Here is a 72,089-nt window from a genome sequence, read left to right as displayed (position 1 = left end):
CGCAGGAAGCGCCACGAGAACCAAGAAGTTATTTCAAAGCTCACCGAACAGCTCCATAACCAGAATGATAAAAATTCCACGTAACCACGATATTGAAATTACCAGAGAACGAGGAGGAGAATTGTAAGGAGAAGTGCAATTCCCCGTAAAATAAGATACAAATTGGAAACTGGCCGGCGGGAATCCGCTCCGTAACTTCCCGTGGAACGTGATACTTCGACAAAAACCGATCTAGCTGGCCGTGTTTCTGATTATCACCATTCTACCTGTACGGCGTCGCGGCATCAAACATTGAATCAATGCCACACACTTCCCGGTGGTGTTAATTATTCAACGGGACTAAGCCCGGAGGTATCGCTGCTCGTAGTGGCCGAAGGAACAGCTCCGAGGAGAGAAGTTGAGCGCCGGGCAAGAATGGTAGGGGCAGGGGCTCCATGAAAGAAATATCGAGCAACTGAATTACAACAGCCGAGAGGGCGATCTGGATATAGTTCGTGCAATACTTGATGGCTAGGTTGAGGAATGCAGATCTAAGTAACTAAGTGATTAGTTTTCGTGTTATCTCATTTCATTTTCGATACTAATTGTTCTATCGTCTAGAGCTGTAGAAGTCAGTCCCGAGTTTCGAGTCTCGGAAGTTATAGCCACAACTTAAACTTAGAACTCGAGGTTTAAGATATCGAAGTTTGAGCTTTAAAAGTAGAATTTTCGAACGCTCGAATCATTGTGCTCGAAAATTAACCTTTCCTCTATATCCGACGATCTAGTGGCTCAGCTCTGAGAATCTGACGTTTGATAGGGGTTAACGCCGTGCAGCAGACGGTGTAAACATTTGAGCGATAAAGATTCTTAAGGTTCCGATCGAATTTTCATAGCTTCAAAGCGAAAATCTAAAGCTTTGAAGACTCAGTCTCTAAAGTTGAGCATTGAAGCTTTAGAAGGTGATTCTAAGGTTTCAAGGCTCAGTCTTCAAGCCTGAACCTCGGAGCTTCGTAAAATCGAACTTTGCACAATATTGCGATTGGTTACACGTAGCCAATCGAAACTATAAACGAAGCACATAGCCAGGGACTTCTCTTACCCCTGTACCGTCATCTTAGCAATCAAATGGTAGATGGACTATACCAGGTCCCGAAACCCTATCTCGCGATTTGGTTGAGCAAGAAGTTGCCGCTCTCAACCTCCCCTCTCTACAAATGTATGCATAACGCCGGCCAATCGCGTAAATTCCCGTCGGTTTTAAGGGTTTCGCCGGCATGTTAATTTTCAGTTAGCTCACAGCTTGCGGGTTCCGTGAACGAGATCCTCCAAGTAGCACGGTGCCGGAACAACAGCTAAGGTTGTTAACTCGGAGCTTTTGACGCCACCGGAAGCTAAGTGCATTATCTTTTAGGGGGGCATGAATATCAAAAATGATAACTCTCGGGGCACGCTGTTTGAATTTTCATCGCAGCTATCATCCGCGCGGCCATAGCGACGCGTTCGTTTGAGAACTTGCGTTTCTCCTAAGGGAATTCGGGTTTTAGGAAATCTTGGATAAACTGGAAGATTTCGGTAATTATCGTTGTTCATTTCATTTGACACTAGAGCTATCGAGCAGTCACTGTTTCGAATTTTTCTATAAAAGGTCTAATAGTGCGCCTATTAAGATTTCGATTGAATATAATATAATTTGCATATCTCGGAGTCAATTTCTTCAGTAACTCCTCAGAAGAGGTTCTGTTAGGTTTTCGATAATTATAAAAGAAACATTCTCGAATATTGGTGGTTACAGTGTTAATTGAAAGTAAAGAAGAGAATGAGGTATGTTGTTTAGTAAAAAAGTTCCTTCGCAGCCCTTCATTTACCGACATGACACATAGAACCCTTAACCGAACGGTCGGAAGGGAGTTCGGTGCCGAAGTTCGCCGAAATAGCAACTCGATAACGATTTTCTTGGAGAGAGCAGCGTGTCGCTTTTTTCGAAGAGGAGAAGTTTCTCACCAAAACGATTTCATTTTCCGTTTTTCCCTATGACCGGAAGGGAAGACCCTCGAGCCCTTCGATATCCGCTCGAAGTTTAGAAAGTTGGCAGTGCGACGGAGTGGTTAACAGAATTCTTCTACTTAACGCGAACGGTGAATCAGGTACACAGGAGTAACGGGCAGATAAACTTTCCAGTTCGGACGGGGAGCCAGATTAATTCAATATGGCGGCAATTCTTGGATAATTTCCAAACCGCGCGGCGAACGTACCGTGAGGTGTACATTCCAAGATTCCATCTACGTTTCGGACTAATACCGGAATGGAAGGTATTTCTGGGTGGGTGCTGGTGCAACTGGAACAACATGGAAACTTCAATCTGTCAGCCTTGCTTTCTATTACTCTTAGGTTTCCTGAGTGCAACTCCGACTAGTTTTCCTCCTCCGCGACCCGTTGCTGTGTAATTTGTACATCTAAACTTCGCTGATCTCATTCATAATGTGTTAATTGTGCCTAAATACCAGGAACGGAAATTAATCTGAAAATATTGGGAACACTTTTAAAGTTCCAGTTGTAAACTGAAATTCAAATAAGTACAGAGTAGCGTTTGGCTCAGATGAAAAGGATGAGCAGAAGGAATTAAGGATCGTGGCTGCGTGCAACGCAACCGGACAAACAGCGGTAGATCAATAGCTTAAAGAGCCAAATCTATGCAGAAAGCAGGGCAAACTACTCCCGGTTGGAGTTCGCTGATTGGTTAACAAGCTGAATACCCCGCGTAACATTTCGGACCGTCACCGTGCGCCGATGGTAGGAAGCGATAGGCGGCCGGCTGCGAATCGGAGCGCCTGAAACTCGCCGGATTCGACTTCTCCGATATTGCCGGCCCTTTGACAGAGGGACGCGTCGAAGTTACGTTTTGCGTCGTGCTATTACATAGACGTACGTACAACGGACAAATCTATCGGCACGGTAACTTCGGTATCAACGGCGCGCGCTACGAGCAATTTCGTTTCGCTCGGTTCACCCGTGCAACAAAGACCCTTGCTAGTTATCGTCCGTACACAATTCTATGCGAAGCACAATATTCAAACGCCACGGTTGACTTGCGAACGATGCAATTATTTTTTTAATCGCGTGGACTGAATCCGAGTCGAACGTCAATACCGTACTCCCATTCCTGTGTTCCTGTGTTCCTGTTTTCTACAAAACTTTTTCTCCTTCCATTCGTTCGCTGTACATTGAAATTCTCAGAAGGAATATTGTTTATGAAGTCTAATAAGGGATATTGTTTCATAACTTCGTCTAAGTCCGCCTTACAAGTTTGCGATATCTTCCAGTGTACATAATGTAATACGAGTATCTGGTATTTACGGGTATCGTGTAGAATCCCTTGCACAACTTCTACAGAATCTCCAAAATTCATCTTCCCATATAAATCTAAAATACTTCCTTCCTTTTGCCATATGAAACTACAATATTTCCTTCCTATACAAGCATTCTACTCTAATGGAAGAAGACATAGACTTTTCAGCTTCCAATTTGGAACAATTCATCCTACGGTAGCACAACAGTCTCCTAATCAAAAAGAATCGTTAGTCAATCTATTCGAAAACTTAGCTACCCAAACAAGCCAGACGAACCATAGCATCCCGTATTTGATAAAATCCCGGAACTCGAAGCGGCGAAGTTATGAAATCGTTCAACAACCCGTACCCGATTTCAATTTAGAGTTTCCTCAGAGAAACAAACTGCAGGACGGCCAACGGACGGACGGGGAAAGAGGGGCGAAGCAGGGATCCGCGAGCTGGCCGGGGGTAAGAATTCATGGCTGACGTGCTCGCTCGGGTTGGCCAGGGCGTTTTTCAATTTCGTGCGGAAATGTTCGTGCGTGGCGCCGATAAAACAACACGGGAACAAGGAGCGCCGGACGACGGGGGCAGGCGCGAGAGCTTGTTATCGGCATCAATTTCGAAATATCGGGAATCTTGGCGTGCTCCGCAGCTGTGTTCCAGCCCCGCCAAAAGGAGGTCGACGCCTTCCCTGTGGAGACAAACGTTTTACCTGGCGGCCTCGCCAATCTAGCCTCTTTCCGTCGGCCGGATTTCGTGTGCGCGCACACGCTGACATGGCTATCGCCGGCTTTATCGCGGCTCCGCGCGTATAATTGTCGGCTACCGTGCGCACGGAAATCAGCGGGTGTCGTCTGGAAACGAATCGGACGCCGCTAGAGAATCGGCTTCCCCGCGGAACGATTTTATACGTGGAGCCCGAGGTTCCCGGCGCGCGGTCTTCGCAGATTTTACGCGGGGTTTTATCGCCGTGTTAATTCCCACTGCGCCGCGCTTCGCGAACGCCACCAGGAATGGACCGGCGACTAAAAAGGAAACAGGTCAGGCTGAACGTGGCTCGATATCCCAGTGAAAGATCATTCTGAAGAAACAATTGCCGTTTCAAGCATTCGGGAATTGCTGGCTAGCAAAGTTTGCGAATTTTCTTTCGGGAAGTTGGCGAATTTTCTTTTATTTTTCTTCAGAGAGAACTACTTGGACGGTGAGAAATAGCGATTGCGTTTGTTTATTAATTGTCTGATTTGGAATATTTTTTTGACATGTTCGAGTTTGTTTGAGAATATCGATGGTATATTTTCTTCTATTCCGAGGTATTGCTCGTTCCATTTGTACGGTGTTCCCTCTTCTATCATTAGACGACTGATTATGTGTCCGCTCCCCTAGCAGACACAATGCTCCCCATAAAGGCGTATAACACTGCGAGTGAAGCTCCACTTGCGGGCCGCGTCGAAGTATTTCAATATGGTTGTGATCGAAATGGAACTAGCTATTGATGGTCAACGATATCGTGGCTCCCTATCAGTTTGTATTCGTGGCATTGTGTTTCTTGACAGATTGTGTTGAATTGAAGGCGTGAAATATTTGCATACTCGTACATCAGATACATCAAATTCAATACTTCGAATGAAAAGAAAGCACTATACTCTGATTTATGAAAGAAGAGCTCTTGTAGGTAGATCCGACGTTTTCCGGGATTGCCGCGTACTCACGCGTCGTCGACTAATCGACAGCAATCTACCTGCCTGAACTCGACCGTATTGCCCGTATGAAATTTTGACAAATAAAATTAAAGTTTAATATACATTTTTATTTGAACTGTAATATTTCTAAATAAATTGTTAATCGTTCAGGATTAAACGGCTCCCCACCGAAATACACGGTCAGGCCTACCTTCAAGGGCTCCTCTTTTCTAAAACAAAGTATAATCTCATTTATTTTGAAAAAACTATCACACCATGAATAAAGATCTATAACACTATTTTTTAAATCAATCTTGGAATCCCAACATCATCCACAGAAATAAGCAATTCACATAAGATTATTTATCGTTTTGTTTCAAACTTTTATAATAAAAACTTACATAATCACAAGTTTTTCGTTGCTTCGGACCCAATAAGATATTTACATGTGTCTTGTTAGGACAGACAGGTATAAAACTGTCCACAGCTTGTTACAACTATCGACAAGCACAGTCTACGTCCGTATCCACCCAGAAATCAGCTCCACGTCTCCCTTGTAAAAGTTACAACGACACTGTTTGCAGCTCGGCCGGCAAAACACAATGCAGCATGGTGCAAAAAAATAGAAATTTCCTGACGCGTCGCCGGCGTAAAGAGCGGCCTTGAGGAAAAAGTCGATTTCGTCGCGACTATATCGAAACCGAGCGGGAACGACTCGCGGTTCTTTCGACAGGCGGGCTTTCACCGAACCATCGAGTCCTACAGGCTGCGCGTCGTTATCGGCGGGTTCACGTGCGAGGCGTAGCTGATGAATGGTCCCGCGTCTGCAAAGGCAGGGCCGTCACGCGAAACGTTATTTATAACATCGGCTTGGAAGCTGGTACGTCAGTTGGGACGGTGTTTTCTTTTTTCCTATTCCTTCCTTTTTACATTTCTTTTTTTAAACGAACGCTCGACCGTCCGCGCCGTCAACCGACGTCGTGAGACGGGAACGACAGCTTCCATGAATTTCGGATTGTTCGGCACGATCTTCCGCCTGCCGCCCTGTAATTGAAATGGAAATTTCGCAACGGCAGATCGGCCGTAGCAAAAGACGTTTGCTTATTCTTTCATGAATGAGATCGCTGATTCTTCAGTGAGTAAATTTCAGTTGCGGGGAAGAATGTTCTTGTTGTGTGGAAAATAAAAGAAAGACGAAGCCTTAGAAACGAACATATTGAAAATTGTCTTGAATCACCTAATCACCGCCGTTTGAAAAGTTTACAATATTGAAGTACTGAATTCTGAGAGATTATTGTAGTAATTCTTATCAGGTGAAACGGCGTTTACATAATTTGCTGTAAATCAAGAAGATACGATGCTGTCAACCATTGCATGGAACAACCGTTCAACAATACCTTAAGAATTCTTTGCTTCGTTTACATCGAAGGAAACCTTACATCTATAATTGCGCAAGCGTTATAGGTGCTGTTATTTCATTTCCGATGTTCCCGACGAACATTGCATAAACGTCTCATTCACAATAATATAGACGTACCTGTCTATAAGAATGGTTAATAGGAAATTTCCTCACAGACAAAACTTACATTCCTCTCATTGATATTTAAAGCGTCTTCCTCGAATGCTTCCTTCATTAACCAATAACTGAACTGCACAGTTTCTCGGAATAATTATATCTTCAACGGTTTCACCGTTCGCTAGCCGAGATTCATTCGAATATCAGATTCTCAGGCGAGCTACGGGAGTCCCGGGGCGTTTAAATTCTCCGAGGGTGTGTAACAATCTTCTTATAAGTCGGGATTTCTGGCCGGGGAAAGGATTTCGAAACTTGCCGGTCCCCTATGAATGAATTACACCAACGCCATCCCATAATTCTCGCACTCGATACCCGGAGCGAGCGTACGGGAACGCGCGGCACGGGCCGCGTGTATTCATTGCGCGAAAAGCAGAAGTTATTACGTCGGTGTGACACGTGCGCGAAATTTCACCGGCAAATATTTCACAAAGGCCGCGGGGTTATAAAGTAGATTTCATCAAACTTTCCCAGATAGTTGTTAAGCCGAAGGACGCCGGGCCCTGTAATACGAGCGCAGCGCCACACCCTGGAGAACGTCATTTGTTTCCACGCCAGTATCGTCAAAATATGATGCGTTCAGGGTAGTAAGAGTGGACTTAACGAAACTCCGTTCTGAGGTAAACGCGTATCAACTCTGCGGACGAGAATTTTTTAAGCTTGTCGAGACTATTTCTATGGAAATGTGAATTGTAGATTGAAACTGGGATACTCGACGAGAAGAGAACCATGTATCCATCTTTGGGTATTTGAACAATCGAATTAATCACACCTTTCCGCAAAAATAATTTCCGTAGATTTCTATAAAACTGAAAATTACAGATCGTAACTTTAAATATTTAAAAAGAAGAGAACCGCGTGTCTATTACACTGTCGAACAAATTTTGACTTATGTTAGTTTTTGCAATAGCCACTATGTAATTCTTATAGAGTTCCTTACCCTAAATACGAATCCGAAAACCAAATTACTGGGTCAGGTCCAGTTTTTTAAAAAACTGGGATTATGTAAAAACGGTCGAATTTTTCAGAAAACCAAGTGTTACGTGAAAACTAAAAACGATAGGCTGTTAAAATTTATCGCAAAAAATAAAGGAGACTTGCCCGATCACGTAGCTATAAAAATTTTGAATTTTGCCTATCATTAAATGTTTGTAAACGGTGATCAAAGTTTAAAAAAGGGTAGATGCGCGTACTCAGACATTTCTGAAGGGGAACCCCCCCGTGGGAAGCGTGACATCGGTTTTTCTTTTGGGCAGGGTAAGAAAATGTCCGCGAACGGAACTTTCGCGCCACACGGCCATCGCTCGCCGGCCACAGCTTTGCAGGGCCGTGTCTACGCGCTGTATAGACCTGGACTCCGGTCAGTTCTTATATGTATATATAATGTTTAATTGTTTTATAAATTTTCATCATAGTTATGAGAAAGCTTTTCACGATCGTTTCGTTTTAAATAATTTGCTGTTTAATACGTGAATACATATATACGAGTAATATTATTACGATGATTAACACTGAAACTATCGAATTAGTCAAGATGGTCGGTATAAATTTTATTATCTGTCTTTTAAAAACTAATCAAGTTTACTGGAATTATAACGAATATTCGAGTATACTCAGTAGTGTTAGTGTTAATTTAAAAATACTTCCAGTAAACATCCATTGTAGATCGTACTATGTTTAATAGTTTATGTTAAATTTAATACTGAGAAGGATATCATTAGATGTGCCATTTAAAAAATTGATTACAATGATGTTTTTCCTTTTAGAAAACAAGCAATTTTTATTTAATATTATAATACAATATTATTATATATATAAGTAAGTTAGGTAGGTTTGGTAGGTAGGTTAGGTAGGTTTAGTAGGTAGGTTAGGTGGGTTTAGCAGGTAGGTTAGGTGGGTTTAACAGGTAGGTTAGATGATGATAAAATGATCCCAAAGGTTTAAATGATTTCTGTAAGAGCTAACTCAGCGCAATGTGTTTACAGAAACAACATTTCCAATTTTCTAAATGAAGTTCTTACCAGAACTCTGAATGTTGAAACATGTTTTTCATTTACAATATCTGTTCTACTGGAAAAAAATGTATGAAAGATACTCTGAACTGAGAATATGTTGATTTCCACGGATCAAATAGTTAAAATAAAAAATTCCTCATAAAATGTTGAATTCGTCCTTGCTGCCGGGAACGTCGTATATTGTATCTACCTTCTTTACATATTTCGCACGCTGGCCTGTCGGTCCCTGCGCGCACGGGCGCACATTCGAGCAACCCACCCGCCACCCACCGTCGTCTAATGGTATCTGATCGCACGTGACGCGCGATGAAAATTAAAATTACGACCGGATTTTTCAACCTGTCGCCCGTAATGGTCCTTCCCCTTTTTATTCGTTGTGTTATGGAACCGCTCTCTTCCGCATACATCGCCGCGACGATAATTCTTTCTCGAGTGGGTAATTTAGGCTTTGCCCGACATACTCTTACTCAGGCCTGATAATGGCTTCAAACTGTTGATAGCGCGTTCTATCTTGGTTCTTTTTTTATTCGCCGTTATATTCAGGTAATCGCGATTACCATAGTAATTGTGTCTCTCGTGTTTTATGGCGTGCTCCCGTTGCAACGGGTTACGAGTTCGTTTGATGAAGTTTCGTGTATTGCGAACGTTAACGGAGGACGGATCTTTTCGGAAGAATCTTTAATTATATTATGCTAATTAGACGATCCCTTAATTGCTGGAAGAATTGCGGATACCGTGGACTTACATGATAAACAGTCTTAGGTCTGGTGGAAATGAGCGATACCTTTTTATACGCGCATCAATCTCTCCGGTTTACGCATGCACCCTGGAGATTCCATATCTGCTCGGTACAGATATATTACCTTTATACTGAAATAGCTTTTAGAGCAGATATTGTGAGGTATTGAAGTTGAGAACAGAAATTACTTCTTGTCTGCTGTAGATAAACGGATATTTTAATATATTCAATCTCTGGATTTACGTTTATAATCATGATAATACACGACCGAATGACATTAGTAACTTTTATTTTAATTTTGAAAAGTACTTGTTTCAGCGATTAATTTATGTTTAAAACGATTAATAATTAATTTCTAAACCTTTAACTTTGTGTTATCTCGAAAACTGATCGGTTCATCTTTCCTCCTCTTTCATCTCTGTGACACTTCATGTTAATTTCAGTTGAGTGTATTGACAGTATCCTATGGCAGCCGAACAATAATTTAACCGTGCTGTAATAATACCTCGACAACCAACAAGCTACCCGTGTTTTCATCCTAAACTGATTTTCTCATTAACACTTCACATGCGTAGACAAACTGAAATGCAACAGCACCGTTAAGAAAATGTGAAATAACAGTAAACTATAGATTTACAGAACGAGCTAATGTGACTCGTATTGATTTTCATAAACGATATTTGGTAAATGTTTAGGTCGATTTTTATCGATGTAGATACGCAAATTGTCTACTTTTAAACGTCCAACTTCCAACATCTAAATGAACGAATATTCATTCCTCTAAAAGTTATACAACACACTGTACAGTAAATACCCGTAAATCTAGTTTTAACTCTTTGCGGACGAAGATTCTTTGAAACGTACAAAACCTTCAGCAGATCGAGCTAAATTATACATCAATTCGTTAATTAATAGAAAAAAAGGAACCTGCACGCTGATCTCTTGCTGTTTGACTAATTAAATCATTCGTTCGCGACTCAGTCTTCCAAATACGGACATTTCATCTCGTCGAAATGTCGACATTCGTCCGCAAAGAGTTAATCCATTACGTCTTATAATCACTTGATCCAAAACTCGGACAAATTTGTGACGCTGATAAGCTCACTGTCTCGTTATACTGTTACCACCAATTCATTTTAACTTCGGATAACCTCTCGCAGAGGCTTCTAGGCTTGTTCAATATGCCTTCCGCGTCGAGCATATTTTCTTGTCGCCCCTATTGACAGCACGGCTTCTCCGCGTAACTCTTCGCCGACACATTTTAATATCCATCGATCTTGCCGCGATACAGAGTGACAAACACTAGGTGAAAAAGAGAAAGGAAACAATCCCACGAAATTAGGGTAGGCGTATAGCCAAGGTACGGTACTCGATGAAAGCTACGATGAGAATGATACATAAAAACACATGACCCTGTTTTATAATGAAAGAGTTCGCGTTGAAGCCACGCGTATAAATGAATCCAGTAATTGCTATACAATACAAAACATTTGCGTTTACAACATACTTCTTTGGTCATGTATCACCGTGCGGTGCTTGAAAACAATTAGACTGCGAATTTTTATGCATTTACAGAAAATATGAGAGTGAAGAATTGCATAAAACAAACACGATACGGAAAGATGTATAAAATATTTAGAGTGCAATATTTTCATAGTAAACATGAAAAACCTCTATTTGAAAGCAACTTGTCGATAGACATCTTTCTCTATTGTAATTCTATTTTCCTTATTGTCTTCTTAAATAGTTGAATTTTCATAATGATCCTTAATCTAACGATAATTATCGTTTCAGAAAATTATAATTATCCAGATTCAGTAACATTCAATAGTTCCATTACAAACACACCAAAGAAATTAGTATATAAATATTCTATCGTTGTGATCAACGCACAGCTCTCTTACCTTGTGTCGCGGCTCCGCTAAAAACGCGCCCCTACTCTTATTGGCGATACATACATAATCGAGTTTGGGTGATCGTCGATGGTCAACAGCGTCGCGTGTGACACCGGACGTAACGCGCTCTTGCGTGTTCACTTTCATCTGGTTCATCTAACAACAGGAGTTAATAGCGTGCTCGGCGATCATCGCCGGCAGATTTACGCGATGGGAAAACAAAAGCAGGGCGCGGCGTTTGCCGTGAGCTACTGAAAATCTGCGGCCGAGGGTAAGACTGCTCTTTCGAGCTTCCTTAACGTGTTAATCTCGGAAGCGTTGCCAGATAGTGGCGGGCATAATGCCGGAAGATAAATAACCGGCTACTTTATGAAATACAATTCGCATTCGAACAAAGCAGTTGTATGGTTTGGGCACTGGGAATTCAGTTTATGAATCGCGATGGACGTCCGGGATTTTCGAATTCCATTGTTCTTCAATTTTGTTCCGTTAATTTGGCAAAGAACTTTGTTACACTCGTGTTCATATGTTGTTTAACATAGGATTGTTGGTGATTGATATAAAAATTTCAATTTGGTAGATTAATCAGTGACAATAGGAAGATTATAACGATTGTTCCTTATTGAATGTTTCAACTCGTTAACTGTCGAGTCGGTAACATATACGGATTCATGAAAAGCAAAGATAAAATTGATTAATTTCTCGAAAATCAGATGTATGGTTCGGTTATTTTTTGAAATGAAAAATGTTTGATACCAGAAATTTAATGGCAATAATTTTATATCGATAAGAGGAATAAGAGCAATGCTCGATTTGAAATTTGTAATTAATAGTGTTTACCGAGAAAATTCGAAGGAGTTAACAGTGAAAGAAAACTGTGCTTGTAATTTATTAACTGGTTGAATAAATTAAAATATATACTGCCAGTAGTGTGTACGTGTGAAATTAGCTCGCTTCCTTACTGCCCGGTAGATCGATCGACGCGAGTGCAGCGAAATACTAACAAGGTATTAAATAGAATTACGATGGGACATTAACGCAAAGCGCGACTCGTTACTAACAACAAAACGTAAATGCGAAGTCGTTAAGGAAAGTATTATAGTTTATAATCGACGGTACACGATGTACAAACTTGTTTCCCGCGCATAACCGTCGCTCAAAGATCACGCGACGAGAAAAGCTACGAAAATCCCTCTCATATTCTTCGAGATCCCTGCCAGCCGTGCACCCAAGCCGCGGAGGAAGGAAAAAATCGTGCGGAACAAGCTCAAGGAAGTTGCGGTTGTCGGCGTGCAACGCTGATAACAACCTATATCGCAATTACGTACGTTTCGTTGATATTGCGGCATTATCATAAACAAAAGTGATTAGCATATCGCGCACAGGAAAGGGAGGGATTATATTTTAGAGGTATATAAAATATATAAAAAATTTCAAAGCGGAGCACCTAGATTTTTTTTAAATTTACATTCGATAACTATACTATTTTCAGAGAGAAAATATTTGTGTGGACGTTGTTGCGTTAAATTTGATTTCTTTGTAAGAGAAAAATTGGTAGGAACTTGTACGACTGACAATATTGAAGGATTGTAACATTCGATTGTAGTGTAAATCCTCGCGATGATAAGTTTAAGGTCGAAGCAGATGAGAATTGTATCGTGTCGTTTAATATGCGAAGTAAATATAGCCTTTAATACAGGAAATACATTTCCATTTAATTTCCGTTTCCATAAATCGTACCATAAAAGTAATTCAATTTGCATACATACACACAATCTCACTTATACCGATCGTAATCTACTCTCGTTCCGAAGTGCATATACGCCGTGATACATTATGTACGTATGTACTTATGAAAATAACGGAAGCCCAGTGATTTCTATTCATTGCCGGCCGAAAAAAGTTCAATTCCTACCTCCTGGAATTGATAAGTACGCGAACTGAATTTCCTTCCCCTAAAACAACCAAGTAAATAAATTTAATTTCTACCCGCGAAATACACAAATGAATATTATGATTTCTTATACACTGATTATAATAAAAATTTTTGAGTGTCCCATATAAGATATGTAGCTTAAGAATTCTTTTAAACAAGAACCTCAGAAGTTACTTCACTATGGTAATCATCATTACCAAAGCAAAATTCAAAAATTCTCATCGACCAATTATTGGTCGCTAAATGTCAATTAAAACTGAATTAGCCTTAACCCTAGATCATTAAACTCTACACAACCAATAAACACTTGTCCCGCATACATAAACAGCTACAACAGTTACTTTGACAAGACATTAACCCCTTACGGTGAAATGACGAGTATAGCTTGTCATTAATTTTCCGTGACAAACCGTACAATGACGAGTCACACTCGTCATGCGACTAAACGATTAAATCATACAGGAAAGGGTTAATGCTCTGAGGTCAAAAACAATTTTCAACAATTAACTCTTTACGCACGAATGTCGACATTTCGGCGAGACGAAATTTTCATATTTGGAAGACTAAGTGGTAAACAAATGATTCGATTACTCGAATAGCAAGAGATCAGCACGTGGTTTCCTATTTTTCTATTGTTCGAGTAAATGATATACAATTTAGCTTCATCTGTTGAAGGTTTTGTATGTTTCAGAGTATCTTCGTCCGCAAAGGGTTAAATTATCAAAATACCATGTGTCCATGTTCGACACGGTACAACCCTTCAAAAACCATCACATTACCAAATTAGCGGACAGTCAAGTAGTCCACGGTTCGCGATGCTTCCCAACAACCGATCATCTAGTAGATCGGTTGAACGTGTCGAACCGAATCCCGATACCAGCTCAAAAGTGAGCGGCATCGTCGATCCCATATCCCGATTCCGTACTCGTCGCACGGTCTGCCACACTTTCTGCTCGTGACACAGAGTGCCGTACGGTCGCGGCGGACGCGGGCTACCCCGAGGACTACGCGAAGCTTGGCTCTTTGGTGTAGGTGAGCGGAGTTTCGTCGGTGTCCGCGTAGGTGTGCCGCGGTACTCTGTGTGTCCGGAGGACCTTACGTGTGCGCGGACCCTGTTCGTGGACCCTCTGCGCGTTTCCACCATCAGCAGGAGGTGGATCGGAAGCGCGCATGCTCCTACGGCCGAGAATCTCCCCAGTCAGGGTAAATCTGCCACCGAATCAAGACGTGGTGCGTGTCGCGTCGTCCTATATACGATATGTCGCGCACAAAGACGCAAGGTTCTCGCTGAGAGAAAAGAAAAAAAGTAAAAGAAATTATCGAAAAACCCGCTTCTCTAAACCGTGATCGCTATAAAACGGGGATGAAATCTTCGATCATCCACCCCGCAACACAACCACCTTCTCCTATTGTGTGAACAGTGCGAACGATTGTTCAGTGTGCCGCGGACAAGTGGATCGAGATCGGTGGTTCTAGGCGGAGCGATTCGAGCACGTGAGGACATGTCGGGAAGAGGGTCGCCCGGAGCCCTGAACAGGGCCGGCGCGAGGACAGCGGAATCATAGCCTGTCCCTGAAACGCTGCAGCGATCTGTTGACACTGGAACGCTGACTAAGTCTTCCGTGCCAGAGTGGAGACTTTGAAGAGACCCTCGCGGCCTGTAGATGCGGCGGACCCTGATCTCGTTTCGAATTCTCTCCGGCGTTGGAGGATAATACATAGCACGGGACAATTTTCGACTTACTGTGATCTTGGCGTTGAATATTCGAGGAAAAACGTTTAACACATTCGGGTGTCGTGGTTATAGTGTCGGCTACTTGTTTCAGTGAGTAGCTATGGTCTGAAAACAATTGTCTCGATAGACTGTTTTCGGAAGAAGACATCGGGAGATCTAGTGCCTAGCTAGTAGCGGAAGATCGGGACTCCTCGGAGACCGATCGAAGAGTTCAACGAATCAAGTTCAGCGAGCCTGCCTCTGTGACGATCGACTCGATTTACCAGTGACACGTATACAAGTGTTTGCTCCAGGCACAGGCTGGTACCGTTCTATCGAACTCTGTGAGCAGTGTTCGGAGGTTCTAGGGATTGTTCATGGATTATGGTAGAACGGCACCCGTGATGATCAAGTGAACGAGCTCGGGCTGATCCGATCGACTCGATTGATGCCCGGCCGAGCCTCGGGATCTCGGTGAACGTTGGTTGCCGGTTCGGACGCGATGGCAACGCGATCGAGGTAAGGATTTTCCCGCCGTTGTGTACGGGTACGCTAGTGTCAGTGCGTGGGGCGGTGCGTCGTTGGTCCAGTGAAGAGGATGTGAATCGCTTCGGGTACCAAAGTGAACGCGCCATCAAACAATTGCGGACATGGCTTTGAGGTGGCAGGCGAGGCTCTCCATTGCTGCCATACTCTTCATGTGTACTGAAGGTAATTATCGATACGACCACTCTTGGATATAGCGTCTTCGGGGTGTTGATCAAGATGAACTTTACGGGTGGGATTAGAATTTGGAGCAACCGCGGTGATTGAACTTACAATTGTCAAGGAATCGTTGAGACGTTGTGTATTCGGATTCATGATAATGGATTGAGTTTCTGGAATTATGTGAGAGTAATTTTTATTACCGATTTGAATGGGGGATAGGGGGAACGTGTATAATTCGCTGTAGATACATTCGTTAGATGACAGGAATTGTAAAGAAATTACGGGTATCTTTAATCAACTACTGCTCAGTGTATTGACTCTTGAGCTACACTCGAATGTGATACATTTAAATTGTTTGTATGACATAGTGGAAGGAATAAGTGAATTGTTAGATAATGGAACCGATAATACTTTAACATCGCTTTTCACATAAAGGTTTAAAGCTTCCACTAAGAAACTTCTTCGTGTTCTTCATTTTTTACCTAACAGCACTTCTAAGATACTGCAAGCTTAACAAACTCGCAAAGTTCAAACCTTATACCCTACACCGATAATCACCTACTCGACATTAAGAAAAACTGAAAAAGTAGGATCACTTACTTCTCGACCAGTTAATAAGAGACCGAGATTTTCAAAGACGACAGTAATTATCCAAACAAGGATCCCACCGTATCTTTGATCGTACGCGGAACAGGCACGTCCGCGACCGCCAACCGACACGCGGCCGCCGTCTTGGAAATCCGTGACCAAGCGGAGGTAACGACCGGTGACATTTGGGGGTCCGCGTAACAATCGGGCCAGAATCCCCGTTTGATGGCGACAGACGGACCGTGAGGAGTTATTCGATCGAGAACGTAGCAGCTATCGAGCGGCAAAATGGTACAGCTAATGGAATTACCGTCGTGCATGCGTGCGTGCGACGCGAATTTATCGTATGCATTATTCATAAGTCAGTCGCCTGTGGCCCTGCCTCGGGAATGATACACGGAGGGCGTCGGAGGGGGCGGCAGACTAGAAAGCGAGCGAAAGGAACGAGCGAGAGGCAGAATGGTTTTTCTTTCCGCCGTGAAACGCGACACGGTGGTCGTCTGTTACACGAAGGCCCGTTAATATCGACCACGCAAACTAATTACCAAGCTCGCGCGTCAGAACGCCACGAAAATGAAACGCGCCTACCTAGTCGCTGCCGCCGCCGTCGCCGCCGTCGTCGCCCTGGGACAACGCTACGTATACCACGACTTTACACCTCGTTTACGCCATTGTCGTTCTAGGCGAACAACTTTGGCAATTTCGTTCGACGCTACACACGCCCGCGGCTGACTTTGTTCGCGGCGCCAAGTTTGCTCCGGTAAATTAAACGCTTGTCTCGGGACCACGCGATTTCCAGCCGCGGAACTTCCGCCGCCGTGTCGCGTCACGGCCGACCGAAGATCGCGGCTCCCTTGTTCGCGCAACGGCACACCTGCCCGAGGGATTCGATCGTTTCGGCCCGCGTTAATCTATCACCCGGCATTCTTGCCTCCTGTCCGTGACACGTTCATCCCGTATTCATGAATGGGCGGACGCTCAATCTAAATAATCTCAATATTTTACGGAACGGCCGACTTCGGGGTCCTACATACGCGTATTCTATAGAACCACCGGGGATTTTTGCTGCTCGTCGAAAGCCGATAGATGTTCGCATGTGGAATAGAATTGTCATCACGCGGAATGTTTAAGAATCGGCAAATCTTTGCTTTGTAGTTAGTATACAGTAACTGAGGTTAATTTAGAAGTAAACCTTCTAAATTAATGAAATCTGTATAAGCCACCTGATTGTAATCTTGAGACAGTTTCATGAAAATATTTCATACTTCGTAGTGGACAGATTGAATTTATTTCCGGAGTTTGTTGGAGGAATTATTAATTGAGATTATTTATAAAAGTGCGCAGAATTATTCTAATCGGTGATGATCTTGATGATTAATGTATTATGAAGCTTATCATCTCGTAGTTCGCATTAATTTCGGAGAGCTTCGTTGAAGTGCGGAAACTGCTAAGTTATTTGTATAACGCGTCGTGTGGTAACGCGTTTGAAATGGGACAAATTAAACCGCGCGCGCCGAGGTACAGACGACTCTTGTGGGAATACCAAGTTTCCTGGGATATACTCGTTCCGGCGAGTTCGCCTTCCCTAGTTTTAGCGCATCGTTCTGCTATCTTGAATGATTCCCGCGTTCTAAACCCCCACCACGTCACGTTGGTGGGCTCGGTCGTCGTTAAGACGTACGAACCGATTCTTTTAATCGTTCGCTAAAGCGATCGTTACCGTCGCGTTCATTCAAGGGTTGAACGCCGTGGAAGTAACGACCCCAAATTGCGAGCGTGCACCGAAACGACGACCCACTGACACATTTCGCCGCGCGCTCGTTATTTTTATCGACGAAAATTACTCTGACCGATTGCGTCGATCCTTCCGTTTCATTAATCTCGCCGTTCCATGGGAGGAGTAAAGATCGACAGCCGTGGCGAGGCGATCCGTCTCTGGCACCGTTACCGCGTTGAACGTCGGACAGTTTCGTGAAAGAAAATATACGTACCTGGTGTACGAATATAATAGAAATATTTAAAAATGTGATAGAAGTAAATTATTTGATTTTACTGTGTTCTTGGGAGCTATTTGACCCAATCACATCTACTTTTACTCATCACCAATTTATTTGTTGGATCATTTATAATATATTCGCGTGATCACTATGTTAGGGGTGTTTTTCAATTTGGCGACAGAACGAGAAAATTACAACTAGACTAGAGGATTATAACTAGGAATTTTAACTTTTCAATGATACGTTATGTGTACAGATAAACTGAGGATCGTAGTAGAGTTAACCCATTGTCTATTTTATTCGCGTTATACTCGTGAAATTGGTTAATTTTCAATAATTTAAGAGAATCCAAAGGAATATTCTGTTTACTTCGAAGACAAAGCATTTATAGTAGCAGAACAGTTTACATTATATGAAAAAGGCCAACTGAATCGTGTAATTTCCCTTCCCTCATTTATCTTGCTACATGTCACCATTTATTTAATATTACCTATAATACAGAGAAACCTCGGAATTACAAACGTTCAGTCAATTAATTACCGTAATTTGATTTAGGTCGGGATGAACGGTGACTTCTACGGTATTCAACGTGTTAAACCCGACACGCGGATACGGGTTGTGCGTTCGACCTCACTTACAATTAATCGCAAAATATTATTTCACCGGTGCTCGCGTGTTAATTACGAGCGCTTGTCTCATTTACATCCGAGCACCAGGCCGGTCGTAGCTACCTGCCGGCGATACCCGGCGGACGTCATCGGGGTCACTTGGTTGAATCGTAGACAGCGCGGTACACAGTGTTGCAACAACGCCGACAACGTCGACGCAGCAATAAAGTTTATGCTAATGGTCGTTATAAAATCCGTCGTCGTTTTATGAATGCCGTTACCTTCGTGTCCGCTACGCTATCCGATTTGAAACAATGCGAGTGGATATTCATCCCGCGGGAATAACGTTTGGCTGCTCGGAAAGTTTCGACTATTTTTGAAGATTCGCGTAAGCCTTGCGCTTCGTCGTTGTTATTCAACGAAAGCATTTGTTTCCTCCGAATAAAAAATTTCTTTCTCCGAGACTTTCTTCAACTTCGTTTGCGAGAAGATCATGGATTCGTTGTATGCATACACATTGATATCAACGCCTCTTGCGTATAAATAACGACTCGTCCTTTCCCGTGCACCGTGCCATACCGGTGGACATGATAAATGAAATCGACGATTTATAACGCTAGACATCGGACTGTCACGAAGTAACGGCGGGAAGCTAGAAAGTTAGAGGGTGGAGCGAACCGGGCGCAGCAAATGGAACGTCTTTCTCGCGCAGTTATTAGAACGGCGCGGAAAATAAATCCTCAAATTGCCCGGCGTCCTTCTATCTCCACCGAAGCCGGAGGAAGGTGGTCTGGCCGAGGCAGAGTCTTTTTTCAATTCGAATGGAAATTACATCCAGCGAAACGCTCAGATTTTTCGGGCACTCGGCAGCAACGCCGAAGTGCAAATTGGAAGCTCCGGACGCCGCGGCGGGCGAGTTTCGTTGATAGTTTCGTGTTACCGGAACGATTGAAATTCTGCCAACGACCGGCCGTAAACGGTTTGCGGGCTCGTTAATGCCGTTATTACTCATCCTTAATGACCGACTGGGAATTTAAATATTCGCTCGATACCGGGATCCGTTCACTTTTTCCGGTTAGACGATCCATGGACACCGGGCATCCGCTGCGATAACCGTCCGGCGTTGTTGCGTGAGCCGTCTCCGAGCGACTTCCGCCGTTTTCCCGGCCCCTCGCCCCTTCGTCCCTTAGCAGGCTCGCTCGCGAACCACCCCGAGCTAACCTGGAACTTTTGGGAATCTTATCTTATTGCTTCGCTTCGTCGCCGCCGAGTTTCGTGGGTTTCGGTGCACGCTATCGAACTCGGTCGACGGAGAAGGAACCGGCGTGATTCCTTTATCTGGATGATAAATTGGACTATCCCGCGCCCGTCGCTCGGCTTCATGGTGCGGGAGGACGATCGCGACTACTCCCGCATCGAATCGAAGCGTTATAATTCCCTCCGACGAGAGAGATCGGCTGATTTATGCCGGATTCAATTTCACGGAAGCTCGGCAACGCCTCTCTAGGTGTTCCGGTTCGTAATTCGTACGCAGTTGGAACGTTATCCTCGTTAATTCGAGATTAATGCGGGATTCAATTTGGAGAAAGTACAGTAACGCGTCTTTGGTTGTTGGAATCTGTTTGCCCCGTGAACGGCATTGTCTGCGTTAATTCAAGATTTACGTGGGATTTCATTTTGGAAAAGCATTGTGACCACTTTGCTTGCGGCAGACTCTTACTCATTGATAGTCACGGAATTATGCCTGCTAAAGATAGATCATATTTCCAAGGCAATGTTGAGATTTTCGTAGACACTAAGCCCTCTCGCATTTGGCTTTATATTTCTCCTAGATATACTACTAGGAGTCAACAAACATTATTCTAACATCGTTTCCTTGACCCACTTTCCTAGACCTTAAACCTCTCATAGACCCTAAGCACTAAGTTCTGAGCATCCAGTGATTAACGTTTCCCCGCTCCTCACAGGTAAACGACTGATTAATGACAACCGATAATTTCATAGGAAATATGTTCCAATTGACCCTGCAATTTCGAAAGACCCACTTCTTCCCTATAATCGTGAGGGAACGAAGGCGCCTCCGCCCGACAACGGTCCGAGGGAACGGTAAAAGTGCACATTCTTCGCCAGCGTAATTCCCGTTCAAAATAACGGTCCGCTCGTTTCGCCGGGTGCTCCGCACGGCATTGTCCACGGGTAGGAGGTAAATCTACGGTGAGGAATGATTTTCATTCGTCCGCTCGAGCGCCGAGCTAAGAGGAAAAAAGAGGTCATTACGGGAATTAGCGAAATGGAAACGGGCCGGGGACTTCGTTTCACTTTCCCGGGAACGGCGCGGGGCAAAAACGTCGAAACCCGTTTCCACGACCGTATCCGTCGCCGAATTCTATTACTTTGTCTCCACCGTTTCCCCGAGCGGCGCGCGCGGCGGACGTTTTTCGCCGTGGGACGGCCCAAGGACAATAAAATCGCCCGCAAGAAGGGGACCGGGCACCACCCGCGAGATGGAAATCGCCTAGACGAGACGGAACGATTCATTCGTTCGCAACGGGCGTGGTAACTCCCAGCGACGCGACGAGTCGACTTAATTACGTCGTAAGTCCATTGCGAGGAAAGTTCTGGACGTCGAACGAGAGGGGCGGGTCATGAAAAACGTGCGAGCCGAGCAACTTTCTCGACGGCCGTCCGATCGTTCCGTCGCGCGACTTTTCTCCATTAGACGACCCTAATTTGATACTCGCCGGCTCGATCGGAAATTTCGCGTGGCAGCTCGATCCTCGGGACTATATTATTTTAAAATAAGCTTCTGCCGGTCCGCGGCGCTTCGAAACTTTGGGGGGAAACTGGATTTCTGCGGAATCGTTTTATCCTCTCCTAGTTTTCCCTCCTCACACCCTAACCCAGGCCTTTCCGAACCAGCAACCAACGGAACCCGGAAAGTATGACGAACCTTGAAATAACTTTTCGCTATAATAAAACGCTGCCACTTCCACGCCGAAGAGTTTGTCCCGAGTTGCACCCCGTGGCCCGGGGCGCGGCTCGTTACCGCGCCGGATCTCTTCTTTCGGCCCTCGTCTCCCAGCCCGAAGGTACTCGGACAGACGAATGAGAATAAAGTGGCCGGTAATTATTTTCACGCCCCGCGAGTCGCCCGGGCTTCACCGTTTATCGCTGGAACCTCGGAGCTACGGTCGGGTTTTTGATACCGGGGAACCGTTCCTTTTTGTTCGCCGCGGGGGTGAAACGGGACCCGCTTTATTAGTATAGAGGAATACTAGCTTAATTTTGGGTTATGCTGCGGAGGTTCTTCTTTACTTCGTGTATTTAGGCGAGTTGATAGACGGAAGGTGTTTGAAAGGAAGCGGGTCAAATTAGGCAGCGTTATTTGAGCGCGAATGACGTCGTTTTGGTGACATCAGACTTTGATGTTTGGAAAATGAAATTGAAACTAGATAATTTAGTTTGTAGAAGAAAGAAGTGATATATGGTTCTATTTTTCTTCTTTCCTTTGTCTGTTCTTTTAAGAATTCGATATATTTATAATTTAGCTTCCTCGAGGTTCTGTGTATCTTAAGAATCCTCGACTCTGAATGTCTTCGGCAGCAATATGCTGTTCGTTAATATAATCATAGGATAATTAATTAATATTGTAAATAGTTTTAGTGAAATTGTTGAAATTATTGTTAATTATTGGATGGCTAAATAATTATAGTTCTTGGGGAATTGCAAGGCCAGAACGAGGATTTTCGATATTTATGGTACGCGAGATTGTTTAAAATCTGAAATCATTATTAAAGTTGCATTAATGTTACCTCTTGTGCACGTGTATCGAGATTAAAGCTAGATTAACGGAACGTAATAATTTATAATTATATTGAAATATATGCAAATTCATTACGTGACATTTTTCCACGAATTTTGTACGAGGTAAAAAATGCCGAGGGTGAGATATGCATTTCGCGTCAAATTAACGTGAACACTGGCACAAGGGCTAATGGTAATTGAACCGGTCATTTTGAAAACATGACGGAAATTTTAATTTTTGCGCTTTTAAATTTAACTCGCCGTTGCGACGAATATTAATACTTCTGTAGCCCGTGATTTCCTTCGTTTCGGTGAAACCGAATGCTTTTTGAGAGGTAATAATTTTATGTCAAAGTGATAATCAGCCTGCAATATGATGTACTTTTACGTTCGCAATTGCTGAAGCATGAACTCGTTCAGCCCCATTACGAAATTTTTTAAAAAGCATCGCATCACGACGAATTGCAAACAATTTCGTTACAATAGACGCGTTAATACAATAAACAAACTCCTCTAAACTTAATTACGTCCAAAGTACCAACAGTATCAATACGCAGTTCAAGATTCAAATTCGGACTAGGAAACTTTGAAAGATCACCAACAATTAAAATACTCCCACACGAACTCTCCAGGTGCGAAATCAAAACTTTCACCGGACAAATCACTCGGAATACCAACGTCGCGAGTCGTTCCCAAAGCTGACACCTGCGGGGCCTGATACTCGAAAACTCTCGGCGACTAGGAAACATTAAGTTCCGGCGTGTTTTAATTACGAGCCTAAACGCGAGTACCCTCGACCCGCTTAAACGCGGGGGAGAGCTTGCGTCAGTGCGGAGCTGCATTTCCGTGTCACGTGACGGGTGACGATAACCTCACCAAATCATGGCCGTTCTATTATTTCGTGACGTGGCCCACTTGTCCCATAATGGATACGGAAGTGTCGTCGGCGCGTTTTCACGGCGTTGCGACCGCGCCTAGAATCGACCTTCGCCAGCTGGATTCGCGCTAGAACGAGAGAGACGGAGTGAGGAAATAAGAGAAAAAGGCGGCGGAGAGAAAGGCAAGGGGTAAATAGGATGGACGCGCGAGAAAGAAGGACTGAGAGAGAGGTTTCGAGCCTTAATTAATTGCTTTTATCTCCGGCTACTACCCCCGGCGACCCTCTCTCCTTTTGCTCTCTTTTGACCCCGCTTGTCTTCGCCTCTTTTCCTTTTCATCCGCTCAGCCCAATGGAGGGGCAACTCGTTTGGAAGGAAGAAGCAATGAAATCTGATCCGTGATCGTTAACGGGTCTAATAGAGCCGATACGGCGCAGCTTATGCGCCGATAAATCGCGAGGACGTGCGTGCCAGTGCGCGCCAGCCCTCGACGACGATCAACGGACTGCCACTCCGCGACGATACGGTGATTTATCGTTCTCGGAGATTTTTTACGCGGCCCCTATTAACCACACGCCCTGCCGTGATTACTATCCAGCTATTTATTATGGAGGCATCCCTATTATTGATGTTATTGTCCACGTGTTTTCAATAATGATTCTCTCAATGGAATTCGACGCCGATCGTTGATCAATGCATTCGGAGCACGTACGAGATGGAATCCTCGGTTTCTAATTATTTCGTTCGGAGAGTTCTTTTGTAGGTAGGGCTAACGGTATCGATTCGGTGAATTGCGTTGTGGTTAACAATTACATGTTGATAATCGAATTGAAACAACACCAATAGATGTTTAACTTGAAACTCGTTAATTTGACTGCATATTAAGAAAACTTGTGCTTTAAGGTGTTGAAAATTCATCAGCAGTATTCAATTTCCTTTGGAAAGTATAAGCTCACTTTTATTTGCCATTCAAACCTTGTTTCACACCGTGTCGCAATTTTTTCGGTAACCCGTTTGAAAAGTGTAACGACATTTATTTCAAGTGATCGATAGCTCTACGAGCGTTCTATGCTATTCTTCGGTGTTTTTTTGAATGAACCGAACACCATGGTCCACCGTCGCGGTAAACTTGTTTGCACGTTACCCTGGTATAATTGCCAAGCGAGCGGAACTTTCGAGCGGCAACGGGACAAATAACGCGGCGCCGGGCGCCGTTGTTCGACCAAATAAATTACAAAAGCGGCCGGTTCGTTGTTATTCAAATTTTCCGGTTGATTTTTAGCTTTTCAACCGACCGGAACCGACGGATTTAATTTACCTTTCCTGCGAGGCTATTCACCGTTTTATTATCCCGCGAACATAATCCGCCGTCCGAAAACGGATTCATCTCTGATCGCGAGTTCTTGGAAAAGTATAGAAAACCTGCCGCGCTATTGGCCGAACATCGTTTCGATAACGCGATTCCTGTTATTACGATTATTTATTTCTTGAAATATCTTATTTCCCGGTAGAATTATGTCGCTGCTTGCTAAACGAATCTTTCGACAGCGAGAGGAACCCGTAATACGTTTACAATCGAATGAATTTTCATTTAAATGGCTTTCCGAAAATTTTCATTTTATTTCCCGCGAATGGCAACCAAGCTACATTTATCAATGTAGCTTATACAATGTATATTGTATCATATACAATGGACGATTTATTCTACTTCATTTAAGCGTTTGTTTCTAAAATCAAGCATTCACTCGTCGAGCATTCGAAAATATTCGGTGAATGAAGCATTTGTTTATAAAGTCAGTTTATAGAATAAAGCATCATCTGCCGGGAACGAACGAATGCTCGTTTGGACTTCAATTTTATCGGAATAGGAGGCGAACGAGCATTCGTGGGGCAAACGCATTTTAATAAAATTCTTTGACGGCGACAGAAATCCGTAACGAGTTCGCCAGAAATTTTCCCGACCTTTCGTTCACTGGAACAGTGGTTTAATAGGAACGTACCTCGTTGACTTTCATTGAATGCATAAACGTTTTAGCGATGCATGTGGCCCAGTTATGATAACTCCGTGTAGCGTTATCCGGCTTCCAACCGCGTCGAACGCCCGTCTCCTTCTTTCCCTCTGTGGAGATGCTTTCCCCTATGCGTGTCCCGGTCGTAATTAGCATAAATTGTTACCACGAAAATCCTTCTTACTCCCTTGGGCGTTTTAAGCTCCGGTGGAACGGAACCCGCCCTATCTCGGTCCGAAAAATTACCGTAAACTGGTTCTGAAGGCGTGTGAAACGGAAATTTAATGGGGTGGAATTGTTTTACCGAGATTTAGTAAGTGCTCGAAGGATGGTGTTTCACCTTTTAACTGAAAAATATTTATAGAAAATGTTGTGTCAACATCGAATTTCTTAGGAAGACAATCGGTATCTTTGACAGTACAATGTCGTTAGTGTTATGTATGAGTATCGATGGTAATGACTTCTTACAAAAGGAGAACTGTGTTTAAATTTTATAGTACAAGATAACGATGTTAAAAGAAAATTGTTCAGTTTTCACGCTTACAGTATTTTTTTACAGAAACTTTTCAATTTCGGAAGATTCATGATGTTAGCTAATTTATAATGTTGTGGCTTTTATCGTAGTGCGGCTATAAATAAAATCAAATATGAATAATGTTTACACAAATTGGTCGGAAATATCATTTTCCAGTTACGATGAATATTTGGTTGCTCTTTCTGTCAGAGATTTATTGAGAATAAAGTACCCCTTGGAAAGATCGTCGTCAAACAAATCATAAACCAAGGGGTAGGCAACCCTCCCGACTTTTCTTAATCTCCTAACGCTTTCTAAGGGTCTGGGGTGTCTTTTTGATCCTATACCAGTAAATCTTAACAAAACGCGTAGGGAAAGTTTCTATAATCCAGATACAACAAACGAGTAGTGGTTCCATGTGAAGAAATAATTGAAAACTATACAATATAATCTTTGTATACAACACTCGATCTTTGAAATAATGGTGTCACAGAATTTTACTAACCTTAGAATGTCACTAACGCTCGCGTGAGAAGGAAACTTCCGAAGCAAATTGTCACGAAAGCGAAGTCTCCTATGAGAAAATTACATCGTATATTTTCAACCTATTTTATCATGCAGGAAAACACCCCAAAAGTATCGCTTTTAATCTAATAACATTCAATGAACAATAACGTCACCATATATAGTAAAGACACTTGTGCCGTACATGACTTAATCGAGGATTTTTACATTAAATTTGGAAAACACTCAAACACTAACAGAACTTTCTCTTAGGTTCCCAAATCACCCCATCCTCGCTGCATTTTTCTTAAGCTATTTTTCGTGAGTTTTTCTCGAGATATTCGTCTGACTTCAAGATAACATCTGCATGGTCGTCCAAGTTATTACTCTATAAACATATTATATTCTAAGAATAAATAACATTTCAAAACATTAAATGAATACACTAACAGCATTAAAAACTTTCCAAAAAAGTAGTTGAATCGCAACATCATTTCGTGTCCCAATATCCGCGTTGCGTTCGCGATTTTATTATTCCGAGAACACCCCGTAAAATCCGGCAATCTCCGTAAACAAGCAAACGCAAATAAAATATATTATTGTGCTTCGATGTCCACGCCGAAGGGAATTTTAATGAAACCATTACCGTGGTTCTAACAAGCGCAGAGTCCGACGTAGTCCGGCGAGATTCGGGTCGCGGTCTCGTTTAAAAATTGAAACAACCGGGCGGAAGTTATCGCGGTCGCGTTATATATCAATATTCCCGTCGTTTTGCTCGCGTCTTGTTCCCATCCACAAATCATCCCCGTCGCGGCGGCGGCGGCCGCGCGAAAGTTATGCGGGCAGGCCACGTACGCGTACACGGCGGCTATTTATTTCCTGCAATCTGCGTCGACGAGAAAAAATAACGCGGGTCGCATAGCTCCGTACCCCGGCCGCCGCCGGAGACAAATCTATGATGCGGTCACGCGACCGCCCCCGCGTGATTAAATTACATTGCCTATTTGAAAGATAAGGAAACCGCTTTATCGAACTTATTTATCGAACCGCGGGAGCTTTACGAGCTTGGTCGGCTCGAGACCGATCTCTCGAACTGGTTGCACCGAGTTGGCCCCGTTTAACCCCATGTCATACGATATCGTGTCCGACTCGTGAAGAAGATCTTCGACGAACGTTAACAGAAATAAATGTCGCTCGATTCTCTTAAGTTCAAATGAAGTAGTATTTTTGTACTGTCAATCGTTAAGCGTTGAAGTTAAAAATGGATATGGATGAATACGGAATTTTTTTTTGTTTCTAGTGAATTATTAATTACGAAGTAATTTTAACAAGTGGAATTGTGATAGAAACGCTTGTAGTTTCCGAAGTTTTTGGTCTATTGATTGATTTGAGGACATCCGTGGAGTATCAAAATTTTACTGATATACGATGTGATTGAGATGTTGCGAATAATAATAGGAAACATTGATAACCAGCTTAGTTATTCGAACAAATTGGATGTCGAGTGTACCTCGACGCAGGGCCACGGACGGTTAATTCTTTGATTTACGCTAAATACGCACCGTGACCCAGGCCGGGACAGTTAACGGTTGCACGGCTGAAAAGAACAGCTTGTATTCATTTCTCTCCGGTGCGGCCGCGATTAGCCCTGCGAGTTCCTTTATTGCGCGGATTAATTCGTTCCTTCCTGGGCAATTTCTCGGCCAAGGAAGTCGGATAGAACTTATTCATTCTCGCGTGGTTGCGCCCCCAAGGAAAGAGATTAATCGACTCCCGCTCTTTTTCTTCTTGACGCTGTAATAATGTACTCTCGGTCGGTTTCATTCAGCTCCGCGTCATGTACTTCGCGTGTACTCGAATAAATCTGATCTCGCCGCGGCTGCAAATGAGGTCCGCGCAGTACAAGCCGCTATCGTGCGCGTTCGATCTTTTCATGAAACGGGAGTAAACTGTTAGTGGCTGTTGTTTGATTCAGCGTCGCGCGTAGGCAGAACGATCGCCGGAGATTAGGGGGTTGGTGTGTTAATCGTTTTCTGTGCAACGACGCATTGTGTGTTTATTATTAGTTACGAGGAAATTCGAAGAGTGTATTTCTAAATGAATTTTTCAATTATTTCCCAATTTCTCTGGATGTCAATTTTTGTTTATCAATTTCTCTTGACATAAGTTTTCGGTAATCAATCTCCCTAAATGTAAATTTTCATTTACCAATTTCTCTAGACACGAATTTTATTTACGAATTTCTGTAGATACAGTTTTATATACCTATCTCTCTAGATACAAACTTTTCATCGCTAATTCTTCAAACGTATCGCCACGAAATACCTCGATCTTCTCGTTAGATCTAACATAGTTAGATCTCAAATACAGTCATCTACGGATTAGATAAAGTTTTCGAAAATGTGTGTGAAAATAGATTTAAGCGTCGTCGTGAGAAGGATAACCTAATAAACAGACAACCAACGAAATATATCATAAACCGGAAAACAGGGGGCTCAGCCCGAAACAGGATCATAACTCACGGGTAAATGATCTTTCAACGGACGTCTGGAGGGGTTCTCCCGTAGGTCCAGAGTGATCTAAATATTCAGATCGCCAATGAAAGCCGGAAGCTTCCCTCGCGGTCTCTCCGGTGGCTCCCGCCGGCTCTTTCTGTCTAGAAATTGCGGCGAAGAACAGGCGAGACGAGCGACACCGGAGGAGCCCGGGCTCCCTTAAATACCTTAATCTGAAACGCCAATGCGATTCGCGTGCAAATCCTCTGGGCCAAGGTGCGGCAATAACGTCGTCGGATAGGGGATTCCACTCGAAAGTAATTCCGACCTTTGACACGCGCCGCTAGGGACGCAGACACCGCAAAGATTATTCTGGTAGCGTTGTCGGAAGCGGGAAGACCGAGGGAAAGAATGTGTCTGCGGTGGGCCGAATTAATTGTCGTGGAAATTGACCGTTCTGTTAAGCACGGAGATTGTGGGTCTGCTGGAAATCTTTATTTGATGGCGAGAATTGTTAGCGTTTATACTAGTGTTTAAAGAGATAAGAATAGCTTAAAAAGAGACAAAATTTGAAGTTGAGTAATTTAGTGGACGTTACAAATGACACGTTATTTTTATATTTAATTGCCTTTCTCATCAATATATTCTTCTCAATCCACTGCCTCGATCCTAAAGAGATAAATTTATAAGGTATTGGTTAATAATACTCGATAATATTTATATTTCTCGATAAAAATAATTCTTTCGGAACAGAAATACTTAGAGCAACCTACGCAGATTATTTCCTACGCATGAGTACTTCCTACGCAGAGTACTTCCGACGCAAAATATTTCCTACACAAAACACTTCTCACGCAAATTTTCTACGCAAAGTATTCTCCGTCGCGTATCATGTATTTATTTTCAATCTATATCTTCAATACGCGCCGTTTACATCCGCAAATACGCTTCCACGGCTAATGTACCTAATTTAATAATCAATGTGCAGAATAACAATGAACCCTTATACACAAACAATCGATGAATAAAGTTCAGTCTGGGGAAACGCGCGAGAGTTTAAGATCAGAAAATAGCTCGATATCCGGCGCACGAATACGGCTAGACTTGTATCTACGTTCCCCAGAAACTTCCTGTCTCTTCGATGGCAGAACTTTAAACAACAGACGCAAGGCACAAGAACGGAACACGCTTAGTCGCACGGTGGGCGGTTAACCACCGAGCGGAACCTGTTTACTCGTAAACGTACAACTCTCAAACAAGACGCGCTCGAGTCGCAGGCGAAACCGCGGCGGATCTCGCGAAGTTAATTCTATAAACTTAAGATTCGTGTAAATGGATCCCTGTTCCCGTCGATTGTCTCGGGCCCCCGGTCACCGCAGCGCGCGGGGAACGTCGAGAAATCGCGGCGAAGAAAGTGGCGTATCGCTAACCGTCCTGAATGTTCCGCCATTCCCGTGGAACAATGTTATGCGCCGTCTCTATCGTCGCGCACTTCATGATACTGCAATAACCGCAGCTGTTGCAATATCTATCCGCGCTCTACGGTTCCCCGGGGCGCGTCTTTCTTTTCGGCTAACCGCCGGCTGCAATAATTTGCCGTGAATTTGCAGATCTTTCGCGAAATTCAATGGAGTATCCCAGCGTCTGTGTTCGTTAAAATTAATTACTATTAGGGAGCCTGAGTTATTGGTGTTAATTTGGAATGCTGGAACTGCTCTGGACCTGCATTAGGATTTTAGAACTGGTTTACAACTATACTAGGATTTGGAAGTGTTTTATAACTATATTTGGATTGTAGAAGTATTTTGGAAGTATACTAGGATTCGTATTATTTGGGAACTATTCTAGAATTTTAAAAGTATATTCGGATGGTACAAATATACCTAGAATAGAACTGTGCTTAAGAAACACCATATTAGATTAACTACCCTGAAGTTTTCAGTGAAAACATTTTTGCCTTTGTTGTTTTTATTATTTTCACGACATTTAGTTTCGTAGAACAAGTGCAAACGAATGTTAATTTCATTGTAGTTACGCAAACGTTCCAGAGGCAGCGACACGAAAATAATGTGTTTACTTATCCGCATATTCATGTCCTTTTTTTCTGGAAGTTTATTCAGTCAATTCCTGGTACACAAAGCGTGTAGCGGGGATGTAGGAAATTTCCAAGTGAGATGCGACACAGATTGGCCGGTCGACTCTATCAAGTCCGTTGTCCGGCCAAGCGCTGATAACATCCCTTTCACTGTGATGAATAGGGGAATTTCTTCTTCGTCGGTGTCCTATCCAGCATCCCCGCGCGACTTTTTTCTCTAATTAAACTGCTCGAACGCCCAGCCAGCCTGGCAAGAGAGGACACGCGTCTCTCTTGTCGAATGTTTGCAACACAAGAAAAAAACAATCGGGTCGGGCCACTCGGAAGATAGAGTGGCTGGGAAACCTTGCTCCACTCGACCCTCGCTGGGCTTTAATTACCGTCTATTTATGCTAATTCCTTGACGAAGTAACCGTGTACATTATAATTTACTCTCTCAGACAATGTACACAGAGATGATTAATTGAATCTTCTGCGAAGGCTTCAAACTTTTTATGTGTAGTTGCTGTAGATCTTAACAGAAATTGATCGACTACTACTCGAATAAAAGGTTCTGCATTTATTATTCACATTATGAACCATTCCAAATTATTATAGACGTATTATTCGAATAAGGATTGTCCTGAATTCGGACTTAAACTTGTGCCTACGTATTATGGTACGCTACGTAGATAGAGTACGCTCTGCAACACGATTTTCCACCTTTTCCACTTTCCAATGTTAGCGCAAAGATTATAGCGCAAAAGAAATAAGACCGCTTCATTCAGCAAATTTTACTCCAAGCGTAGGAGCTAATACATTTCGAGAAACATTCGCTCCTTCCTAAATGCGTGGAAACGAATGGATCCCCATTTTTCCTCTGGCAGCACGGGCATAAGGTCATTGGAAATTGTCATCGCAGTTTATCATAGTAGGCCGCGGGAGTAATTCTATTTTCGCGAGGATTTATCGTCACTTTCCATTAGCCGGGGTAATTCAACGACCGTAAGGTACATCCCGACGCGGTCAATCATTCTCGGCAATTACGTTGATACGCGTCCAATGGAGAACCCAACATCTTGTCTGCTGTCATACAATATTTTTAAATTCTTCTACACTGGTCACTTAATAGTTTCGTGCACATCACATATTCGAAACTATTAAAAATATTATAATAACAAGAACAAATAAAATAAAATAACAGTGATAATAAACATATTTAAATTTTGAATGTTCGATGAAATATATTTTTCGTTTATGCGAACCTCTGACAGGCTCGTCAAGAAACTCTACTTTCAAAAGTCATTTTATTGACATAAAGGTACAAACAATAGACATTAATATAGACACTTCCGGCGAAATATTCGTTTTTATTTTGCACGAATCAAATTGTATTTCAGAGTTTTAAATGTTTTCAAAAATTGATGACTCGAAAAGAGATTCCAGTTTCTAAAACTCCATTGTGGATTCGTCACTGTGCGAGTTTCCTCACCGCGATGATACACAGTATACGGGTCCCGTATTCACGGTACACCCCTCGCTGTTCGGATATTCGATGCGGAGATCACAAACACCAGCCATTTGAATAAACGAATATCTATTCAGACCGTGCCGCCCGCGGCGAGATTCTTCGATACCGCGTCGGGTGTTCTAGGGTCCCCGAAAACGTTCGAAAACGTTCGAAAACAATTTCACGGGATCATCGGAGCTCTTTTGGTAGGCGACGATAATCCGACCAGTTATTCGCCTTTGAATTCTCGATCGCGAGCCTCGACTTTATAGCTTGTGCAGTCCACGCATGCTTCCGAGACAATACTATCAGAAAATCGTCAAAGAAAATAACGAAATGTTACTTTTATACACGATTTCGAGATATCCTGGATTGCTTTGGAAATTCGTTTGGCAAGTGTTGGTTGGTTGCTCGATCGATCTTTTGTATTATCAGATGAATTTTCGATGAACCAAATCCGTTTCAATATTGGAAACCGTTAAACATGCGAGTTGGAGCATTTAGTTAGGAACTATTGAAAATATTATAGCCTTAATTTCGTATAATATTGGAAAAGAATATTTTTTTATCGTTTTGCAGTGGTAAATAATGGGAATTTATAGCGAAAAATGGTACGATGATATTTTTGCAGTGTTAATAGATCATTACGCGAATTCAGTGAAGGAATAGTTAAACAGAGACTCGCGATGTCTTTGGATCGAGTAATATGAATTTATTCATGCTGAAAGGTTCACCTTCCTTTAGGTATATTAATAATATCAAACCGTCCTGTGTATAATCCGCTCTATAAGCCCGAAGAATATTTACACAGGTTCTAAAACGACTCTATAAGTTACCCCGCTTAGATAGGCCATAACATTATATAGCTATCGCATGTCTATAAATATTGATGAGCTTCTAAAGGAAAGTCAGCTTACCACAAGTCTCCCGAGATAAATGGGAATGCTGTGGGTAAATTGTGCGTGCCTCGAGGAGAGTCTACGTTCTTTGTCGTGACCCCGATTCTATCAAATAGGATCCTGCGGCTACGATGCTTTACGAATCAGCAATTTAATATGTCGGCTTATGCCGATGAAATACACAGCTTATGGATGCATTCTAGACACCTCTACTTTCCTTCTACACCGCACCTTATCTCTACCATTAACGAAATAGTATTTTTTCCGTAATTTTCAATAAAATAAGGATCAGACGGAGTCACCTAGAAACAATGGTGAACCAACAATTCATTCTTAAATCCCTAAATACCAATTTGGTAATTGAGTTTCTACAGTTTACCTAGAGTTATACGGAGCGTCTAATTTTAATCAAATTATTTGATCTGCGGAAAATCGAATGGAACCTATTAATTGTCTCGCCGCAAAATCCAGCAGCGGTCTGACAGGCGAGGGGGGCGCAACGTCAGGCGGCGCAATATGTTGCCGACACGGCGCGCGCTTGGAAGTCGATACACGGGAACCAAGAGTAGACAGACGGCGGAGTTCCGTGGAAACCAAAGAGCAGTCCCCGGAATGCAGGGAAAAGCTCGTTATAAGCTCTTGGGGCTTAGTCGCAACTACAGAATTAATTAAACCGTGGCCGTGGTAAAGCGCATAAAATATCTAGAGATGTCCCCCTGCTAGGCGCGCGCGACGGATTTATTATATTGCTATTCTACTGATCGCTCGCCGCGTTTAAATAACGCGGTCGCCGCGGCAGTAATGGGGCGGAGGGAGAAAAGCAATTAACGGCGCGAACTTCTTGCCGCTTATAATCCCGGGTTCCTTGTATAGAGTTTCTGCCTTCGGGCAAATACACATTCGGGGCCGAATTAATGGCTTCGTAAGACACATACGTACCGTGTACCTTTTCGCTGGCTATGCACATTACCGGCTGCGTTTGCACGTTTCCGTTTGCTTCTTTTCCAAAACTGCGTGAACGTAATTTTCATATACACACCGTGTGAGATAACATTTTAAAAAAAATTAATTTTCATAAATAGTCCAGTACAACGATCGTCTCCGACGACTGTTGCTTCCGAAATGCTTGAAATCAATTGAAACATTGAAGATATACGAAGCAATCATTAGTAATATCATTTTAATATCAGTCATCCTTTCTACGACAGAACAAGTAATATTAACAGCGCTATAACAGTGGTACTCTTAATAGAACAAACTAGCATTGATCAACCAAAGAACCAAACCGACAACAACCTACTCCTAAGAAAACACTGTACCAAACTCCTAAAAGCCATTACAACGATCAACAAATTAATCCTAATCATATACATCGGCGCAGTTGTCTTCTATTACTCGCAACGGGTATTCTCGTGGCGCGATTGAAAAACTAACTCACACGGCAATGCATGCCGAGAAATTAGCATGGCCGGCACACCGGGTCGAGGGGTCGAGACATGGTTCATGTATATTTATAACGCGGCTGCATACGCATTTTCAAGGGACACGGTGTATCGGACTTTCCTTCTGCGCCCCTCCGTTGACGGATTACGAGAAAAACAACGGTAGAGCGATACGGGCCACCCCTGCGGCGTCGCGTGGACGCTTTTCCACGGCGCGGGGATCCCTCGGCCGACCCGTTCTCCGGCTAATTCACTCTTAAGCCGAAGCGTAATGAGCTCTGATCTAATCTAATTCCATCCAATCTTCCTTCCGGCTATAACTACATCCCGCGGCTGTTACGCTTCGCCGTGGAGAGTGAGCTATAGGCATTTTGTATGCGCTGTTCCTATTGAGAACGGCCAGGCCTGTCCTCCATTCTTGCCATCTCGCGCGTCCTCCAACAACTTATTCAGCTAGATGCGTTTAAGGGTCCTCTCTACCTTCACCCGTTCTTTCGAGAATTCTTCTCGCAACCCTCCACGAGCGGGTGACTCGGGAACCGGAGATCAACGACGCGACGAAACGCGACGCGGTGCTATCTGCGCCTCGTGAGACATCAAAGGGAAAGGCTTTTGCGCGCAACAACCGCTCGCGGGTGATTGGCTATTCAGGTTGTAACAGGTTTAATTCCTTCGTCGTTAAACGTGTTAGGGACCGGACACTGCGTGGGTCATGCAACGTCTCACATGGGTAACTAGTGACTCAGCGTGCGGATCGTGCACTGAGATTAGTGTGATTGGTCAGTTCGAGATTAGAGCAGAGAAATTTACAATAAGGCGTAACGCAGTATGTATGGTATATTTCAGTGATAAAAATAGTATAAAACGTATTTCTGTGATTCTGCAGTTTAATTTGAATTTCAGACAATTTAATGAAATTAAAGTTTCAGTTATGTATTGTTATAATTATATAGCGAATGCTTGCGCGAAATAAAACTCTCCTAAATGATTTAAAGAAGCTAAGGTTCAGTACAAACTAATGTCTTCTCTTAAGAGCTGTAATAAGTTAAAAATAACGTAAGGTATTCTTAAACTCTTGGGAACATTTACTACAATCAGAATCTACTTTATGTTCCGTATACCCCTATTTGTCACAGTCGCAAAAACCCGTTGCATAGTTAAGCAGCCAAACATCGCCGGCTGCTAAAGACAACTGTGTTTTAAGATATCGACCTCGGATGCATTAATAAGAGAGCTGCAGTTACTTCTCCACGAACCTACGCCGACTAGGTGATTAACGTCGCTACCCGGGCTCGCCCGTATCGTCCACTGAATTTTTAGCCGAGCCTTTATTGGCTGCGGGCTACGCGTACGGAACGCCTGTAATAACGATTACCATGCAAATAGCGAAATAAAGGAACATTAATATTCGCAGGCTGCGATAATGTAAGGGTTGCAATTCACCGATCGGAGCCGCGCAACGGTTGCCGCTGCTCGCTCTGTGATTTCACGAGCGCGCTCGCCGCAACGCGGGAAGAACCGCGAAATTTAGTGTCTAATTCGAACGCGGAATTCTGGTCGGATCGTTCTCTGCGCTTGGCAAAATAATACTGGCGGATGCGCGTCGCTGATATCCCGGTTTGCGGGTTTGTCGGTACTGTTAAATGCTCGCGGCTTGTGGGTCATCATTATTTTTGATATTTTTCATTGGACATTTTTTACCAACTCGCTTTTGTGGAAATAATTTTTTTATACGAAACGAAATGGATGAAGAAATTCAAATATAAATTGTTTCACTGTACGAGGAGAGTATTTTTTTTTTAATTGCCGCACACCGGATGATTTTGTATAAAAAACAAACTAGGCCGGAAATGTGGAATATAATTTTTTCATATGACTCCTAGTTTTAGAGATAATCGCGTCTGAAAAGTTGTCGAGCACGCTTGCTGCTCGGCGCGTCTGTCCATGACCCACTGTTTCCACTTCCTCTAAATCCGTGCGCGACGAACTTTCAAAGCCGATTATCTAGAAAATGGATTCTTCCGTGAAAATATTTTATTCTGTGTTTTCTCCTCACTTTTTCTTGTAGATCCCTTTCAAACGGGAATGAAATTTCATTGGAATCACGAAATGATCGTTTACAATAAATTAAGTTGGATCCAGAGTTTCTCGAGTCAATCTAAGTTTCTTCATGGAAAAGAATTATAATATAACACTGGCAAATAAAATAATTCTACCACCAGTGGCGCACACCTAATTTACAAAATTGAAATGAGTTAACTTTAATTTGTTTATTAAAATATCAATTAAACTCAGAAAACTAAACATTAACAAAGGAATACGCTCCAACATTAATCTAACAAACGCGGCTGTCTTATTATTACGATCTACGGTTAAACATAAAAAGACACGCCCCGACATAAATGTGTTAAGATACTCGACCTGCTGCTTGTAAGAGGAAGAAAACCGGGTTTCCGCTTTCGCGATTTTGCTTGCAAAGAATGTCCCTTTATTCGGTGCAGGAACAGCACGCAAATAAAACGCGGAGAGAGTCAGGTGTGTAAAAGATAGCGGAGGGAGAACAAATGAAGCAAGACAGATACAGGGCGCGATAAGCCAAGAAAAGGAAGGAAACTAGGGAAAAAGGCAGACAGACAGAGAGAGAGAGAAAGATTGGTGGGCAGATACCTACGTAGAGATCAGTAGATAGCCTCGCAACCGAGAATCGAGATCCAATATGCACGTTGCGATAAAACAATATTGTGAAACCCGGTTCGCGCGTACTAGCGGCGCTGGTACGAACTATTCCAATGAATTAAATAAAATCCTAAATACGAATGTTACTTTAGGATTCACCGCACTAACTGAATAACACGCAGCATTGATTTCTACTTCAGAATGCAACTGCATCGGTTCCCACGCCTTACGATTTCTCTGGCAACTACAGCAAAATTATATTAGTGCTAATACTTTATCGAACGAGACAGGAATTCCGGTTTTCTGCACGTGTGTGTTTACTTTGAATATTTAACATTGCTGGCAGGCAAATGGTACTGAATTCTGATGCACGAAAGATGCTTTCACAGTCGATTTTCTTGAACACGAGGCCTTGCGAGGATAAATCTTATTATACACTTTGAATACATCTCCCCGTTTTAAAGGATCTTCAGGTTGATGGTTATGTCGTGATTGCTGTGCAACCGCTTATGCTTCCGAAATGACCATCGCACGAATATTTTCGAAGAACAATAGAGATCCTTTCTTTTCGTCCGCTGATAGGACAACTTTTTGACATGTGAGCCCGAGATTAAAAAACTTTTCTTGAATGCAATGAAAAGGGGTCAAAACGTTTCGACTTCGAGCTCGAAACCAGCTCCTTAGCCAGATGGCTAGACAAACAGAAACGGGAATGAGGATCCAATGCGTCCAGGGTCGTTACCAAAGACCGACTGTCCCGAATTCCTCGGTGGCCTCGGCATTTATACGCCGGACGGAACAAAGTCAAAGTGATTCGCTTGCTTAGGAAAACTGGCGGACGACGTATTTACTCGAGCACTGTCTCGGAATCGATACTCTTTCGCGTGGGGAACGACGATCTGATTCAACGAAATCCGAAAGACGCATGAAGATTCCGTTTGGTGTGTCTATAAGAAAGTCTGCTCAGTTCACTCTTGAGATTGCTTGGGTTTGGTCTTTGAATATTGCACGAGCACCGCGTGTAACTCAAAGGAATATTCCATTATTATGTATCGAGACATTCTCGTTCGTGGAGGCAAATTTCAGCGAGTAACAACTCGATACTAATTTATAGATGATTTATAGGAGATTTGTAGGATTTATGGAAGACTTGTAATGCAGAGAACTTACTTTTGTTATAAAGTATTCGCTACAGAAGTTTAAATGTTTCTTGCAATTTTCGCTAAAGCCTATCCGAGTAAAGTTTCTAGATTACATGTATATTCCATTAATCTCGAATAAGAAAAACGTAAGTGGTTGAAGAAATATTTAACATGTTTCTTGTATCTCCAATCGATCAGTTTGAATAAGTACCATTTGAAGTTAGAGGATATTTTGAAAAACATTTCAAAAGACATTGATGCCAGTGGAATACCTCAAGTTTTAGAACTTATGTAGCGAAGTAATTTAAGTGAAAACCAATCGACACGTGTCATTGCTATCTTGCCAAGTTGTCGGATGGTCAGAAAAGTTTGAAATCCTATCGGGAATCAGTGAAACTGGAAGTCGAGACGGAATAAAGTCGCTCAACTGACAGAACTCGTTCTTTCTGTTGTAGACACGCTCAGTTTAGGGGATCGGACGATTGACGATCGCCATCAGACTCAGAGCCGGCCGCGGAATCAGCTGCTGGTGGATCCATCGGGGCTGAAGGCGAAGACCGAGCCGACGTTCGACAGCTCGCAGAACACGAACGTGACGGCGATGAGTGGGAAGGCGGCTTATCTCACGTGTAGAGTACGGAATCTGGGTGACAAAACTGTAAGATCATTTCACCTTCCAGCGTCGATTGTAAAAGGAATTTCTGTCATCCCTTCTTCCGTGATGAAATGTTCGGTTATTAGAAATGTGCAGGAACCCGAAAATATCAGACGAGATGAATAATGTTTGTTCGGGTACACAACATTTCTGAAATTACGAACGATAGAATATAGATGAAAAATATTCTCCAAATAATCCTTTATTATATTTTATCTCATTTATTATTATTTTTTTCCCTCAAACTTGTAAACTTATTTTTCCTCGAATCCATTTATTTCAGGTTCCCAAAATCTCTGGAATTATACGATCGAATACGGAGTAAAAATAATAACTAAATAATACTATATTATATTTTATTCCATTTATTATTATTTCCTTCTCTCAAACTTACAAACAGCCTTGCCTTTACTTGAATCGAATTCCTTTGGGAAACCGACTCGACCCGATTACTATGATCCCGACATTTTCGGGATCTCGCTATCGGTTACCCGTCGCATATTTCGTTTTCCGTATCCCCGAAAGTATTCCTCAGTCGAGTCACCGAGGCGTGAACGCGCGAAATTGCTCGTGACGGGTGAACGATTTGGAAAAATGTTGGCGAGATCTTTTTCTCGGCGGGATTCCGACGAATTTGCGGTGGTAAGGTAATTACGCGGAGGAACGGTATACTCTTGGCCTGGCTCGGTAGGAAATCCGGGCCTCGTAAAGACCTTAGGAAAAGCGATTTGCAGGAAATAATCGAGTTGCCCGGGCTCGATTGGACGTTAATCGACCTTCAAGGCAACTGGAAACTCAATTTTATCGTAGCTCGCGGTGCCGACGTTACAGCTATTGGTCGATCGAAAGTAATCGGGCACGGCAGTACACGCGGCACTCGAATTATGGCTTCGTGACCGCACGCGGACTCGGATTATTCCATCGATCCTGTGTAACGCGACGATGGGATGGATCTTGGCTGTTTCCTTTGATCGAAATTTATTGGAGGGCTCTTGAAGGACTGCGTTATCGGAAGTAAAGAAGTATCTTGGATACATAGCGCACTACGTTTCTTGTCAAGTATTAATGGAAATATAGTCTACTCAAATTGCGCAGGTCCTGAAATATATAGTATTTACCGTCAGATAAATGAGACACCTAGGCTGTTCGATGTATAAGAAAACGGAATAAGATACTGACTCATATTGTCCTTTGATTCATTAGAAAAGTAAAGCTATCTTTTATATTTCTCGGAAAAAAGAGTGCTAGCCAGGTTACTAATGTTTTTAACCTCGATTCGTTCCAGAAAGAATGAAATCTCAGCAAATCTTCGCTTCGCAGCGACCAAACACGCGGATCTGAGTCAATTCGCAGACAAATTTCCGTTCGAGTAGCTTCGGTACTTCTCTTCCCGGGTCGCTTCGAGATGGAAGAACTTCCCCAAGTTGGTAATTGCGGACTAGAATGGAGAAGACATTGTCGTTTGGCGGTAATCGAGCGAAGGTCGGAATTTCTCGTGATAACTGTTTGAATCGCGGGAAATCTCGAAAGTACGTTGCCTCCGATTGTCTACCGGACTTTTTCGATCACGATATTTTTTCATCGATGTACAGGGTGATCCATAAATCAGCCATAATTGATTCACTCCACGAAATGATCAAGGCTTTTTCGAAATTATCCCATATATATTAAGCAATTATATATACTATCTATACATTATATTATTAAACAAGATGAAAATTTGAATTCTTCAAATTTTTCAAACTCTCGATATTTTCAACTATGCGAGTCTATAAATTCTCAAATGGCACCTACGAACGATAATGCGAGATAAAGACATCGCCACCAAATCACTCTACTCCCGCGTCGAATTCTCCCATTACCCCCACTATCACTGCCAGACGAGTCACGTGACACCGCGAAATGACGCAACGACCAATCCTGTCGTCACCATTAGTCACGTAACTGATCCAGCAATGGTGGTGGGGGTAATACAGGAATCTGTCGCCGAAGAGTAGAGTAAATAGCGTGGATAACCGCGCACCCCTCTATTTCATTTATATTGATGTACATGGTGGGTTGTGAAAAAAGATGACCGTCTTTATTTTACCCTCCTATTTAATCTTTCTGTGCACATCACGTTAGAAAGATGATGTTCATTCTCTTTTGTTCATTTGCCGAGGCTCACTCAGTATCATGTCATCATTTCCCCTATATTGCGACCTCTGCTGATGAACCACCCCGTATATTCCCGAGGTTTTCGTACGGAAAGCTGGTAGGCAAAGCTCTACAGCAAACAGAAACTCGGAAAAAGGACGAAGGCGGGAATCACGGTAAGATACATGGGATCGGGCTTAGAGCGCGTCTGCGAACCTGTTCAATTTCGGCATTTCTAGGTGTGTAAACCGTATTAAGTAAATTCATTATACAGTCAGGGGACAGACGACGCGCCTTTAATTTCATTCGTCGCTCCGCGCCGGCCGTGGAATTCCATTTGCCCCGGCGGCGCCTGAAATTTCCGGGTCACACGGATTTCCTCGATACGTGATTACCGACACTTCGCATGCCAACTCGACGTTTTTGGCGTTTCATCGCACCCCGTTCGGAATTATTGATACTGCCGGCGCGCTGTTCGATCGAGAGATTCACGAACAAAGATCTGGGGCAGCTGCCCATTAGAACATGGTTACCGTATCCCACACCGTGGCGATAACATTTAGAAACTCCCACGGATTAGAAACCATGTAGAATCTCCGGTAGAGTTCCCGAAGATTCCTCTGTGCATAGTTGTTCCCAAGGCACGCCATGAAACTCGAACATCAGGCTGTTTCGAAGTTAATATTTACACTAAATCAATGAATTCAACCTTCCTTTTTCAGCTGTCTCTGGTTTTGACATTCTAAAAGTAATCTTGATGTCTTGATTTTCGGTACATTGACAAATGTTGCACTATAAGTCTGCCGATTACATTACCAATGACAATAAAATAGGTTCACTGAACTAAACACCTTCACGCGTAAAATTCGTTAAAGGAAATTGTATACTAAGATTCCAAAAACACCTGATTGAATCAACAGTGAAACATTCTTGAGAATTCTGAAAGTATCAATTCCTTGAGACGCTTTCTTAAAGAATTCTCCCCTCTGATCTCCCTGTTAACCATTCCTAAACCTCCAAATCTTTCATTGCATCGATTTACTTTTTGTGCTTACGATGTTTACCACGCAAACCTAACGAACTAATTATTCATCCAATAAAAGTTCGCAACGCGATGTAGAGAGACCGGAAACAAGAAAGGAAAAGACGATGGAAAGTTGCTGATGTCTGAAAAATGTAATGTACCAAGTTTCTGGGTTTACGCGACGTACGATATGCGAGTCCGTTTCCAGCGCACGCCCGTACCAGTTTTGCTTAACGTTCGGCATTCATCATCTTGGACGTCTTCCCGTAGTTTCCGAGCGCCGGTGCCTCGACGTCTCGATGGCTAAGTTCGGGAGCGTTAAACTGCTTCCGTTCCCGAGCACCGACGCGGCGCGGCGCAGCGCGGTGGCTCGCCAGACGCTGAGAGACGTAAACTTTCCCGAGTAAATACGTTAAGTGGTGCCAACAAAGCGCGTCCGCCCGCCACGTACGTGCAATAGTCGCCGGCGACAGTTGCCTTTTCCGATTTATGTCCGTTCGGGGGATTAATTACGGGGGATCAACGGAACGGATCCATAAATTTCGATGCCCCGTGACCGAGGAATATCACTCCGGTTCTAACTTCCGCCGATATCCCTTCGGCATGTCAAGTATGCTCCATGTTTCGTTTGGAGAACTTCGATCGATACCTTGGGCACTTCGAGTTGAATGTTGCTGCAATTACTTCGTTTCGTGGAATATGGTGTTATTAATTGTACGATTGTTTTTTTGAAGTAGATATTTATTAGTGGTCAGAGAATTTCGATTAGTTCCAAAATTTTTTTCAAAGGAAGAATGATTCTTTTTCAATTGTAGAAGAAGATTGTTATGTTGAAGATTATAACAACACGTTTAAAAGGAAACAGGATAAATGTCGAATGAAGTTAATTTTAAGTTAATTCACTCTACTATATCGAACAATTATTTGCCTAGGCAACATGTATAGAAATAATTATGTTATAGCAACTGTAAGAAATACAGAAATCAATGCATCAGTCATCTATTATTCGTAATTAGCATTTTCTAGTACTATGCTATACATACAATCTCACATTTCATCATTTTCAAAAAAGATTTATAAGAAATCTTCCATACTACTTCCAACTGTTAATAAATTTCACATTAACGAATAGCTAATGCAACTCTTACTGGCTTCATTTCATTTCTCAAGTTCTTATAAGCATCTCTACCTACTCGTCAATAAAGATTATTAAGAAGAAAATTATCAGAAGCATTCAGTGAATAATTGACATCGAGCAAACCAAACTAAAGAATTGTATTGAGTACGGAATTGGCCGTCACTCTTTCTATGGCCCGAGTTTCCCTAAAGAAATCGGCTTCTAAGGGACTGACAAAGTCGTAATAAGAGAAGGATCCCAGGCAGGGTCAAACACGTTCAAAGTTAATAGAAAACTTCAGCAGCTGCCGGGGAATTTCTCAACTTCGCGGCGGCGAGCGAATAAAAAGGAATCCCCTTTGTCGCGATTTCTAAGCGGTCGGTCCCGTCGCCCGGAGCCTAATTAAAAAAGCTTCGCTGGGCGGATTCAGGTGTTAGAGTGGCTCGCGGATAGGAAAACCGACCTTTATCAATGTCTGATTAAATACGGACACCGCGCCCGTTTTTCTCGGCTCTTTCGAGCGATTCGGATTACGCCAACCAATCATCCATTTAACTTCCCTCTTTATCACCGTTAACACTTCGCTCTGGGCGGTGACTATTGTAAAGCAGCGTTGACTAGTTTCAAGTTTTTACATCGTTCCAAATTATACTGCATATATAAATAATTCTAATATTTTGTGACGTCTTCTGTACTTGATTATTGACCAATAAGTAATTGATAATCATTTAGTATCGGTTTCAATACTCATGGTTAAAAGTGGCGCAGTTGGTGAGAATAAAGATTTCTCGATAAGCAGTGAACGTGTATTTCCGCGAAAACAGTATAATTTCTTCGCGTCACGTGTTCCTCTCGATCATTCTCGTAATCAGTCACTCAATCGCTCGCAACTGCTCCAAGGAAAAGAGACTATCCTTAAGGAAACGGGGACGAAGTGAAAAGATATTGCCCGAGCGGTCCTATTTCGGAGGAATTCGCTCGTGGCTAGCCTGTGCCGACGTGTTCCAGTAAATTGTATCTCTTATCCGAGGACGATCTGGGATCGTCACGTAAACAGGGGACTCGGCCACTATCCGTACGAGATTTTTCGTTCGATCCTTTGTGGTTGGGTACATGTGGTCAGTGCTGTGCAAAACACAACTTGAAACAGTGAACATTCTACTTTATTCTAAATTTATCCTAATGTTCAAGTTATAATATTCTACAGAATTCTGCAAGAAATAGTAAACCTTCCCGAATTCCTTCATTAAAAATTCCGTCTCCGAAACCTCCCAAACAATGAACATTCCTACACAAAGATTTCCCTTGTTCCTGACCTTCAAACTTTACTCATCCTCTCCACGCCTGTTACAACCAAGAAACCAAGCAACAAAATTCCAGTCGTATCAACCATAACCCAAGTCCAAAGAAGTTAACCAAGTTACACGAGCGAGCCATCGATTCACGGTTCCTCGATAATTCTAATTTCATCGAGGACATGGCGAACTGTGCGAAGAGTCCGCTGGCTAGAGTTCAGCGTAAGATAAAGCGGGCCGGAGGTAAATGGTCCGTTCAGTGAGTTAGCAACAAGATACCGAACCGACGAACTATCGTTGATTTCTCCGTTTCGGGGACAGCGGTAAACTCGCGGCGCCGCGTCGCGTCGTAAGACTTATCCGAGAGTTTACTAGATTACTTTCTCGTTGCCAGATAGGGGCGGAGGTGTGGCGAGGGCGGCGGATACCCTTGCGAGCACACGTACGCTTGGATCTGATGAAATTACCGTCATCCCCGAAGACGTCGAAGTTCACCGAGGCCGAAGTTTAAATGTCTCCTTCGTCGAAACAAATTATGCATTATACGAACGAACGAGCGGCAGGCGTTTTGCGGGCGTCGGAGGCGCGCCTCTGTTGGAGCTTCTGACCCCGTGCCGCGGCCGCCGTGAAATATTTAGCCCCGGTACAGAATGACGAGACGTCGCTTGAAATATTGATTCCCGCGGAGACGTCGTCTCCGCCCGAACAGCAGTCAACCGAGAAGTGTTCAGAGATTCCCGGAAACTTGCGTAATTCGGACTCCCAGCATTCCCGCTTGTAAATTTTTTGGTCAGCACCGGGATAGTTCCGAATCTCTTCGCAGACGTCCGGAGATGTAGGCTCAGGGAGTATTGGGAGTTTTGAATATTTCAGGTGTTGCTTGTCTTAAATGGAGCTTTTTCGTTATCCTCTTGTGCCACCTGAGTGTTTAGAGGTGTTTACTGTGCTTCTGAACTGAATATGCTTGAATTATTCAGTAATGATGTGATGTAATTTGAAATACTATTGTTCGTGCTTGCTGATGATCGGAATTACTATTTGTACTTGATAAGTTTGTGTAATTGTGCGGTATAAGATTAGAACTACGGAGCAGTTGAATTGAGTTTCTTGAATTTTCACGTGGAAAGTATAAGAGTATGTTTATTGACATTTCGATAATCGTAATTGACTTTAGGTATCACCGAGTCACCCTTTGACATATGTTTATGTGTTTAATAAATGTGAAGAAAGGAATCAAAAATGCATCATTTCAATCCGTCTGGTAGTTCTAGTGTTAAGGTAGAAATAATACTATCTTTAATAAGTAACTCGAAAGTTTGACTGGCAGTTTCACTCCCAAACTGTGAACCAAGACACGCCGACTTTATAAAAACTGGATTAACATTAACCAACTATCGAAGAAATCTTTCCCTTGGATCATAAATCTTAAGATCCGTCAGTCCGAATTGCCATAAAGATCCTTAAGAAGTTTGCTACTCCGAAGAATTCATCCGAGACCAATGACTCCGTGAGCCCATCTTTATAAAACGCGTCGAGTGTGCTTCTTATCTAAAGACCCCAGAAGACTGTTTCAATCACGGCGCTAGAACCGGAGCTTGTTTTCGCGAGGGAGGGCTATTTACCAGGAATAGTTACGTCATTCCTCGCCAGAATTCGTAATTCTTAAGCGTCGAAGAACTCGTTAAGTCGGCCGGCGGAGTAACGAGGGCATTGTTAGAATACTAATCGGGTCTGTCGACTGTCGAACGGCGAAAAATAACGGCGGGGAAAGAATAGCCACCGTCGTACCTCCGTTTGAAGTTGAAACGCGGACGTATCTCGTTATCGGCGAATTCACTTAGCGATCGGTTATTCAAAGGTTATTCAAAGCGGCGCGGCGCGGCGCGGCGTGGCGCGCCGATAACCATCATTGATTCCTCTTTGAAATTCCGTTTGCAAAGGTATCCTGGGTCAGGGGGAGGGACATTCACATTTTAACGGCGGGGACGTACACCTACACGAGCGATCAGCGATTCCAGGCGCTCCACGGACAAAACATAGGCCAAAACAGCGAGTGGTCTGAATGGACTCTTCACATAAAGTGGGCGCAGGAGAGAGACCAGGGACTCTACGAATGCCAGATATCGACCATCCCTGTCATGTCGCATCAATTTCACTTGAACGTCGTTGGTGAGTCAACAGTCTTTCGCAGCTTCCTCAAAATACGGCTTGAACGAGGCTCGGCGCTTTCTGCCTTCGAACCGAGTACCAGACACTCCGGTTAACCGAACGTCGCGTTCCATCGCGAGCCTTTGAGAAAGTAGACAAATATTGACTAACCGTGATGAAATGAATCGATGATGTTGGTGTTGCTGCAAATTGTGTCTAAATTGGACGAGACGCGGAAATCGAAGTTCGGTAATTGCGTACGTGGGTTTTCCGATCTAGCAAAGTACTGATTAGTAATTAGCAGTTACTAAATATTTTGTTTTAATCCACCTGAGACTGACAAGAACTTCTTCTTGTCGATTAAAGGTCGAAAAGTAAACAGAATCCGAGCCTAATTGCAGAGACACCGCGTCTGTTCTCGTTACGCCGATCGCAATGACCTTAACCCCTTAACTTGTACGCTCGAGTTCATTCGAGCGCGCTAAACAGGCCAAACTGTGAAAATAACAATGTGAAAGCAAAGAAAAAAAATCGTTTTATTGATATTTATCATTTACATGGGATTGTAAGCTATAACACTTATTTATTCAAGAATAAAATATAGCCTTTTTCCATGGAACAAAAGCGCAGTATATCAAAATTGATTTTTTTGGCCGGTTTTTTCAAAAAAACTGTGCGTTAAGGGGTTAAGCAGGAATATAAGCTTCGGCTCGTTAGCATAGGTCATTTCTCTCGGCTGACGATACAGTGGAGATCCAGTGTAGAAAAAAACGATTGGTTTACTTCTTATTGTAGTACCGACAGCGACGATACTGGGTGGTCCCGATATGTACGTGGACGTAGGTAGCACGATAAACCTGACGTGCGCTATACACTTCAGCTCGGAGCCACCAACCTTCATATTTTGGTACTACAACGAGAGCGTCTTGAACTATGATAGTCCCAGGGGCGGCATCTCGATGATAACCACAAAGGGTACGGAGGAAACCACCTCCTGGCTCCTTATCCAGACAGCGCAACCATCGGACTCTGGGGAGTACAAGTGCAAACCCAGCAATGCCAATACGGCGTCCATCAAAGTTCATGTACTGAATGGTGAGTGTTTATCCGCGTGATTACCCGATTCTGTCGTTCCACGGCGAACTCGAAAAGGAAACGGTTTTGCTGTTTTATTTCGAATTTAACGTTGGAAGTATCGAAGCGCCTTAGACTGATTTCGAAGGTTACATTACGTGAGTTTGCTGATTCAAAGTGAACGATTAACAAGTTCTACCAAATTTAGTAATTTAAGTTACTAGATAACTTTGTAAAGCAAGAACTGTGGCACTGAATCATTAATAATTATCTCTAATACCATTCATCTTTGCTGTGAAGGAATATTATATAAAACGCGATCAATATCACAATGTCATTCATGTTTGCGATGAAAACAATAATATTACATACGACGCATCAACTACGTGATTATAAATATTGATCGTTATACAAGACACTAAAATGAAATAAGTTGAGAGTTTCGGTGTTTTGTTGAAAACGGTTTGATAATCAGGCCGAACGAGAACAATAACGTATAAAAGTAATATCAAACTGTCGACAAGCTTCGAGATCTCCGCGTCCGAAACGCAACGATCAGCTTATTAAAACTTGGCAATTACGTAGTCGCGAAGTTTTCTCCGTTTATTCAATAACGCGGGAGCGAGGTAGCGTACAGGAAACGAGTTTGAAAGCGGCAAGAATGTTTACCGTTCTGTTCGTCGTTCCTTCCACCGATACGAACGTGCCGGCTGGAATAGTTTCGTTAATGCGCATTTCAAACGTAATTCCCTGCGATTTTCATTATTACGTCCGCGGCCGGTTACGGTTCCCGTTCCGGGCATTTTTCATCAGCATTTTTGTACGGAAACTTTCGCAATGTCCGTCGTAATTACAGAATTTTCTTTAACACACCTTCCGCGCGGAAAGTTGTTCGTTAACTGCTGGAATTCTTCGCGTATCGTAAAATATATACGCTTCTACTGCGTCGTTTTAGGGCCTCTACGCAATACGATACATGTTGCTGATACATGCATCGATACTTGAGTTTCACGATACGCGTTTCATTGCGCGTAAGTTAATATCGGTGAATCGTTACCAATGCAACTTGTAACAGATGCCGCAGTCGGAATCCTAAATCGAATATCCAGTAATTGCTATTTAGCATATTTATGCAATTCAGTTTTTGCCAGTTTTAGACAACTTTGCTATAGTTTCTCTTTGCTAACTCACTAAAATGAGAAACTAATTGACGTTTGGGTTTCGCATTCCTTAAGATTGTTTAGATCTTGGTTAGGTCTGGCTTGGTTATTCAGTTAAGTAGCATAAATTGAGAAAAGTCGCTAAACTGCAAATGTATCGAATAATTCAATGTTTCACAATAATCATAGATCCTATTATTCAACCTAACACTGGAGTTAGAAGATAATCAGTAACTTGCATTTTACAAGTACGCGTATCAACTTCAAGCCCACAATAATACTAACTCTTCAACAATGAATTATTTATATTTCAAATAAACATATAACACTTCTTCGTTTTACTTTAGTTTTTCATTAAAATGCATTAAAAGTACATTCGTTCCGTATCTGACGTGTGTACTCATTACTGGATTCCTGTAATGTAGTACACGAGAGAATTTTAAAATAAATTCCACATTTAACAGGTTAATGAAACCCAGTGACGATGCAACACAGCAGTATATGCACGTGTCATAATGTGTAGAGGCTTTCAGGAAGACGAGCGGCTCCGACAAATTCGACCATGTAAATTACGAGCGTTCACGGGTCACGGGATTCTTACGAACTTCCCGGGCAGGCTGCTGACCGAAATCGAGCGGAAATTGCATTTCGATCGGCCGCATAAAATACTTGGCCGACGCGCCGCGGGCGACGTTTAACGAAGAAAGAACAGCCGAGCGGAACATCGATACGGTCCTTCGGAATCTCGGCGTTCCGGGCAACGAGAAAATATCACGAGAACTCTAGAAAAATATTTTTACGATATATATTAAACATATATATATATATATGTTTCTGCGTTCCATACGACTCGTTCACTAGCAGGTTCTCCGTGAATTTTCCTTTGCCGAATGCCTTTGCTTCTGAAACTTCCGAGCTCGTTTCCGAATCGTGGCATTTTATTTTAGTCGCTGGTTTAGTTAATGGTTTCCTTTCTAACACTTTGCTTTTGAATTAAACTTGTTTACGCGACTGGCTCACTTGTTCACGGAACGCTGTCGCGTTTCTTTGTCCTACATGTCAGAGACAAATTAATATCGGGGAAAGTGCTTTTCATTTCCGAGACACAGGATGCAGAAATGGAGTTCGCGCGTTTCGCGCGTACGAGAAGCTTGATGTTATTATGATTAAAGCTTGGAGAGACGTATGATTTAATAAAATTTTGAGATTTGAGCAATTTACGGTACACCGGCTGCAACATAAACAGACTCGCGAGCCTCTCTGCTCTGAAATGCTACATCTTCCGTGAAAAACCCTATTTTCCCCGAGTTGGCAGCTGCTCGATTTGTTAAAGTCGGACGACCGAGTTGCCCGGCTGCGTTAAAAACTTCCGCGAGTGGAGTGTCAGCTGATGCGGAGAAAAATAGGAGGCTTTAATTAATTTTCGTATCCCGTGCAATTAATAACGTGTACCAGGCTGACGAGCGTTGCTAATCATCGTTAATTTCATCTCCGGGAATACGCTCGTAGACACTTCCCTCGCTCTAATGACGTTTCCGGTCCTCCTCGGCCATTCTCCATCGAATAAACAGTATTTCGCGAATACTGTCATTTCTTCGTATGCAAATAAAAGCGTCCTTATCGTCTCCATTTCAATTTCGCAAGGTTTTCAAAAGAAACAAAAGTTTTGCAAACGAATCACCGATTCCATCGGTCGCTTTTTATTGAACGTTGCATATTCATGAGTTCGTTTTTATATTATAGCATTACCGCTGTCGACATAATTACATGAAAATTAATTGCGATCGTTGTTCATTTATTTTATAACCTGTGCCCATTTTATTCGTCGAACGTCAATTTTGGTATCGATCATCGGAAGACAGAGATAAATTACAATAGTTCGCAAGAACTGCCGTCGGACGTGATCGTAAAAGTAGTCGAGAATTTAATGGTGTCCACGATGTAATAACATCTCGATTTACCGGCCCATTAAAATCAAAGTGGGACCTCAATTATACCGAAGGTGACAGAGATTACGTAAGTTCAAGTAACTGAGACATGAACATAATAGAAGTTCGCGCAGTTCCGGGGATCACATTGTTCGTGGTTAGATACCGTGGGATCCGGACACAAAAGCTGTCTACGGACGTGTAACGAACGAAGTATGTATTACTGAGCATTTCAGAAGAGCAGAGTTAATTGGTTTGATTTCTATCACAAACAAAAACGAGGCATTGACCAATTGAACAATTAAACGTTGAAGAATTCAACAATCAAACATTGAAAAACTGCAGAATTGAACATCGGAAACCTGCAAAATTAATAGGTCAAACAATTGAAACCAATAAAATAATATTGAAATTCATATTACACAACAAGCAAAATTTAATGTAAATTGAATTGATGTTTTCGTTAGAGTAAACAATCGAGCATTCGGTAATCCAATTGCAACGCAACACGATACGTGCAACATACATGGCGTGTCGTCAATATATTTCCATGCAAAAAAGGTACTCCACAAGACAAAAAAAAAACGTATTTTGGTCAATCCTCCATCCCTGTGTACAGGCAAAACCGGTTTCACAAGGAGTCGAACTGTTCCAAAGAATTTTCGTAGGAACAAATAGAATTCACCGTGCACAATGAAGCTCCCGAATGAAGATGAACGTGTCTTTGTTGCAGGCGAACGACCGGAGGCGATGCAGACCGGAACGGCGGGACCCATTTTATCCTCGAGCTGTCTAGTGGTGTCTCTGATCATTTTGTACATATCGTCGGTGTAAAAGGAACGTCGAACGCCACGGCGGATGAGCTGGGAACTGGAAAGTTCGATTCAGTCGTGGCGGGTTCGCGCGAGAACCCAGCGAAAGATCCTGCGCCGGGAACGGACACTGGGTAAACCCGTAAAACACGCTGAGAACTCAGTTGCCCGTGCTTTCACTCTGCGGATCCCGCGATTCCGTTGGTCGACCTGATTCCCATCGCGCGGCGATCGCGATCAAGAACCGGGGAACGATCGTCGTCGTCCTCGGAAGCGAGCGCGGCACGTTTTCGGCCGGCCCGTCGTGAATACGAGACAGATTCGAATAATACCTCGGCGGCGGCGCGATGCGATGCGGAGCAGAAGCCAAGATTCGGGAGCAGGCTGATCGGGAGCGGGCAAGACGATCGCGTGTCCCAAAGCTAACGGGGACGGTGTACCGGTCGAACGGAGTTTAGTTAAGATGACACGTCGACGCTAATACCGGCGGATCGTAGCGGCACGTCGAACGAGCTCTAGTCGGGCTGCACGCCTCGTTTCATCGCGAAGCGAACGGATAAGGCCGGATAATACTCATCGAGAGGAACCGATTTACGGGAGACGTAAAAGCGTGGAACGACCGTTCTCGCGGTTCGCTTTTACGATTGGTCGAATTCTGAATGGCGAGGGGTGAGTCGGTTGCGTGAGACATCCGCTCTCCGGGAAATAAAACGTGACTCGACTAGAAGATCGAGGTGACTAAGACTCCGAGCGTGGCCGTCGAACCATGACGAAAGTTTTCTGTGAAGAATCCGGGGTTACTGGTTGATTAATCACTCGCGTTTCGCGCCCCCGCAGGATCTGGGAGCGGAACGGTGGCTAACCGACTTGAAACTCGTTCTCGTGGTTTTGGAATGTTGGTTACTGTGCATTGATGAGATGTTCGGTGAATGTGAGGAATGTAAAATGTCTTTACTTAGGATACTTGAGTCGGAAGATATAGCAACAATGAGACCTCGGGTTTGACACATTATTGTTACTGGTTACCGATAGAAGTGTTATTGGCTTTTGTGATGACCGCGAGGAAACGAGTCTTTGAGTTCGTTAGAATTATGAGGAATTTTTTATATGATCGCGAATAATTTTTATTGCACTACAACAGCCTCATTGTCGTCTGCGTTCATTCAGTAACCAGAACAGAACACAGTTTTACTGATAACACCCACATCGTCAATTGCATCACCGAAACTTCGAAATCGAAGCGAATTTCTGTTTCTCTTTCAAACAATACATAACCATAGACACGTTCATAGAGATATTCGCGAAAACATTAATTCAAAATCTTCAAGGAAATAGCATATACGATTAAAGTCATTTCAATCGTATCACGTAGTAGTGATTTCTTATGTTCGTAGAATCTCGCGGACATACTATTGTTTCTGTTTAGCTTGCAGCCCAGCGAATATCTCATCAATGTACGGTACATTATGTAATAAAAGTCGAACGGGAAACGTGGGATAGGTATTCAAGAGGAGCGTTAATGTTCAGGACGAGATGATTATCAAAATTTTCGCGAATGGACCAGATTTATGCGTCATTATCGGACCGTACGAAAAACCCGCGCGAATCCCGTCCAGCTGATTAACGCTCGGGATCGTGGACGTTCCGCGATTGAAAACAATTACCGGGAATTATTGTAGCCGACCCGGTCGAAATAATCGGGCGGCGTTCGCGCGGCAACGCGTCCCGCACTGTTCTAATTTTCGGGCCGGGCTCCCCTGGTTTATCGATTCGCATCATCGGGAGGCGCCCGATCAATTCGGCTAATTATTTCTGACGAATTTCAATTGCTTTCGACCCGATTGGAACGAGAACTCCATTGGACCAAGCGTTGTAAAACTGAGTCCTGAATCTAGAGTCTTGAAAGCTGTAGCCGTCAGCTCAAGCTCTCAGTGCTCAAGCATTGAACTGTAAAAATTGAACACTTCAATGGTCCAATCTTCAAGCTCGAAGATTAGAACCGACTGTTGGCATATTAACACCGCAAAACTGTTAACCCCGGACACCTCGAATATTCAACTTTAGGGTTTCAATGTGACGGTAATATAGCAAGAGAAGTATTAAGTATTTGAATGCCTTCAAGCATGAATACTCGAACGTTGTAGGCTCTTAATATTCAAATCGAGCTTTCAAAGCTTCAAGATTGAGTGTTGAAGCTTTAAAGGCTTAGCTTTTAGGCTTGAGCTTTGAAGCTTCGAAGATTTGTGCTAAATAGAACTCTAAGTTCTCAGTACTCAATATTCAAGGTTGATCTTTGAAGCTTCAAGGACTTGAGGTTTATAGAACTCTGAGCCTCCAAGATTCTAAGCCTTTAAGGTTAAACTTCGAAGCTGCGAGGACTCAAGCTCTATATAACTCTAAGCCTTTAACAGTCAGCCGTTAAGGTTAATCTTTGAAGCTCCGAGGACTCGAGGATTTTACAACGTTTGCCGGACCTCCATTTCGGCATCGCGACACTGCGCTGTCGGTTCGTTGACCGATTAACCCGTGAAACGATACTTTTCCACGGTTCATTCGTTTTTATTGTTTATCGAGTTTTATGATTCGCGGTAATATAAATCGCGCCGCATTTAGATTTATCGTGGCACGAGGTGTTCGCGGCAAATTTTTATTCGGTTTTAATACGCGCGGCCACCACGCAACCCGCGCGACGCTGACGCTATCGTTCATCCGGGACTCGGGCATCAATCTTTACAGTCGGATATTAAATAAAATAAATTGGTCCCGGGGCTCGCGGAGCCTCGTGGAACTTTACTGATAAAACGGAGACGGGACGCGTGAAGGTTTTTATTGATTTTCGTGAAAATGGAACTTTCTAGTTTGTCGACTAGAACAGGACCACGGTGCTTAACATGCTGTTCTTATGGATTTTGGAGGATATGTTTATCGTGGAAAACAGTACATCTGCGGTGCAGTGTTTCACAGATTCAAAGAGTTGAGAAGTAATCATCTGTTGTACTCGTGTATAGAGTTTTGAATTCGGCTGGTCCGTTTTTACAAAAATTTCTGTCAAGTAAGTGAAAACAATATTTCTCTAATATTTGATATTGAAAAGCGGTTCAAGGGAGGATCGATTATTTAAAATTCGTTTTAAGCACGAGAAGCGTCGTTCATGTGCACTCTAAATTATCCAACGTGAATCGTTTTATTGATTGCCCGATACTGCAGAAGAAGGGACACCTGTTGGAAAGTGCATTAAACGGTAGGAAACTCTGAAAGAGCGTGAATATAGATCGGCATGAAACTTTTCGAGCAGACCGAATTTTGTTAAACTGCAATTCTATGAACTAGCCTGGAAAAATGCGAAGTCCACTGACAAACTTTTTAACATGCTGACTGTCTATAAAAGTGCTACAAAATCAAAGTAACTTAATGTAATAGAAACTGAAAAGCTGAAACCTCTCATAGGAACTATTCTTCTAATCTTCCTGCACTTTGAAAATCCTAAACAAATTTCAATTTACTCAACATTCCATTATAAAAATCAATTTTCAAGCTTGATCGATGAATCACGTCGATTATACTTCGCCAAACAAACAGTAAACGTATTAGAGAAATGAAATAGAGACCTGACGAATCGTGATACACGTTCACCCAAGTTCAACAAGAACATTGGACCAGAGAAAAGAAATTTTCTCAAGGAACATCAACGTCGCCTCGGCGAGAAACAATTTCCCTATCAACGACGGAATCTCTTAGCCAATTCCGGCGGAACAAAGAATGTTGAAGCGTTCGGATCTATAGTTTGAGCGATCAAAGACGATGTGGTTCCACCTAGGAAACCAAGATCGTGTGAACTCTAAAAAGCATATCGGAGGAATGCTTTGATAAAGCGACGGCACCAGCACTTCACATAATTGTGAACCACAATTATTCAAACAAAAAAGACAAAGAAATGAGAGCCTAAACTTTCATTGATCAACGATGAACGTCGTAATTTAACTCGCGTGTCATTCGAAGGCCGGGTATTAGCGTCGACGAGCAAATACACGGATACCTGTTAGAGGTGAGCAGGTACTCTAGTTTTCGGGCTCGAGTCAGGCTCACAGAAATTCCAGCGGACACGGCTGGGTACCTGTAACATGAGTGCCCTGACAATCTGTTTTCGGGTATGCAATGCTTTCGGATAACACGACATTTTCGGATATCTTAGTATAAAATATTCGAATTTCGGGTATCTTGCAGATAATATCAATAAAAAATTGGTACCTTAAGGTACCTGAAATTTTAGGCAATACAGTTGGCATCTATAAATACTGGTATCTTAAGATACCCAGATTTCGCATATTTTATAGGTGATATCTATTAAAACGGGTACCTCGAGGTACTTGAAATTCTAGCACTTCATACTGAAATGCTCGAAAATATTGGGTCACTCGAAATTTTCCGGTAGCCTGGGTACAAGCATATTTTAGGCACCAGCTCGAATCAGGTCGATTTTTTGCCCGACCTGAACAGTCGAGTACCCGCGCACCCCTAACACCTGTACATAGCATCTGTATTATAAATTATGGCCGGGTGACGGTAGTTACGTCGCCAATGAACCTGGGCGTGCACGCGCGCCGCGCGACAATTCTCCGGGTCCCGACGCGGTGGGCGATACCCTCTTCTCACCTGGAAACCGGTCGCGCGGCGGATCTAGTAATCGCGTTTACCGCGCGGAAATCGAGTTTCGCGGCCGGAGTGGTTCCGGCCGAGCCGACCGGCAAACTCGGCGCCGAGTTTCTTCCGGGTGGCTCGCTCTGCGGAGGATTGAACAGCGAATCGGGGGATCGTGGCTTCCGCGGCACCCGGAGACAATTTCCTCGCGGAAGGACTCGTTTAAAAATTTAACGCTGCTCTCTGCCTCTCCGCAATGGAGTTTTTCTTCGTTCGGAAACTGGGTATGAATCGGGAACGGCTGTTTCATTTTTTAATCCGATGCAGCGGACGTGTTACGAAGATACTCGCCTTAAAATATCGAATTGGATATCTGGAGATTTTAAATTTAGTTCAATGAATATCGATCGGCGAACGAGTTTCTGTATTTCTTATGAATGGAGAGCATTATTTGCATCTTTCTTATCGCTCTAGAAATATTGAAAAAAATTTACAGGAACTTAACATTTAGTTTAATCAATGTTTATCGGCGGGAGTTCCTGTAATTCGTATTTTCCCTTGCGACTCTTTCAAGTAGTTTCTGTTTTAAATGTTGTACTTGATGAAAATTCAGATTCATTGTTACGAGTAATGGAATTTTAATGTACGTTTGTCGATCTCAAGAAAAGGCATCCAGCTTCACATGTAATTTCCTTCGTTTTTATAGTCTCGCCTTGACAATGATTGAATATCGTCTAATATCGTTATCCTAGTATGTTTGTTTCAAATAAATCGTCGCAGATTTCCATTCAATACATTCGCAACGGAATCAATCATCGCTCCACTGGCAAAATTAAAAATCATCGGACCCGACTGAATGAAACTGCAGCCGACAATCATTTCGGCTGTGCCACGATCCTTTAAAACTTCATAAAAATCAGAGCCGCTCTCAGCGCTCCTTCTCCTAAGTAGCATACTAAAATTTCGATTTTATAAGCCCTTGTTACCAACTTAAGGAATTAAAAGTAATGTTCCGAGTCGTCGAGCAATCCTCGGCTGTGGGTTAGGTTCAAAGTCGACCCAGTTTCCGCAAACTTTTTCCATTCGCTTCTTATTTCATCAAGATCAAATTAACCCAGTTATGTTAACGATGTGATAAGGAAGCCAGCCTCCCGACGAGCGTACCTTTCGGACGATCCCCGTCCGTCGATCGGTGATCGCCGCTACGCGCCGCGTCACATTGCGTCGCCCGCTAACTTTCAAACAAATCTCCTGAATCGCGGGTCGCGACGAACCTTTTTACTACTTTGTACATTATTCCTTCCTTTTAAAGGCTTCTCCGTCGACTATTGCACACGTGACACTAGAAAAGGCCGCGCCGCGAGGGACCGTGCGTAATCACGAGCCGGGATCGGGCGCGCGGCGCGGAGCGGCGCACTACCGGAAACCGGAACCGTCTCGGCACGCAAATGAAAAGAGGGAGAATGAGTACATAAAAAAAGACACGACTGTTTTCACTTTCTATTTGTGTGTGTGTCTCGATGTGATAATCCTCGCAGATAAACCGACACGAAAGTATCGCGCTGCTCGTTCATGCGTCGAACGCGAATCGAATTTTCATCCCCCCACTCACTCAATTCGTCCTTCCTTCACTTTTGTGTTCCTACCACGGTGGCGGTCGTTTCTACGATTTAGATCAAGCGCGAGTCGATGGAATACGTCGGATGAGAGACGAGATAAGAGAAAATAGGGAGTGTACGATGAAGAGAAAGAGAGGGACACAGGGGTGAAAAGGAAAGGGGGTGCCAACCCAGCGGCATGACCAGAAGAGTTCCAGAAGTTTCCCGAGGGTGAAATGAAAGTTAGAGCCGGTACACGTGGCTGTGTTTAACACGCCGACTGCCACGAGCTGAAAACTTCCGCGCGGCTAAAACCTTTTCTAATGAAATTGGGGGGAGGCTCGATGAATGCTTATCTTCGTAGCGATCCTTTTCTGTACTCGTGTTTCGTGGAGTCTAGCTTTGTTGAGCTTGTTTGGCGAGTGTACTGCGGTGAAATGTCTGGCTCAATGGAAACCGGGGAGGTGAGGTTTATCATAATAATTACTGGATAGGTGTAAACTTTTCTATAGCATTATATTAAACTTGCGTGAAAGATTTCGAGAATTATTGTACCATGAATTTTTTGGAAATCTTTAATTTAGAGATGTAATATCATTTGATGAACAGCAGAATGCGATTCGAGAGACTAATTCAGAGATTCCAGAAACTAAAACGAGATTTAAAAGTACTCCTCCCTTTTCAATGGAGCTCGCGCGTAGCCGATTAACTGCGGAACATTGAACGGGATCCCGAACCCGGTATAGCCGCGTGAATCCCTCTCACCGGATCTGTTTGAAATTTATCCGGCGACCGATTGATAACGGTGTTCGCTTTTAATCAAATTCCCGTGAAATTCTGTTATGTATATTATCATCGGGGTGATCGATCGGGCGTGATGCCGGATAAATATTCGAGGAGCGCGAGCAGCCGGTGTACGGCTATTTGTTTCGGGGCGCACGTTAACAGTGGGATTTAACAACGTTGCAGCATATTTCAGGGGTTAATAGCGCTTAACGCGTGGTATCGTTTTTCCGGGCCGGGGATTTTTACCGCAGCCCTGCCACGGTAACTACAATGTACGCGTTTCGAGTCATCTCTGAGCCTGACACCTCGTTGCCACGGTAGACGCGATCGGTTCGCTGGAATCGAGCTGCGCGTCGTACTCGTTTCAACGATATTATGTCATCTACTGCCCTGCGCTTGGAATGATAGCTACCATCGATTATTCCAATCCTAGTATTCGTAATTAAAGCATCGTAATTCAAAGCAGTATATCTCCTCCACGAAACACTGAACGAATTTAACAAAAAGCCTACGGTAATTCAACTCACTTCGCACAAAATTCAACTTTTACCCTACTATCGCGTTAATTTACACCGCGTTTCAATATTTACCCGCTAAGAAGCATCAGCCGAATCCTCGAAGAAACTGCCAACGAATTTCCCGTAAGCCGGCGAACGACCAAGAAAATTTGATCCCGTTTCCTGGAACGGGTAGCTGAGGTTCTCCATTCACGCGGGGGTGAAAAGTAATTGGTAATCGCGCGAGGAAACTGCGGAGGGTGGATTCGAAGCTAAAATGTTGTTGAAAAGTGGCTGGTAGACGGAAGAAAAACGAAGCTCGGCGTCAGTTTCAGCGCGAGCTTTCTCGAGGCCGAATATCACGTTTTACAGGGTTTATGAAACAGGAAACGGGATAAACGTCGGCGGGCCTGCGTTGTGGAAGCGGAAAGGGGTGGACGGATCGAAAAAGAAAGAAGGGCGCGTCGAAACAAACTCTCTGGGATTCGGGTGGTTCCGGGTGGCCGAGCTCGTCGCGAATTGAATTCCGGTCGCGAATCGAATTCGGTTGGAGGGGCCGTCGAGTCGCGCCGGCCGCGGTCGACTTCGATTTCGCTTCCCCGGCCGTGCACGCGAACCGCTTCGGCCCCTCTCACTGCCCACTTTGTTCCGGTGTTCACGGTATTTTCGTTCCTTAAAAGGAAAAGTGATATCGGGCTCCGGCGAAAAAGTAACAGGGGAAAAAGAGCTGAACGGCGGCCTGTCGCGTGGCAAAAAGCGAACGGCGGCCCCTCGATCCAACCTCCGCGTCACTCTCTTTCTCTTTTTTGACTGGCGGCGGACGCGAGCGACGTTACTCTATCGCTTCGAGAGACCTAGGCTAAACTGAAGCTAGACCGAATGCCACAGCGGAACGTTTAACGGGCGACAAAGGAAGGTGAAACGTGACGGAAAAGAAAACAGCACGTCGTGGACACACTCGGCGGCCCCGTAGCTCTTAATTGACGACGGCGACGACGATGACGATGACGACGATGACGACGATGACGACGACGATGATGATGATGATATGAATGAATCCTGATGGGAGAGAGTGAGGATGAGAGATGAGTGATGGATACACGGACAGAATCTGTAATCGCAGTGATATCGTTAGACTAGATAGGTATATTATTGTACATACTATAACATTACGATGTTTACTAAATAAAAACGTTGAAAGGAGGATGTCGAAGATGATTCGAGTGTTATTAAGAAGACAACGGTGTGCGTTGCGTGGTTTTGGCGATCTGGTTTCAATGGATTCTTTATGTTGATTTGTAGGGTGGTAAGCTGACGATGATATTTTAGAAAATTCGAAATTCAAATTTGATCAATGTTATTCGATCAAGTTTAGAATAATCAATTTCGGTGCATAGTAATTTGGAGTCAAATTTCAAAAAGATTTCTTTCTAAAAATATTCTATTTCATCTAATAAATAAGTCGTAAGACTGTTAACTTTCAAGCTTGAACAAGCATTGTAGCCGTCGGGTTAATAACTTTTCAGCGCGACGAAGATTTGTTCTCCTTAAAACGAAGATAGATTGTTGAAACCATGCAGCGTGTGTCGCCTTCGTATTCCCTAACGCCATCTCTGTCGCGGATCTCTATCTTTGAGGTCATCTCGGAAAACTGAGCTGGTCCCGAAAGACAGACAGCTTTCTTCCGACTATTCTTCAGAAAACATTATTCCAAGCCACCCGCGATCTTTTCCCCGATGCCAGTGATCTCTTCTCGACCGCGTGATAAGTAACTAACGAGCTTCAAAGAACCTCAACACCTTTCTGTGCCGTGTTACTGCCACGCAGATGCATTCTCCAGCGCTGTTGCCTTCAGTGCATCCTCCTAATCGAAACGGAACACCGTGCATCTCCTGCAGCAAACTTCGCGGGCTCTTCCGGCTCCTGTCGCTTGTAGCGCGCGATACACCTAATTTATCCGGCGCTGGAATTTCACGAAACGAAGCTAGGATCGCGGCTAGCCCGGAAACCGAAGAGCCCGCGGTAAACTTCATCGACCGGCTCGTTAATGGAAACGCCCTCGACCTGCCAATTAAGGGTTCGAGCATTGTGTCGGGGAACAATACGTAACATTTATAATTATCTCGATTGTGACATTGATCGGCTCAATTCTCACTTTACGATGGGATTTTCAGATTCGATGTGATGATGATAGGAAAGCCGTGTATTTTAGATAATGAAACATCATATGATCAGCTTAGTTGTTAGCTTTGAAGAGATTACAATGAATTAATTACTGATGCTTATGGACTGATTTTAAGGGGATTGAGCTTTCTGTTTTGTATTTACTTCAGTTTAAAAAACATTACTGTTTGAACACTAATCTCAGTAAAACGATTAGGTCCACAACTTCTAGACATGCTCGCTATAAATTCCGACTTCCGAGCAACTAGACAAGCATTCAAATTTACATATCTATGCCGAATTAAGAAAATCGCAGAATATTACCACAGTATTCCAAGTTTTTGGCGGGACATTTCCGCCTGAGAAATGTTTCCGCAATTGCAAAAACGGCCAGGGAAAATATTGGACGTTTATTGCCTGCGCGCGATACGTACGTACGTTCTTCCGTAGAATACTTTCGCCGACTGCTGTGCTGCGGTGTCTACGCGCGCAGAAATATTCTTTAGCGTGGCACCGCGACCCGACAAGACTATGGAAATTGAAACTTCAAGCGGCGGGATACGGTCCGCCGGCTCTTAATAACCGCGAACTGGCCGCGTTCCAAATTAAGGCTAACTGGCCGTGGACGCGGACATCTTTTTCCAAGTTTTTGCCGGAATTTACCGCTGGCCGTTCGCCGGAACGGGAAAGGGAGCCACGGGAAATCGTGTTTCCGGGCCACGGATACGAGGAAACTGTTCGCCGAACGAAAGGATCGGTAAGTATTAACCCCTTGTCATACAATATTGAGTCGGACTCGTGGCGAAGATTTTAAACAGAATTCACTAAGCATAAATATTAGTAAATTTCTTTGAGTTCAAATTGAATATTGTTTTCCTGCTGTGCATCGTTATACTTTCAAGTAAACGTGAATGTAGATGTATAGAGAATTATTAATGAATTATTAATTGATTTGTGGAAAATGATCAGTGGCGAAGTTACTCTAGCATGCGCAGTTGTAATAGAATGAAATTGGTTAATCCTGTACACTCCGAATACCCTTTGCATTTTCTTTTCGATAATTATATAGTATTTTAAATGTTTCGTTTGAAATGCACTTTAATCGGTAGTTTGTAGAAAGCAGTGTAAACAATTCATCTTATCAGTAATATTAAAAACAATATAATTTTAAAAGTACTTGACAAAGAAGCAAATTTGCAACTAAATTTTATGTCGACTCACGCTCGAGTTAAAGCCGATCGTCGGAATTATAATCAGGTCGAACGGGGACGAAGAATATTCCAACGTTCCGTTCCGTTGGGCTCGCGCGAAATGCTTCACCCAATTCCGCGATAGGTTCCCCGGGGAGCGTAAAAACACTGTGCCCGTGTAACTTCAAATTGTCTGTAAACCCCGGGTTATTAAAAGCGATCGTAAAACCGGAGTCGGACGATCGAACCTTAATCCGAAGCGCGCTGCCGCTCGAAGGTCCGAGGCAATCTAATTTTCTTACCAACCGTGCTCGCTCTAAATAGACGAAGAAATTTTTATTAATACTGGAACACCTTAAGCTATTATTTAATCCGGCCTTTCATTTGCCGCTGCGAATTTACTCTCCGACTGCAAAAAACGAACAAGAAGTCCTGCAGCTTCACTGTTCCCTTTGCCCAATAAAAGTAGCGCAATTGCCGGTGCTGCACCGAGCTATTTTACCAACGCTAAGGGTCATAAATTAAAACATAATTACCGACTTCAACGGGAAACGTATCGCCCGCTTGTATACGCAATTACTTAGTAACAACAATATTCTAATTACCAAATCCTTCTTCGCCGTCGTAATTACAAGCACACGGAACCGAGGAAGAATCGTTCCGCAGTTTCTCAGACGTTCGAGCGGTGGAGCGAAAGAAAGAGAAACAGGGAGCGCGGAGAAAGGCCGCCATTGTCCTGCCGTTCACGTAACTCCGTCCCCGCGGAATTTCTAATTATCCGCGAAATTAATTGCCACCCCTGCGAACGTTGCCGGCCGCTTTCAGCCGGCATTCCCGCAATCTCGAGTTCTACATTCGTAATGCGCATCCCTTTTTTTCCTGCGAGAGGCGGCGAACGAAACGAAACGAAAACGAAAACGAAACACGGCAGAGGCTAGCGGAACGAGACCCCGCGCGCGGCGTGGCGCATGCATTGACCGTGTCGAGGAGCTGGCATGCAAAACAGGGCACACGTAACGAATTCCCGAGGTAGGTTTAACGCGAGCATAGTTGCACGACCGCCTCCACTCGTCGACGGGCGGAAAGAAGGTGGTTCCGGGTGGCACTGGTCGGTGAAATACTATTTTAAATAATCAACAGTGAACGACCCGTTTTATTTGGGAGTATGAATATAAATTTTCGAAAGGAATATTTTATTTGGTACTGCAGGTTTTTCAAATGTTATTCGCGAAAAGTTCCATTTGAGGAATATTGGAAATATTGGAAGTTTGTCCTGAAATGTTTTATTTGATACGGCGAGCTCTTAACATACTGTATTTGAAGAGAATTTCGATTGAAGAATGTTAAAAATATTGAGATTTTCTATTGGGATATTTTATTTGGTACTTTGAATTTTTTATCGAAGTATTTCGTTCACTTCGTTTTCTTCGTATTAAATATTAAGCACAAAATATTTTTCCCAATTCTCAAATTTACACTTTTATTTTTTATACTTTTACTTTTGTAATCTTATTCCCCGCTAGTTTGCCACAATAAAATGTCTTATTCTATCATTTAAATTGCTAAAGTAAACATTTTCTATTCCCTGAAATTTCACATCGCATTGAAAACTATTGCTTTATTTCGACCGAAAGGAATTTAAAATATTTAAATAGTGTTTCAAATATTCATGTCGTCGAATATCATTCATGTAGGGTGACAACGTAAAAAACACCACCCTACTTCTCCACCCCTTTCTCCACTGCTCCATCAACAAAGCAGGACCAGGAACCAGAGGTAAGTGGTAACGCGATACTCGAACGTGGCGCAGACTTTCCAGGGAGAAGCATTCTTAGGGGTTCTTTTAGTCCAACGAACGAAACACCCTGGGTGCCATCCAATCCGTGACGGTCGGAAAGATCTGCCTCTCGATTACGCCCGTATATCGATCGACCCGGTCACTTGGTATGCTCGGACCGTTGCACTGCTTTCGAGGAATCTCGTTTGGGACACACAGCAATAGCTCCCCTTCCGAAACGACTGACCGCATTGTTCGCGGAAGAATTCGCGTTAATTCGAACCCGTTCGGTTATATGATCGAGAACTACCTGTGGCTGCGATTTTTACGGTGAATTTAATCCTCCAGCGCTGTGAAGGAAGTCTAATTGAGGGGACGTTAAAACAAAATTACGGGTATTTCGATAGCTTTAGCGAGCACGGCGGAAAAGACTTGTGAAATGTGGAATGTGAAGATGTATGAACTGTTACCATGATTAACGGCTTTCTTTTTGAGTTCCTTCGCGTCACAGTTGAATTGAGGAGTACAGTTTCGAATCGTTGAGAATGTTGAATGTTGCTTAAGGATCATAAAGGATAAGCAAACTACATTCTTCGATGTATAAGGGAACAATGTGTATCCATTTTCCGTGAAAAATTGCATTTCCTCCATGTAAAAGCGCCGTGCGTCTCAGGAGAAGTTGCAAACAAGATCAATCAACTCGTGATCCAATCCAAACGAAACGAATTTATTCATAATCCAAGGTAGTAACTCCGAATGAAATCAAGTGGCTCTCAGCGAGAAATAAATCCGCGTTCAAAGCGCGCGTAACATTTTCATTGTGAGACACGGTCAGAATGACTCAGGAGACCTTTCCTTTGAGACTAAACGAGCTCGTTAAATTCGACGTTGACTCCGCGTTGCGACCGGCCACGCCGTGTGCCACCGTGCAATATTTAACTCTGAAAAAGCCTTGCTCGGGAACTCTCGTATAATTTTTATCCAAATGGATTTCCCGTTTCCGCGCGGTTGACGGGAACAGCTGGAGGTTTTACGGTGGATTAACGAAGATGGTTTCGACTCGGAGTTGGTAGCAAGATTCAAGAAGTGTCATTTTGGTGTTGTGCTGAGGCTCGAGATTTGCACCCTGTAGAGCGTCGTACAATTACTGAGCAGGAAAGGAATTCTTCGTGAAAAGTGTTGGTTGTTTAATACATTCGGTGTTTTGGAAACTATAGTACACTGTCTCGGTAACTACCGTATCGTTTTGAAAACCACAATACAACTTTGGGAACTGTAGCATAATATTGTTTTAGAAACTACTGTATCGCTTTGGGAACCACATGACAATCTTGAGAGCTACAGTATAGTGTCTTCTTGGTAACTACAGAATTACTTTGGAAACCACTATACAACCTTGAAAATTACAGTATAATATCGCCTGGGAAACTATAGCATTGTTTCGGGAACCATAGTGTAACCTTGAGAACTACAGTGGAGTATTCTCCTGGTAACTATAGCGTAGCTTTTGGTACCATGGTGCAATCTTGAAAGCTGCAGTATCACCATAAAAATGAAAGTTCACAGCTGTAATAATGAAACGAAGATCCCCTCACTTTGGAAAATAGTTTTCATTTGTTCCGAATCTGTTAAAACTGCAGGGTGATGTCCATTGAAGTGAGTATCCCCTAAGAACTTGTCCTCAAAATGGGCGGTACTGAATACTCCGTCATTAGCATGAAACCACAAGATTTCGGATTAGAATTCCAAATAGCCCAATTTTGGGCAAGCAGTCGTAGGATACACACAGTTAAGGTCCCTAAGTCAACGCTTATGGGCTACCTCCCTCTTCGCTGTGGCTCGGTGAATGTCTCGCTGCTTGCGCGTCGGACTTTACGGCACCGGGCGCGAGGCGACGAAGGGTGAAGAAAACCGGCAAAGGAGGATCCGGTTGAAGGGTTGGCGGAGCAACGGGCTGTAGAGGAACAGGCGGAAAGAGGACCGGACGAGCGAATGTCGCTGAAAAACGGTCGCATTCGCGCTGGATGCGGGCTAAGGGTCGATCCACACTATCAATCCTGACTCTCAACATTTTTCCATTGTTCATTGTTTTCGATGAACGAAAATAGAGCTATAATATATTAATATAAAGCCCTGCCAGGTCAGTGCAAACAGAGCCATGCGATACAATGGCTCTACAGGCGATGGCTTTGAGTCTATTATTTCACTTTTGGTACACGTTCATCTGGACACATGCATGCGTCACATGTTTTAATATGTATAGAGGCTTATAGTGTGAACAGGTGCATTATAGCCAATTGAATGATATTTGATCGAACCGAGAGCGGATAGAGAGATGACCGATAGTGTGGACCAACCCTAACGGTGAAAGATGTCGGCTTTCTGATAAAGGGCAGAGAGAGGAGGTCGAGAAGAATCGCGTGCGCCGGGGAAGGACAGACGGTGTGAGGACGCAGAAGGGAGCGAACGGGCCAGGGTTTTATAGCCCGGGTTAGATGGTCCGGAACGACGGTAGGGAAATAAAAAGAACTGTTCGGTGGCGGCGAGTCGAGAGCAAGCCGGCGGACAACGTTACGGATACGCTTTTTCCATTAACTCTCTCTCTTGACAACGACGAATTTACTGTTCGCCAGAAGTAACGTGGTCACGGACAGTTTAAGGATACCTTTCGATGGGTGAATTATCGTACACTCGAAAGTAGACCGCGGCTAGGAAGAGGAATCGCAGCGTGTAATTATTGAAGAGTGGGAAATGTTCTTGGTGGAAGCTTTCGTGTACACGGATCGTGAAACTGCGGTAGTTCCTTTCTGTGAGTTGGAGATCTGGGAGCTGAAGAAGAGTTTATAAGAGAACGTTCGCTGCTTGGTGTTCCTGGATATTTCTATTGAATTTCTCGAACGAGTTACAGGCTTTTATGGATTACTCAGTATTTTAATTAGCTACCGGATCTAATAGAATTACACATAGCATATAAATAATTTACATTCGTGCCTTGTTAATTCTACATCCTAATGCTGAGGAGAAAGACAACTTATACGCCAAACAAATTCGATTTACTTCAAATTTTAGTGGAAGGTCTCATCTTTACCCTCTATCAGACTATAAGCTCTGAGCGCAGCTCGCGCAAATTTCCAAATCAAATTATACGGTACTTCCGCTCGACTACTCCTACCAGAACATCAGAAACTTGGTAATCGACGATTAAAATCTCCCGATAGCATCGATTATTACTGGAATGGATCAGAAACGGACACAAGGGAGAGCATGTCTCGCAGGATACTCACTGCGTAAATCAACGGGTTTATATCGGGGAAGGTGAAGCTAATCGAGGAAACCGGATAACGTACACACCAATAAATATCACGCAGGACGGGTTAACGCGGGAGTTCCAGGTCTTAATCGATGATAAACCGTGTCTGAGAAGATCCCGCTAATGACGAATCGGTTATTGCCGGTTGCGTCGCGCTGCTACGCGGCCCCGATAAATCATCCTTTCGGGACCGATCGGCTCGCTTTCGAAACTCCAATTATCTTCGGCGAGCTCTCCGAGAGCTTCCGGTGACACACGGCAGACGCGACGTACCTCTACCTGCCGGCGCCCGTCTCCCCAAGTCCATGCGGAAACTTTGTTTGGACGGGTTGCTTAAAGCCCTCTAAGCTCGCCGGTAACGAGCAACGAGCGTCGGGAAAGCGAGAGGCCATCAGGATCTAATAACCTTTCGGCTGGCTCTGAACCGAAAGCCTCGCGTCTTCGGTAGGTTTCGAGGCAGATGCGGCAGCCACTGCAAATAGATATCCGCCTGTTCCCGAGCTGACACCGAGCGATACGCTCATCCAAGGGGAAATCGACAACAAGCTTACCGCTATGAATCCACGGCTAAGATACTTTCTCGAACGAGGATGCAGGATATCGCGATAGCGGGCCCGATTAAAATGTTACCATCGCGGAGGAGTCCCCTGAGGTGTTTATAAAAGTGGCTGGTACTTCATGAATTTTTATTATCAGCCTCCTATTGCTTCTTTTTCTTTCGGAACACGTCATTTTACATTCCAAGCGAGGATCTTCAGTGGTTGGAGCGCACATTTATTCAACTATCAAAATTCATTTTTTCTTCCAATGTCAGAGGTTGTAACCCTTTTCCGTGGCTGGCTCCTGGCGCGCAGGCTATTCGTTTTATCGGTGTACTCACGAAATTTCCATATTACCACGGTGAATTTTAAAAGTAACGCTGATGACGTTATACCAGCGGTGGCGCACCGCTTACTCAAGAAAATTGGCTATTTTTCCGACAACAGGCACTGCTGCAGGGCGAGAGAGAGTGGCGGTGGGGGGAGATATGGACGAAAAGAGGGCGAGGGAGAAAGGAAAGAGAAGAAACGAGATTCATCCATTCAGCTAATAATAATCTCACTCCCATTTAGCTCGTGAGATAGCGGGCGATGAGTGGAGGGGATGAATGAGGCGGGCAGGGACGAAGGGAATTATAACTCGACGCTGTTTCGATGGCCTTCGCGTGCTGGGGTCTCAGACTAATCGGCGAAGCAATTTCCCAGAGAAGGTGACAATTACGCGGACAGTAATTAACTGCGGATGATAGCGGGAGGAAAGGTGGCCACGGATGGCTTAACGATTACCCAGTACGTGTACAGTAGCGGCCATAAGTACGACCACTCGGAATTTCGGATATATGTTATATTTACTTATTTATTTGTTCATTTGTTTGTATATTCCTTTTTTTCTTTATTTACTTATTTATTTATTTGTTCCTCTTTTTATTCGCATAGTTATGTAATTCTTTGTTCAATTATTTATTTATCCATTTGTTTATTTGTTTACTTATGTGCATTGCAAGTCAATTGCGAGTAACTCTCGTAAAAGCTTTCAATTTGTTACATTCTATTTCATTGAATTTGAAACGTTATTTGAGATTTGGTTTTCACGAAATTTTCGAGAGGATTTTCCGAAATTCTTTTATTATTTCATAAGTTTCCATCATTTTTTTCCGATTCGAGGCTTTTCCAACCAATAAGATTGGCGGAGAATTGGTACTGAACCAGCCACAGGGTTTGTTTCAAGTAGAAATGGTCATTACTGGTTAGATGTTCGAGGTGGACGTATTCAGTACCACGCTCGAGAATTTTTTAAATTGGATCTGTTCGAAAATGGAGCTTCGTATGACAAAAAATTTAATCCCACATTTTAAATCGACTTTCGCGTATAGCATGGCTAGAATTTTGGTACCTGCTGGAATTACAAACGTTACTGTGTAAATAGAATAACTCTGTGACGAGTTCGTTGCAGTATATTTAATGTTCCTCCTGGATTTCCATCGATCCGACCAATCCAACTTCTTTTTTTCCATTTTAATACGAAATTCGATTAAAAGAAACTCTACATAATATTTATAAATATATTAACATGCTATATAGACTCTCCACCTTCCTCTTTCAGATCGTGATTCATTTCAGAAAACTTATAATTGGATTAAAGGTTCTATGTATTTACTGCAATCTCATAAAAAAGCTCGGCATAGAAGAATGTTGAAGAAACTTTAATGAAATTTTTATCTCCTTTGGGATATTACAGGAGGCAAACAAGCTCCGCTTTGATTGCAATTTCCATAAATTAGCACACAAAAATACATATCCTCGTAAAGATGCGCAGTCCAGTTATGATATTCAAACCAAAAACATTTCCAGGTCTGTTTTATGCAAGAATTCGGAAACTGAAACTGGCAAAAAGGGGATTTGAAACATTACGGTCGTCCTCGTACTTATGGCAGGCATTGTACGCATGTTTACCGCTTGAATACACATACATACACACATGTGGAAGCAGCCAGACGACGACACGTCGTGACGCCGATAAGCGCTTCCAGTTAACCATTCAAATCAACTATGAGAAATAAAGACCGAACTCTGGATTTTTGCGGTTAATGGTACATTTATAACGGAATTGTGATAGAAGCTGAAAGATAGTCTTCTAAAAATGAATCCTACTCCTTGAACTTTGATAAACGCAGCTGCGACTCGAGCCTTGAGAGCTCGAGCTGTCAGGGTTTAAGCCTCTGTACTATAAAAGCCGAAGTTTTCAACGCTCTAGTCTTTATCCGAAGTCTTGAGCCGTTTGGATTTTTCGAGTATGAAGTCCTGACTGTTGAAGTCTTGTAAATCTTAGATTGAGCTTTCAAAACTGAAAGATTAAACCTTTCGAGTCGAGCATCGAAGCTTCGGAAACTCAGTTTTTAATGTTGAGCTATGTACCTTCGAAGACTCTAGTTTTATAGAACTCTAAACCTCTAAGACTTAGCCTTCAAACTTAAGCTTCGGAGCTTCGAAGACTTACCCTTCAACTTTGAGCCCTGAAGATTCGAAGATTCAGCCTCCAAGATTAAGCTCGAAAGTGTCGAAAACTTAGCAACTAAGTTTCAGCTTTGAAGCTTCGAGGACTCAGTCCTCAAAGTCGATTCAGAACGCTTATGTCGTGCATCAATTAAGAGAATGTAGCTCGATGCACCGTTTTAACGTAAACCTTTTAATTACGAACAAAAAAATGTATTTCGTCGCTTCGTTCTTATCGTTGCTTTTATTGATTATCCAAACTTTGCTATAAACGTGTCCTAATACCGTCTGCCACGAAACGAACGAAAGGAAAACGGGAGGAGAGCCGCGGTGAACGAGGTTGGGGCTGTTTGTTCGCGAGATTTGTCTCGAGTTTCGATCGTTAGGGGGTGGTAACACGACCGAGTCGACTGGAATCGATACATCCGGGTCCCGTGACCGGGGCAACTTAAATTACGGATTAGGTTCGAATGCAGGCTTAACGCAGTGAGCACGCCGTGAAAATTTATTCGTTCCCCAGTTTTCCGACGCTCGCACCCTATCCTCGTGAAATATTAGCTGGGTCTATAAATTTATGCCGATTTTTATACCTGTGCTTCGATGAATATTTAATGAACAGATAACACGTTACAGGAGATGGAACTTTTTCGTAATTTCCCCGATAGAATTTTTAACATTCAACTGATTTTATAATATCTCCGAGAACTTCACTCGGAGAACAATGATTGAATCGTAAATGAAACATAAATAAAATCGGTAGTAAACCCACAATTCCAGTGAAATTCCAGAGAAATTTCCAGTGGTTTTACCAGTGATGATAATTAATACTTTTTCCGAAAAAGCGTATCAATCACCGATAACGAATAACGGAAAGTAAAAAACGATAGACTTGCGAGCGCGGATCGTTGAATAATACATTTCATAATATTCGTTAACGTTACAGTCTTACAGTTATTAATTATTTAAACTTTACCCATTAATGAACGCTATAAACGCTCGTAACAGATAATTTTAAGTTGATTCGAAATCGAAGTGG

The 72,089-nt window shown here is 43.2% G+C and overlaps 1 protein-coding gene across 1 annotated transcript; it reads left to right on the top strand.

Moving 5' to 3' along the window:
* The first annotated feature begins 14,347 nt into the window (after nt 1–14,347).
* On the top strand, nt 14,348–60,799 carry LOC116431772 (zwei Ig domain protein zig-8). The gene is made up of 5 exons (XM_076365626.1): nt 14,348–15,576; nt 39,169–39,371; nt 46,881–47,109; nt 47,884–48,183; nt 51,984–60,799. Exons 1-5 carry the CDS (start codon nt 15,516–15,518, stop codon nt 52,082–52,084), a joined length of 894 nt encoding a protein of 297 aa, XP_076221741.1. The 5' UTR covers nt 14,348–15,515; the 3' UTR covers nt 52,085–60,799.
* Nucleotides 60,800–72,089: the final 11,290 nt, after the last annotated feature.

Source organism: Nomia melanderi, chromosome 3 (genome assembly GCF_051020985.1).
Source record: "Nomia melanderi isolate GNS246 chromosome 3, iyNomMela1, whole genome shotgun sequence".
Taxonomy (NCBI): domain Eukaryota; kingdom Metazoa; phylum Arthropoda; class Insecta; order Hymenoptera; family Halictidae; genus Nomia; species Nomia melanderi.
This window is presented reverse-complemented; position numbering and strand designations above follow the sequence as displayed.

Excerpts from the sequence above, each read along its gene's own strand:
- LOC116431772 (XM_076365626.1), top strand. The coding sequence starts at position 15,516 with ATGGCTTTGAGGTGGCAGGCGAGGCTCTCCATTGCTGCCATACTCTTC. Across the intron at positions 39,372-46,880 it reads GGAATCTGGGTGACAAAACT|GTATCCTGGGTCAGGGGGAG; the intron begins GTAAGATCATTT and ends CCGTTTGCAAAG. Across the intron at positions 48,184-51,983 it reads CAAAGTTCATGTACTGAATG|GCGAACGACCGGAGGCGATG; the intron begins GTGAGTGTTTAT and ends TCTTTGTTGCAG.